Below are 70,943 nucleotides of genomic sequence, written 5' to 3' on the forward strand. Positions count from 1 at the left end.
AAGGCTTAGCAGCACCAGGTCAACTACACAATATTTCAGGAAGAATTAAGTTTGTTATTCAAAAAATGAGTGCTCTTTATTTTTGCCACTCTCAGCAGCCTTGCTTGTTTTGCATATGGTTGCATGTTTAATTACTGATCCTTCTGTAAGTGTCTGCAATTAGCACAGTGATGATTAATAAAATAATGCCTTTAAAGCTCCATTTAGGCAGCAGAACTGCACAATCAGGTATAATTAATTCATCATTAATAAATCATGGCTGATTAACTAATCTGTTGATTACAAACACAGTACTGCACAGTCTCCCACCTGAGCTCTGGTAATTTTTCTATCCTGAACAAAACAGAGACTAAGTAGTAGTAAACTACATTTAAAACAAATGAACAAACAATCAAACAAAAAACAAAACAACAACAACAACAAAATTAAACATTAAGCAGCAAGTAAATCAATTTAGTCAGGAAATTTAGATAGCAAGTACAATCAAAACTTACTGAGCTTCGTGGACTATTGGGCCCCTTGGCTAGGAAAAGTGTACTGCCTGTTAAGTCTGGACAGGTGAATAACTATTGCTTTTGTTCATTTTCTTTTAATGATTTAAGTGTCCCAGATTATGGACCCGAATCACTCGTTGCATAAACCACTATGGTGTGACAAATGCAGCAGAACAAGGCTACAGTACTGCTATGCAGGAAGGTCCAAGTCACTAGCACAAAAGGCAGCAATCTGCCTTAAGAAAAGGCAAGGTCAAGGTAGCTGCAAAATACTCCATAGCAGCAGAATTGTGGACAATTGCCTCCACAGCAGTCTCTTGCATCTGATAATCTCCTGTTTATATTTTATATGTCAGGTCCCAGAAGTTCAAAAAGACTGAACACAGAAATAGAACAGGAATTTCAATTTGGAGATTCCTTTTGTCAGTCACCCAGCTTTGGAGCTTTGTGGTGCGGTTAGATCACATTTTCAGTGTGTTCTGTGTAGGCACAGGAGCCAAAATTTTTATGTTAAATGAATCCTACAGGTCTCACCTTGTTACCTGCCACCAGCTGCTTCAACTTAAGTAAAACATCAGCTACTATGAGTTGTGATAACATTTGCAAAAGCTCGTAACAGAGGACTTAGGTACAACTGAGTTGCTTGTTACTTATAAAGGTTTATATCACATACAGCTGTTCCTATAGTATGATAATGCCTTTGAATTCAAAATATCTTATCCTGAAAAATCACAAAGAAAAAAAAAAAGTAAAGATTGGGACTGATCAGGAAGAAGAAATAGAGCTCTAGCTAAAAAACTGGAACAATGCAAGATTCCTAATGAACCTAGAGAAAAACAAGATGAGAACACTAAGGGAAAAAGTGACAAATTCAAAAGTGACAAGCGCGCTGGACAAAGAAAACTACAGAAGACAAATTTAGGAGCAAAATTTCAGTCTCTGAAAAGTAAAATCTTTTACTGTAACCAGTAATGTTTTCTGTCATTTTAGGCTATCACTGTTAATGTCCTAAATCTTTCTGTTAAAACTTCAGTTATCAACCAAGCTACAGTACCACAAGCCACTACACCACCAGCCACCTTTAACAAACCTATTTATAATAAAAAAAAAAAAAAAAATCACAAAACTTTTTTTATATTACTGTTTTCTTTCAAGGTTTAATTCAAGTAAATTAATGAACACAGATTGTAAGCATCATTTCTAAGTCCGGCAAAAACCTTTTTTTTTTTTTTTTTTAAATCAACTATAGTCATATTTCAGAATGTATGAATGTAGAAAATAATTATTATTTTATGGGTCAAAGAACTTTAACAAATCTAGGAAGGAGAAATGGATTTTAACACAAGATTTGAATGTACAGAAAAGAAGTCAGTGGAGAGTGGATAAAGAAAATAGCTGTCCCCGAGCATTTTCCGAGATTAGTGTACACATCAAGTGCCAAGAAAAAAAAATGATGAAGATGGATAAAATCAAAGATCTTGAATATCAGAAGTGAACATTTTCAAGCAGGTTTTAAAATGGACATTAAGCAATCAAAGGTTTTTGAAGACCGTGGTGATCTACCACCTAGAAGAAGGAATTAGCATAATACGAATAAATTGAGGAGTGGGTGATTAAGATGCTAGTGTCAGTTTCTTCACAAAGACAGATTTCCTCTTAATACAATAGCAAATTGCCCCGCAATGTCAACTCTTCCATCATCACGTAGTGAAATCTTCAATTCTCCTCCCCGATGAGAACATTGAAAGGCTAAACGAAAACAAGAATCCACAAGTTATAAATCCAGTAACTATTACAAATAATTAAAACAAACAAAGCACCCAGAGTTCTTCCATCCAGTGGAAGAGGTTTTCAAAATGAGATAGATGCTGTTTCAGATGTCACAAAGTGAGACTAAATTCCTAAAGATATTGTTTTGTATAATGCTGAATATATTATTTAACCCAACTGGATAAAATTTTGAGTAGAAATAGCCTTCTACTGGTAAGTAATTACAAAGTTAAGCTTTTGCCCGAACTGTTCAATCATAATTAGATAAAATAATGTTCTCTTTACATGCCGAGTTTGTCATCTTCTTTCAGGATTCTAATTTTAGTTGTTTAACTAGTTGATCAGAAAATGGCCTGATGACATTTGGCAAAGGCTACAATCACTCAATTTATGTAAAAGGTGGTAAATGCACAATGAATCATTAATAACTTTCTTCTTACTCTTCGAATTTCTATTATAAACATTTTTTGAAGCTACAGGTTATATTTTTCCTCACTGTTTGAAGACAACAAATTGCAAACTTGACAGAGATTGTATTCTGATCCCAACAGAGTACAGGATCTCTAACAGATGATACATGTAGCGTACTGCAAAACAATTTCACAAGTGCAGCTGACAGGAAAACTGTTTTGATAAGAGGGTATCAGATTCTGAGACAAAACACCCCAAAACAGTGTAAACTGGAGCTATATAAAGATTTGTATTTGTACTTGATTATTTCTTTTTCTTACTCAGTATGACTGAAAGCAAACAGACCTGCACTGAACATGTCATTATTTGGAACTTTTATTTTCAATAGCAATGTCATCACAGCCTTTCATGCATCTCTGGTGGGCGTTTGATTTTTGGATAATCTAGTTGTGATCCCCTTCCACATCTGTATCTTCTAGGAAAATCTCATACTGCATAAGCTATTCCCAGAATAAACATGTCTTATTTCTGCAGATCAAAATGTACAACAGTTGAATTCACAGTGAATGCCTTGAATTCCTCTGAGATTAGTGCGAATTAGAGGAAAGTTTAAGCCCATCTATAAAGATTCTGAACTTCAGCGTGCAGATAAGCAACTCTGCCTTCACAATGAGGCAGAAGTATTTGAATTAATATTAACCTGATGTGTCAAGGAAGTTTCCCATTAACGTAGGTACATTTAAATGACTGCTGGTTACAGAATTTGAGTACTTCGATATTGCCTTCATGATGTCATTAGAATATCACCAGGTCAGAAACAACCGTCATTCTTATAATAATACCTATTTTTAAAAGTTATTATTTAGGCTGTATGTGAGAATTGATGAAAAAGACTTTTTTTTTTTTTTTTTTTAAGGCAACTACTTAAATCAAGTGCAAGATCTCCAAGATTTTTTAATTCTACAAAACAAGATGGAAAAATCCAGATAGTGATGGAAACACGTCCCTTCTTGCAGAAATGTAGCACGTAATGTATAAGTCTGAGGTAGCCCTAGTGAATGGTAGCATCTTTTTTTATAGGTAGCACCTATTAAAAAAAAGTAAATTCTATCAGTTTATAAGCTAAGATCAACTGGAAAACATGAAGGCTGTAGTTACAATGTTGCAGAACTCTCTTGATCAGACATCAAATTTGCTAAGCATCCAAATACGGGTGGATTTATTCCACTGTATGAAGCAAATCCTACATTAAAAAAAAAGTTACAGTGCTGAAAATTTAAATGACAAAACCTTGTGTTGAAGGCAATCCTGGAAAAAAATGTGAATGGATATCTTTCAGGTTTTTTTAATTAGGAAAAAAACAACTTAAAAGCTATAAATTAGTTTAGCATTGAGAAGGAATCAAAAAGCAGTTAGGCAAAATATCTCTAGGGATGTATTCTCTAAGGAAAGCCATACAAAAATATTCCTCTAGCTTTCCCTTAAATTAAAATGTATCATGGATAAAACCCCTTCTCTTTAAAATAATTCAGAAATACAGTAACTCCTTTGGAAATCTTGTATTTCTAATGCATATTTGAAAAGTTATCTTAGAATAAACTGATCAGATGTCAAATGAACTTGCCCTCTTTAAATCCATAATGCACGACTTCCATAAAAAGAACATTTGATAACGCATATGCATAAAATATGACAAATCCCATGTGGGAAGTTGGGCTTTTATATCTTACTTAAATACATTAGGGATTATAGCACAAATGTCCTTTGCTGCTTGAGTTAATTTTCTGAAATAAGAAACATAATTCAGTACACACAAAATACCTGAAAATGTAAAAGTAGTAAAACGTATCTTCTAAAGAAGGACAGAATTTCTTTGATCACTTAGTGTAATATAGTGACTTCACTGCCCACTAACCAAACAGAAATGCTTCAAATACCACATGAACATCTGAAAATATCAAATCTTCTGAGAAAGTCATTCACCTGTTCAAAAAGTATAAGTTTTCTTCCAGCTTTACAGAAATTGTCACAGATGTGTGATTTAAATGCTAATATGAAATCTACAGAACAGAATGTTATGTCCTTCCGTAAGTCCATAATGGACAGACACTGTGGGTTATCATTCTGAACTATGAAAGGCCAATACATCCTTCATAGATCTTGTCATTCTCAGCAAATGTCTATTCTGAGATTAACTGGGCCAAATATAGGAAGGTCTAAAAATTTAAAATGCCTATAGGCCTAACCATTTAAAAATAAGATTGCAAATAAAATATCACAAGAAAATAAAATATCACAAGCAAATAAAATTTGTTGGGCCCCACTCAAAAATATTTAAGGCCAATTTATCCTGAAACAGTCATACTTCACCTTCTTGATTCTTAATTGACCATTCTTTCTTATATATTCCCTCTTGCTACAATGCAAATGAACAACATCCTGAGCAAAAGTGATCTTTAATTCTAAATATGTAGGGCATTAGAAATAAACAGCAAAAAAGAAACATTGCAGTATAAAACAGAATCTGAATGTTTAAATAGATGATCTATTCCTATTTAGCTATAAAAATAACATCTATTTTAAAGTGAAAAGTTTTCCTAAAGAAGCCACTGAAGAGATTAATATTGAGTCATTCTTGACAAATTCTTAAGTCAGACAGAAAATCCACTTTTCAGTCTCACATTTATACATTTATGAAGAGAAGGAAAAATACTGCCATCTAACACTAGTATCCAAACTGCACTGAACAGCATACATCATGAATGAAAATATTGACAGGATACCTTTCCTCTGATGCTCAAAATGCAAAGCACAAGGAACAACAGCAACCTAAATTCAGTCAAAATGGACAAATAAATCAATATCATCGGATGTTCACCAGCTTCAGTTATACTGAAATGGTGTGATGGGTAAAATCCAAAAGATGAGATCAAAAACTAATTGCAGAGTTAAGATCCTGAAGCCAACATTTCACTTTTGCTACATGCACTGTCAGTCATTTTGGCACAAGGGGAAGAAAGTAACTTCATACAGATTCATTTGCACACAAAGTATTATTATTCTACTAAATTCTACTGTCCCTGCGTATGCAGGGGGTTGGACTAGATGATCTCTAGAGGTCCCTTCCAACCCTAAGCATTCTATGATTCTATGATTCTATGATAAAATTAAGAAAACGGATAAGGTGAATAGGCAGTATCCCAGTCTGTACTGTATAGATACTAGTTCAATGAAGGGTATGTGATACTAATAGTTTGGGCTGTAATAATAATATAAACGATTTCTTTTTTTCTAGTGGGTAGTTTGCACATAAGCAGGCAGCTTTGCAACAAAACAGTTCTTACCAAGCATTTCTTTTTTCCCCAGCTGCTCTGACCAGTAGCTGCCTAAAACAGCATGGATAGACCCTTGGAAGAAATTAGAAGAAAAAGTACAAAATTAGAATCACTATTTCATAGAGCAATCACGTTCAAAATGTAAATGCTATTAAACAAATGAAATGCTACATGAGTGTGTTTAGAGTAAGAACCCCTAAGAGATTGCACAGCAGCCAGAGCTATATTACTTTCTCATTAATGACTTAATTGTAGATTTGGGACTTCCTGATAAGCCAAAGTTTGTAAAAATAACAAATAATACAGGTTAAAATACTTCTGCCAAACTACTTTTTTAAAAAAATTCCAAAAAACAAAATGTCAAAAATTAAATAAAAATCAAAAATGCACTCATGAAGATATTATTCATTGAAATATGAACACTTATCCACAAAAAAAAAAAAAAAAAAAAACCACACACACACACTTAACAGGCCTTGGAGTGCTTAAGAGGCTGCCTGAAAGGAAAAAAACTCTCTAACAGTTGTTACATCAGAAATTCAGTTTTCTTTCAGTCTCTACATAAAGCAGAATCCTCTTGAAAATCAGTAAGCATCAGTATTTCACACAGTAAAAGTACGTTTGCATAGTTTCATCAGTTTTCAATTTTTTTAGTAAAATATTTAATAAGAGGTTTTGACTCAGCTGACTAATGATTACCCTATGATTAACTGGTAACACAGCAAATAACATTACCTTCATCTTTCTGCATCAATCTGTCACACTCACTGAGAAGTACAGCGTAGGAAGCAGAAAACCAGCTTTCTTGCCTCTGAACATTTAACTAGCTCAAATCACATCATTCATAGGACTGAGAATATCCACAGTAATATGTCAGGAAATTAGGCAGTATCTCATCACCAAAAAATATGGGACACTGACAGAAATGGGTATTTCTTCTGCAATATTCACTCATTATCTAAACAGTCTCTGATTTTTCTCTATTTAGAATATTTACTTGGAAAAGATCTGAAAAAGCAGGAATATCTGGCCTGATGACAGCAGGAGGTCATTCTTTCTGAATGAGTTTGGCATCATTCATGAAAGTTTTCACTTTCACATTCCTGCTCTCCATGTAAAATCATCATTTATAGGAGGAAACAATCTAAAGTACAAAACCCGATTTTCAAAGTTTAACGAGAGTTTTCTAACTGAATTGAGATAAGAACGAGAGTCTTTTACCATGCAAACACACACCTGTAACGGGGTCTTCCAGAACTCCATACCAAGGTGGAAAATATCTGGAGTAGAAATCATAGCCTTTAGATTTTACACTGGCATCTCCTTTAAGTGTCACTATGACTCCTTTCAATTTTCCCGTCTTGTCAACTGACAGAAGATCTTGTGCTTTTACTTGCAGTTCCTCCAAGTCAGATCTTGAATTCAAAAACAGTATTTTAATAGTCCATATTCTTCATTTTACATTACTTAAATACTAAAAAGTACCAGATGCAAACTACAAACTAGTCCTTTACCATCTCAAAACAGGTATATAAAGGTTAGAGGAGAGTAAGATTCCGATTGTTGTCCTGTCAATGTCATATGACAGGAGACTGCACTGAATATAACATACATGTAGTGAGCAAAGAAAAGAATTCAGACCATATATTTTCTATATATATATTTCTGAAAATTGACTATCCCAGAATATAAGCTATAAAAATGTACATTTGTTTCTTTTCTTTTTTTAAAAAAACTCTGGAAAAAAACCCCTACATTCTGCGCTATAAAAGGCAAGGAGCAAGTACTCCACTTTTTTTTTTTTTGAACCACCACTGAAATACTTATAGGATCGTAAAGCACTGTATAACAGTCTCAGTTCTGTGAAGCTGCAGAAACCTCCCTACAAAATGAAGTCTGAAAAAGGCAAAAACACTAAGCACTCAACTGGAAATATTTTTCTCTCCCACTAGTTCAATCTTTAAGCTATCAGTTCAGTCAAGCTTCCAGCAAAATTAATAGCATTGTGGCCTGATTAAGGAACTTAGATTTGAACAAAATATATTCAAAACATATTTCCCTCACCAACTAAATGCAGCTCTCAATAAGATTAAGAAGTGCTTTGGAATCATCAGCTGTTTACAATGCTGTAAAGTATGTGCAAACAGACTATCGCCAAATGGGAGCATGAATACAGGCTGTCCTGCCAGTGTGCCCTATCCCTGTGGGGGGATCTCTGTAGCTATGAAACTATTATTTCTTTTTTTCAAGAGGAAGGGTTCCTAATTTCCTCCTAGGTTACTAGATCGTTTCTGACTCAGAAGGATGGAGAAAAATACACTCTTGTTAAAACTGTTTCCTACACCTCCTTTTTTGGAGGTCAGGTTCAGATTTACCTTGCTTGGCTTGTGAGTCTCTATAAGCTCACCTGGGAAGATTGTACATCTATTTAACAGGAGAGTTTAAAGAATTTTTAATCTCAAGAATCTTGTGTGTCAGGAATAGCAGTTAAACAAAAGGACACAATTTTACATGTTTGATTCAACAAAAAAGAAAAAAAAAGACAAAGACCAAATAAATAAATAAATAAAGTATGACACCTTTTGTAAGCATCACTGAGACGGACCAGGAGGTTCTTTGTATCAGGAGAATAACGAACATCTTGAACAGTCATGTCACCTATGGCTACCTGGTGAAAAGGTCAAAGGAAACAAATAAAAACAAGGATAGTTATATAAGGCAATATAGTTATTGTAAATAACTATACATGAAGACACTATAATTATTATAAAAGTACTTTGAACATCAATGCAGATTCTGGTATTACCTTTATTAATTCTTCTACTTCCTGAAATACCTAGAAAGGAGAAAAAAAGTCAAAAAATAAGCCCACAGACAAATATATGAGGAGGGTACATATACATATGCACTTTTCTTGAGCAAAATTTTCACTGACCTGTGGATAGGCTAAGTAAAGCGGTAAGTCCAGGACAATACGATCTTCTACTTGTCTAGCTTTTAAATCACCACTCAGAGTCACAAAAGTGAGAACCGAATTTGGGTTTTCTAGAGAGATAATATTGCAATATTCATTGTATATTTAACCTAAGAATTGAAGTGAAATTATTATAGCTCCTAGAGTTGCCCAGTATATTCCAAAAGTTACTAACTCAACTAAAATATAACTATAGCGAAATTGCACTCTGAGACAAAATTCCCAGCTAACTTGGTAAACAAGCCGTTGAAGCTAATGAACACAGCAATTACAAGCGATTGCTTCCTGTATATTCCTGGAATGTATAGGAGTTTTCAACAGAAGGGTCAATATTCCCTGTTTATCAAATTCTACTGCATCCCTCTCAAATGAAAATTGCATATGTAGAACTGCTTTTAACAAGACTGGTCGTAGAGCATGGGAACTGGAGTGTAGAATTACAAAGCAGTTACAAAGACTCTAAGGTCTACACAGGTGTTTTCTAAACATACTAAAGATTTAGCTGTGCTTGCTTTAGGGAGATAATAAAGGGAGATTTTCTTAGTTGGAAAGAAAATTTATAGAAGTTACAACAACATATAGCTTGTAAAAAAATACGTTACTTTGTATATGAAACAACACAGCAGCTGCTGCAAGCGTAGCATGACCGCAAAGAGGAACTTCAGTGGCTGGGCTGAACCACCTCAGCCCAAAGCAGGAACCTTAAAAAGAAATTTTATTATTTGAAAGAGTCTTTTTCTTCAAGTTATTTCAAATCTTTGTACAAAGTGATGGCACTTCAGTCAATCAAAATGCATATTATAATTAGTCTTGGTCATAAACACGTGCTTTTTAGGCATCTATTCTGTACTGCTTTTTGGAATAACCACTGATTTTGAGTCAGTGTTTTACTGATATAGGAAAGTTAGTTCGTAACAAGAGTAAAGGAGCTGCCTGCTAGCAAAACAATGCTTTTCTTCAATCACTACAGTAAAACCATTTTCTCTCCCCATGAATAAAACAAGATACACCAGTGAAGACAGCTTTACTAGCATAATGGAATCCATATGAGAGCTATTGCAGTTAAAAATCATTGCGCTTGAAACGCCAGCCAACACTAGTAGAGGTCTCTCACTTATATCTACTCTTAATTTCACTAAAAGTCATAGCTTTACTCATTGTTAAAAAAATGGAGATGGTGACACTATCTTTGGTTTCTTGTAAACTTCGCACAGTTCTTGCACTATGGCAGGGCTCATGAAAACATATTTTAAAATAATTACCATACAAATATGATTGAAAGGTGCAAAAGGAAGAGATTTCATATAACCGAGTTTTGTTATTGCCATTGTGAAAACTTAGTGCTTTAAAGTCAGAGACCCCTACATAAAATATGATCACCACAAAATCTATTTGAAAACCACATAGAAGCAATTTGAAATGGAGCAGACATGAAAGTCAGCTGTGGGCCAGCCCTGCTGTGGTGTTAATGCACTCACTCATGTAGAAATCATGGCTAAAAGTAGGTGGAAAAGGAGTCAGCCACAACAAACTGGAGATGAACTGTGACTCAGGACATCTAAATGGGTGATTGGTCTAACTGCCTAAGAAAACAGCTCTTCCTCTCATAAATTAGCACCTCTAAAATACTGCAGATTTTCATTAGTTTTAATTTTCATTACTTTTTTGTAGGAGATTTTCCTGGGTCTGCAGAAGAACTCACTTTTGGTAAAGTCATCTGTGGAGTGCAGTTTTCTGATGAAGGCAGTTTCTGAGAGGTTCACTTCTGTTGCAATTTTTTGGTGTAAATCTTCTTTCAGGTCCTAAGCATTGAAAAAACAAATCCAACAAAAATCAGGCCATAAGTAGAGCCAAACTTCCTATCAAATGCATGCAATCACTGCATCTTCCATTACAATAAATCATACTTTTTTTTTTTGTTAGCTCAAAGTAATATCTGAGAATAAAACCAAATGAAATGGGATAACCATTTTCATTATTGTGGTACACCAGCATTATTTGCTGATACAACTCAGTGAATACTGATCCAAGGACACTTGCATGGTTCCATAAAATTCTACTTAACCCTTATTCCAGTGCTTTCCAATTATGCTGACGAGTGGCCAAATTAGAGCTCCTTAAAATATTTAGTCGCAAATGAAACAAAGTACTAAAATAAGCTGGTCAACTGCAACATCTGAGAGATTAAGACTTGTCTTCATAATTTTATTTATTAGCCTCACTAATTTCTATCGGCTTTAGCTCAAATTTATCTCAATTTATCTCAAATAACAGTTATGAAACAATTTTTCACTGGTATAAAAAAAAATTGCATACAACAGATTCCATACCATGAAGCGACCTCTTTTATAGTGACAATCTTGTTTTGTTTAGGGAAATAGTCCTGACTGTCAACCAGTCAAAAAACATGAATCCAAAACAAAGGCCAGCCAAATATTAGTAAAAATACCAGAGTTGCACTGAAATACTGCCATCCTGTGGCACTTCTGAAGCACAGGAAAGCATTTCTCTCTTGCACTGATCTCAGTTATTTTTGTAAAGCATCTGCTGAGACTTTGAGGGAACTGAGGAGAAACTTCACTGTCAACTGCATCATACTTTCTTAGAGCTTAGAATAATTACTTACAATCTTGGCTTTTATAGGAAACTGAAGCCTCTAAACTTCAGCACTGTGGAGAAATCTTTAAAATGCAAAACCTAAACTCCATAGGCAACATGCATACCCTCGTGGTAAGTATATATTTATTTAATAAAGTTAATTTAACAAACAAAATTTAATTAAAAGGTCATAATTTTAGAGGAACTTCATTTTGCATGGTGCACTTAGGTTTTAGAGGGCAAAGAAACACCTTTAAAATAATACATTCTCTATTTTAATTACTAACAAGCTGGCAAGTATGCCATATTGTATGAGAACATTTAGATGGGATTAATATTCTTATCCTAAACTACTACTGACTGCTGTACTTATACTTTCGTCCCTAAAATTTTCACCAAGTTATACCGCACAAATAATAAAAGGTTAATAAATTCTCTAATCCAGTTTAACAAATAGTCTTTAGCTAAAGTTGTCAACAGGATAGCAGCTAGAATAAAAATGGTTAATAATCCTGTCTACCAAGAATTGCACTCGAACTATCAACTTTCGAGTGATAAAGACTTGTCCCTGGGTAGACTTTAGCCTGTTATAAACAAGCATGAAAGGTGAAAGATTCTGATATAGGTCTATAGTCCCTCTTTTTTTCCTACCACAATTATATAAAAAAAAAAAGAAGTGACCATAAACCTTCAAAAATATATAAATATCTATATATAACAGGTACTGTCTACAGTGTGATGGCACTTCCTTTTAGGCAATTCATTCTGAATCCTCAACATTTCTTGTTAGCTTAACTCCTCTAAGATAAAATTAGCCTATTGTAAAAACCACACAGAACACGTGCCTCGTATGGACTGATTCTGACTGAAAAATGTACTCCAGTGCTGCTAACGTACCCTGGAGCAACAGCAAACTACACCTGTAAGGCAAACTCCTCAGGGAAAAAACAAAGTGCAAGTACACAAAGGCAAATGCCCTTTCAGCCACCCTTACAAAATAACTTTTCAAACTTACATTTTCAAGCAGACAAACTGCCGCAGGATTTCCAGAAAATGAATGGCCTGTAAACGCATCAACTGTAAAAATTGGGATTTGCATTTTTTCCCTCGCCTATTAAGCGCTGTTTTCCACACTGCGCTTTCCACGTTCTTTCCACAGGAGAGCACAGCTCTGCTAGTTAATGTTTCTCTAGAAGCGGGAGGAGCCGGCGGCTCCCATCTCGTCGCCTCCTGTCCCACGCCCCCGGCGCTCGACGCCCAGCCGCTTTTATGTAACTTAACAGCAGGGGAGCACCTGCGAGGCCTGCCGGCCTAGCCCGCCCGCACTTCCCCGCCGAGGTGAAGCTGCGAGGACCCAAAGCGCCACCGTCGCCCGCGCTCCAACGGCTCCAACGGTCACAGCTAACGGTCGCGACCGAGGCGAGCGCGAGGCGGCGCGCGCAGCCCCCACAGAAGCCGCGGGCTCACGTAGCCCGCACGCCTCTTGGCGCCAAGCGCGCGGCGCCTAGCGCGCATGCGCCGCGAGGAAGCCGCACCGCGCTGCCCGCGAAAGGGCTAAGGGGAAGGCAGCGCCTTCCTCCCCCCATCTACACATGCGCGGTGGCGCGCCCTGCCCGTCCCCAGCACCCTCGTCGCGCACGCGCAGCTGCCCGGCGGTGGGAGCTCTCGCGAGAGTCGCGCGGCGGAGGCGCCATCGTGCTGCCGCGGTTGCGCAGGTTGCTCGGCTCGCGGGGCGGCTCGGAGCGGGGGAGGAGGCGCCTCCCGGGCCGCGGCACGTCGAGGAGCGCGTGGGGCCCGCGGGTGAGGCGGCGGCAGCCGCGCTCCGCTCGAGGCTGGCGCGGAGCGCCCGACACGGCGGGCCGTGGAGGACGGAAGCGGGTGGGGGGGAGGGGGCGGCGCGGCGGCTCTCGGCGGAGCCTCGTTGCCGAGCGCGGCCGCCATTTTGCGTGGTGGAGCCGCGGCGACGGCGGCGGCAGAGCGCGGGCGGCGCGGGCCTCGCGGGGCGGCCGCGGGTGCACGGACCCATAGGTGGCCGGCGGGAGAGCGCGGAGGCGGGCGGCTGCCGCGAGCGAGGCACGGAGCTGGCGGGGCGGGGGGGTGGCCCGCCGGGAGTCGCGCGGTAAATGGCGGCGGGCGCGGGAAGCCCTCTTGGCGGCAGCCGGCGCCGCAGCCCGGGGAGGGATTTTTGCTTTTCTTATTTTTCTCTTTCCTTTTTATATATGACGAAACATGTGCGTTTATTTTTTTTCTTTACTTTTTTTTTTTTTAACATTCTTTCCCCTAGAGAAAGGAGTGGGGGCAGGGGAGGGCGAACGGGAGCGTGGCCTGTGGCGCTCGGCCGTCAGACAAAGGAAGCCCTTGCAGCACTCGGCGGGGGGGAAATGCCGCACATTTTGCTCGTTGTTTTGTGTCTTTTTCCCTTTTTCGGCGGGGGGAGCGGGGAGGGAGGCAGCGCACTTGGGGACGGGATCGTTGCTCGCTCTCGCCTGAGCAAATAGGGAGCTTTCTGGGCCCCGCATTCGTGTGTTTGCTGAAGTTTGGTACGGTTTTTTCAGAGGTATGCATGCTTTAGGTATCATAAAGTACAACTACGTACATAACAAAGGTAACTGTAAAAAGCTGCAGGTCTTGTTTTTGCAGAGAGGCTTAAGCATACATAAATTCCTTTTTTTCTTCTTGGTAGGGTTTGATCGAAATAAAAGATGGACTGGAGCGGGAAACACAATGGGCCAAATGATACAACTAACGATGGAACAGTAGTACGACTTCGAGGCCTGCCATTTGGCTGCAGCAAAGAAGAGATTGTTCAGTTTTTCCAAGGTATCTCTAGTATAGTCGAAGTATAGTGACTGAGCTCTCTTGTATCTGTTGCACAATGTTTCATGCTGTATAATTTGCAATATGCATTAATGGGGTGGGTGGGAGGGATGATATTAAGCTAGCTTGTCTTTTTCTGCATAGGATTTATGCCTAATAAAGTGCAAATAGTGGTAGATCTAGTAAAGCTGAGTATGTGTCTAATTTTGTCAAGGTGGTAAATGTATTATGTATAAACAGTCTATGGCATTTGGAGCAGTTAAATTGCTTGTTTGGTAGCTATGTTTTCTTCATTTAATTGAGGTGGTTGTATTTTGCATAGTTTAAGTAGAAATCAACTATGGTTAAATCCATAAATGCTAAATTGAAAGATCATTGGCTTGTATTGTTGGGTGATGGGGGAGACTTAAGGGTGTCTTTTTTCTTTTTTTCTTTTTTTCTTTTATTTTTTTCGTTGTTGTTGTTTAGATATGCTTTAAGTATTTGCTACAGATGGGAATGTTTCAGCCTTTAACACTGTTCCCCTTGACGGGGTTATTTGTCCTTGGGTTAAAGGGTTGGAAATCGTGCCAAATGGGATAACATTGACGCTGGACTACCAGGGGAGAAGCACAGGGGAGGCCTTCGTGCAGTTTGCTTCAAAGGAGATAGCAGAAAATGCTCTGGGGAAACACAAGGAAAGAATAGGGCACAGGTGGGGATGGAGAGTTTGGGATGGTGTTAAATCTTTATTTTTTGGGGGTTGTGGGTCAGTAATGCTTTTGGGGAGGGTTGGGGACCTTAATATTGAACTGGCTATTTTTTAAAAAAAGATTTTTTTATAATTGATCCTAAGTTAATTTGGGGAAATATAGTAGATTTGGGGGGTGGGGGAGACAGTAATACTCTGTGTAGTTTGCTAAAATCAGAATTCTGTTTCAATCTTTTTTGTGTAGGGGGGGAATTTGTGATAAATGCCACTATAGCCAGATACTGTTTTTCAACAGTATGTTTTTCATACTGGAAAGAATCTTTTATGTTTTATTTGTACAGTTAGAATTTGCACATAGTATTTGTTACTAATGTAAAAGTTTCTTTGATACACTTAAGATTCTTAAGGTTTTGAGGAAAAACGTAAATTGTATGGTATCTTTAGTCATTTTATTGACTTTTTTGTAATATTTTGTAATATTACATTTAGTTATAGAAAGTAATTTAATATGGCTTGTTATGATATTCAGACAGCTTATGCATGCATTCTCATTTGTACCTTGAAAATCCTCTTTTATTTAGATATATTGAAATCTTCAAAAGTAGTAAGAGCGAAATCAGAGGATTCTATGATCCACCAAGAAGAATGATGGGACAGCAGCGACCTGGACCATATGATAGACCATTAGGAGGAAGAGGGGGTTATTATGGAGCTGGGCGTGGAAGTATGTATGACAGAATGCGTCGAGGAGGTGGTGGATATGACGGTGGTATGTGTATCTAATGAACGGAGGTTCTGTTGTCAGTCTCGTGTTCCTGACGCCTTTGTCGAGAAATTAAAAAAAAAAAAAAAAATGGCAGTAGCTTCAGTACCTACTAGGTTTGAAGTTTCCTGAGAGGGAGTGCTAGAAACAGTGTTTCAGAAAATACAGCTTAGTATTTAAGAGTTGTGGAAGTGATAAGAAAACTGTTTTCAGCACAATTGAATTTTTTAACTGCATGCTTCATTCTTTTTATTATAAAAGTGAATTTTGCACATGCAGTCTGTCAGAAATCCAGGCTTAGCAGTTGAGGAGGCAACTGCAGACTTTTGCGTGCCCAGAGACTGAAAACTGACTCTTGTGCATTGCTTCATAAATATTTAGTAGTAATGTAATCATGCCTTTTTTTTCCTTCTTCCTGCTCTGTCAATTGTACAGGATACGGTGGCTTTGATGATTATGGTGGCTATAATAACTATGGCTATGGAAATGATGGCTATGATGACAGAATGAGAGATGGGAGAGGTAAAAAACCTATGATTTGTTTAAGAAATCTGTATCAGTTCAGGTTTTAAGCAGTATATTTTTTTTCTCTTTTTTTAAGAAAGAAGAAAGTTGTTTAAAGGGAGAAAGCAGGGAAACTCTGGAAAAATTAGAAATATTGTTAAGGATATTCAAATGAGTGTTTTGGATGAAGTATAACCATCTAATGTTCAATATATAGTGCCACACAGAAAAATAATAATAACTCTTCTGACTTTTCTTCAGCTTTCATGGGTAATTTCTTGCTTTGTTTTTTAATAGGCATGGGACATGGCTATGGTGGAGCTGGAGACGCAGGTTCAGGTTTCCATGGGGGTGGTCATTTTGTTCACATGAGAGGACTGCCATTTCGAGCAACGGAAAATGATATTGCTAATGTAAGTATATTATTGAACAGAGCCTTCTAATGCTGGGAGCTCTCTGCTTCTTGTTTTTCTTCTTTTCCCAACTTGGTTTTGGTTCTCAGCTAAGTGATTGATAAGTTTAATATGCATGCTAATTAAATTTATGGCCATTTATGTGAGTGCTACAGATCTAAACAGTAAACGAGTCTTTATAAAGTTAAGGATTGAGGTAAGCTTATTGAAAAAGTCAGCCAAATTCTTAAACAGTGGGTATAGAGATTAATGTTAATTTCTTTACATTAAAAAATGTAGTGGAGAGATGGTTGTTGCTTAGGTTCTGCTGTTCCAAAAAGAAGGGGGGAAAAATGATCTTCCTTTTCTAGAGAGGCTTTGGGTTAGAAACTGCTGTTTAAAGCATTGGGTCTGGCAGGTATTTTTTCAAATTGTGTAATAGTAAATTGTAAGTGGCATCTAATGTTACCACACAATGCTGCTGATACCTAGGAAATAACTAACTAGATTTTTTTGACAGGATGAGGAAAAAAAGCAGTGCTCGGCAGTAGTTACTGGGATAGCAAAAGATATGTGGCATGAATTCTAAAGCTCATGAGATTTTTATTTGTCCTTAGTTTTTCTCACCACTGAATCCTATAAGAGTTCACATTGACATTGGAGCAGATGGAAGAGCAACAGGAGAAGCAGATGTGGAGTTTGTAACACATGAGGATGCAGTAGCTGCCATGTCCAAGGATAAAAATCACATGCGTGAGTGTTGTCTTCACATGAACTTTTCATTGACAGTTCCATAGGTGGGTATGTAAGAGAAAATTCAGTAGAAGGGTTGAAGCACTGTAATGTTTAAGTTGCTGTGATGTCTGTTGTAATTGACTTTTTGCTGTTCATCAGAATGGCTAGGTATTGGTTGTATTTCACGCTCCCTTTTTGCAGATTTCAGGATGAAGATGCTGTCTGTGAGGGGAGGTTGGTTTTTACTTATTTCTGGTTCCAGTTTTTGAATAGGCAGTTCTTTTGTTTCTTACAGAGCATCGATATATTGAACTATTCCTGAACTCAACTGCTGGAGGTGGTTCTGGAATGGGAGGCTATGGCAGAGATGGAATGGGTAAGGATTAACTTTGATATAGTTGACTTTCTTTAAGGGTTTTTTTCCCCCAAAGTGTCCTGGGTTCCAAGTTTATAAGCATGTACATTCTGTCTTTCAGATCAAGGCTACGGCTCTGTTGGTAGAATGGGAATGGGTAGTAATTACAGTGGAGGGTATGGAACTCCTGATGGCTTGGGCGGATATAGTAAGTAAAAGTTCTCTCGTGTACTCCGTGGCTACGTTGCTGCATTAACTTGTGGCAGGATCTGGAAAGGTGGGCTGTTTTGTGGTACAGGGTATTTGTGCTTTGAGCAAGGGGAGGGCGTGGTGGTTAAATGACAGATCACTTTTTCATGCATTTGGCAACTACAACAACTGATTGTTTAGAAAAGTAGTGCTAAAGTATTGTTAATTTTGTGACTTAAGGTGGGGCCAAACCAAAGTTCTAGTATCACCGATCAATTTTTTTCTTTTCTTTAAGGTATGTATACGTGACCTTGTCAATTGTTTGCAGGTCGTGGCAGTGGGAATAGTGGAGGATACTATGGGCAAGGCAGTATGGGTGGAGGAGGATGGCGTGGAATGTATTGAAGGATGGCCTTGCTTCTACAAAATATCCCGGAAGAAACAGTCTCTGGTCTACTAGGCTTTCTTACAAAATTCAATTTCTTTTGTATTTTAAGAACTTTATAATGACTGAAGGAATGTGTTTTCACAATATTATTTGGTAAGCAACAGATTGTGAGGGGAAAATCTGTTTTCTGTAGGTTTTATTTGTTGCATACTCCAACTTTAAATAAATTTTTATATTCAAACCACTGATGTTGATACTTTTTATACTAGTTATTCCTAAGGATGTATTACATATTCAAGAAGAGTCGGTTTAAGGTGTTGTACTACTCTTGGTTCAATAAAGGTGGTTGTACTGTGACTCTTATGAACACTGATTTAGTTCTGTGTAATCTTGGTGTAGTGAATGAGTTGCAAAATTCACTTGTTTAAAAGAAAAAGGTATTTGAATAGACTAAGTGATTTGGTTACAGCCTCTCCTCAATCCTTTTGATAAGTTGTATGTAATTTCCTAACACAGCATTAAGCTGAAAAGGGTATGGAGGCTCAAAGTCAAGAGTTGCAGCTTCCTTCCTTTGGGTATCGGAATCTACTGTGATCTTCAGCCGTACAACTACGTAAATAACAGATTAGTGACCAAGTTCTGTGCATCCACAAAACTGAGTGAGTAGTTCCAGAGTTTGCTGTAGAGTTCTAGAAACTGCATTTCACATCTTCATTCATAAATGTGCAATTCACTAGTTTATCAAACTAAAACAGTAGCACAGGTTATCTTTTAGCTAAAATAGGTCAAGTGCTCGTTAATTTGACATGATCTACTTAGTTAAAAAAGTATCAAGTCCTGCTTTCAGGAAGATGTGAGAATTTTAAGGAGGTTGGACTTTGTTTTTCATGAAACCACTTTTTTTTTTTCTTTCTGCACACAGCTAACTTTTCACTCTGTTCTAAATTTTGCAAGCCAGTATATGGGTGAGCAAGTAGAAGTCCAGTGCCTCTAAAAAAGGATGTAAGCCTAATATTTGTTAAATAATCAACACCTCCAACCCAAACCACCTGGTGACATTTTGTGCATTTATGAGATGTAAGATATGTAAGAAACTTTGTTTGAAGACACTTAACATACCTGCTGTGTAATGAAAAAAGGTATTTCGTATTTATTCTGAGCCAGTGTGATCTCCCAAACTAACTGCTTGTCCTCTGCCTCCTTACAATGTCAAATGTGATCTTGGGTATTGAAAGTCTGTCACCTGTTCTGCTAGTACTGTGTTATATACGTAATAAATGTCTTACTGTGGGAGAGAGGAGAATGGAGTTTATTTTACTAGAGACTGTGTTCTTGTGCCAAAGGGGCTGGAGGTGATAGCTGAAGAAGTAACATGCCTTAGAAAGCTCCAGCAGTACTGCACGTTTTCTCTTGAATAAGAAGGGGAGGGAAGATGCCTTGAAACTACTGTAGTGACCAGTGGAAAGGTGGTGAGTTGCTGAAAAGGCTTGCATCTTATGTAAAAGGCACCAAGGAGTTAAGTATCATGGCAAAATATATTATGGTGAGGTAGAGGGTATCTATAGTTGACAGAAGCTGCAGTGTTTCCCTTAGCTTCTAGGCTGTACTTTCTATAAAAGAAAGAGCTCTGTCTAAATAATCCTCACTTCTATTTTGCCTTTTATGAGGAGGATGGCAGTTTTTAGAAGTTCATTTAAGCTTCAGCCTATTCTCTATAGCCAAGTAACTGTAAAAGTACACTGCAAAGATGCTCACTAGGTATTTAAATGGAAGAGAAGCCTTCATTTCAGTTGTTCCACTCTTAAGAGCAGCCTTCAACTTCAAATCTGAAGAATGTGTGCAAATAACACTCAAGATTTGGAGTACCATGATTTTGACTTTCCAACAGGCTGGACTACAGCAACTAGTCTTTTCTCTACAATAATAAAGTCCTTTATAAAAAGAACTTAGATTACTGAGCAGACAGCAACCCCTCTGCACACATGTTCTATCTACCTTAGCTGGAAAAGTGGAATAGGGAAAGAGTTCCTTGTTTCTCAATGCAACATTGTATCCCCTATTCCAAAAGTATTCAGAAGAGCAAGATATGAGGGTAGAAAATGAGCTAGGATTTCCTTTTCATTCCAGAAGAGCAGGTACAACTGCACCAGTAATAATTTAAGCACCTTTGCTGGAAGGTAGGTACAGCCAGTGCAATCTCTGGGCAGACGGAAGGACGAGTGTATTTTTCATCGGTGTGCTGGTTCCCCCTCAGTTAAGGCTGGAGCCAGAAGCAGGCAGCTTCCTGTGCTGCTGGAACACACTTGCCCTTTCTTCAGAAGAATGGGTTAGGTAACTCCACAACTAGTTATTTACTTTGTGTGAAAGAAGATTTCAAATTACATGATAATGTCAAAGGAAAAGACTTGTAGAAAAAGACAAAATACAGAATTAATGGGTTAATGACAGTCTGATTGAAAACCTGCTAAAAGGCCTATTGCTGTAGTTTGATGTGGATGGGAATAAGACAAAAAAGAACACGAGACTGTATTCAGCATTTAGTTCAGGGCAGAAATACTCCTTGCACAGAGTAGTTAAAAGCAGTCTGAATGCATTACACAATACTTGAGTGACACTTTTCCCCCACAGAACTGGGATCAAAGAGGACAGGAAAGGATTAAACTGATGGAAATTCAATTCACTACATGTGTATATTACAGAATGTCACCTTTTAAAGTGAGAGCACAGTCAGTACCAAAGACTGGTCCATTTAAATAATTTTTGAAAAGTTACTTATTAAAGCAGTACATATGAGCATCATCTCTATCCTACCTCCAACACTGCTCCCATCCCACCTAGCTGACACCAAGCTCACATCAAACACTCAGAACACTTGCAGGAGGCAACTGAAAAACAGTTCGTTAAGCAACTGGCAATTAGCTCCCCCTGCCCCAGCATTCATAAAGACATTCTAGTCAACTTGAACAAGGCACAATAAAATATTCAAAATATTCTAAATTACAAATTTAAATAAAAGCAACATTATTCTATAGTTCAGTGACAGATCAATTACATTTATTTTTTTCCAAAAACTATTTACAAATATACAAATATTTGTATTATACAAAAAGTTATATTAAGTAATTAAAAAAACCACTTTTCTTTACAAAAGCTATATAAGCAGCTACATACATTGGGTGTCTTAAAAGAATAGTTGCTATAGTTTTTATAATATAAACTAAATAACTATCCTCCAATGATGCAACTAAGCTAAGCAAAGTGCAAGAATGATTTATATAGTTAGAAGAAATATTTTGATGCAGCCTTGCTCCTGTCCAATCCATGGGTGAAGGAAGTATTTGGGCAGCCAATTCTGCTAGCTGGTAACCAGTACACATTAAAGCCGGAGATTCCATTGTTGGACCAAATCACATAAAAAGAAGGAAGATTCATTCTAGTGCAATGAAGTGAAGTCAGTCCTAAATACAGTTTATTAAAGGGTGTGTCTTTACCTATTGGAAGAATAAGGATGCAAGTCCCAGCAGAAGTTACTGTGAAACATCAGTGTTAAAAAGTGACGAAATATGTCAGAACTAGCCCTACCTACTGAAAAACTCTCTGGAAAATAATAAAAATACTGTTTAGAAATTAACTCTGTCAGACTGAGAAAAATGGTGACAAAAGGCAGCACAACCTTCCTGGCCAACTCAAGTACAAAAAGGATCTGCAGTCCCTGCTATTTAATCCTAGTGTCTCTTGGCACTCAGCTTCTAGAACCAGATTTGTCAGCATACTATGACTGCATGTACAAGCTAAAGAAAAAAAACACACATTTACATGGAAATAGTGTAAAGACAGCTGAGGCTACAGATAATGTGGGGCAAAAACTTTCTGATGGACATCACCCTTAGCAGAAACCTGTATACGTCACATTTATAATTTTTACAAAATAATTCAGAAAAAATACACCTTTTATCTATTGATATTGATAATATTGATATATTGATTTCTTACCTATCTGACAATCTCCTTCCACCTGTGACTACAGAAAACAAAGTTGCCAGTGCAGTACTGGATACAACAGATCTTGAAAAAGAGGGGAAGCAGAAACAGATACAATTAGGAAGAGCTTAATGGACAACCTGCATTAATTGTGTTCCCTAAGTTACAGATATTCCTCCTTGCAGGAGCCAAAAACGTGATTGAGTCCCATTTTCTCCATTTGTCTCAAAAGAAAGCAGACATGTAACTCCTTTACAGTACCTTGAAAATACAACTGTAGACTGCTTACCTGAAATTCCAGAAATAACTCTGGATACGTTTTTACATTTTTCTTCTTTTTTTTTTTTTTTTAAACAGAATTAGTTAAATAGGAATAGTTGATAAACATTTTGTAAAACTTTTATGGCACATTAAAAGAGCACCTCTGTATAAGTATCGCATGGCAGGAATCGCAGACACGAACAGGCTTTGGCGAGGAAGGCAGAGGCAGCTCGTTGTCAGAGCAGGCATTACAGAAGATCTCACCACAGTTTCTACAATGATGCTAAATAACGGAAAGAAGGGAAGGAAGAAAAGAAAAATCTATATACCAATCTATAATGCAATCCTAAACACTTCTGAAGACTGTTTTCAATCCCTCGCTTAAGAAGCACTAAAATACCTCATCAAATAAAAATAGCACATAAACACTGATACTTGGTAGAAAATGGATGATTCTGCCAAGCAGCTACTGAGATCTAACATAAAAAGTAGTCAAAATAAATATTCTTGTACACATCAAGAACAGAAATTAACAAAGATGATTTTAAAATAATACTTAAGCTTTTTTTTCACCTATAAAAGACATCAAATGGAAAGACGTTCACATATGGCAAACTGTAACAATGCCAGAGCTGACAAGGGCTCGAGATGATGATTCTGCAAATTAAGCTGAATAAATTCTAAATATGTTCTTCTGTGGCACTGCACCAAAAATGCTGAAATTCTTTTAAGATTAGGACCCAACTCTGTTTAAGGTCAACCTCAAGTAAACAACTAGAAAGACATTTCAAAAATACCTATGCATTCACCTCAAGGTTGACATTCTGTGCTGCATCTCTAAGACAATTAAAATTTTTCTCATAATATACCTAAACAAGTTGGAAGAAGTCTTTTTGGAGAGTTACCTTCCTTTTGGAAAGTGAAAATTCCTTCTCACATAGCTTGCAGTGTGTAGCTTCTTTGTCCTTCAACCAAACCTGTCCCTGGAGGAAATCAATAGTAAGTGTATCTGGTAAAGTTTAATACAGTAACACGAAGATATGCCAGAAATACATATGGCAGGAGAAAAAAAAAAAAATCAGAAGTTCCTTCTTACAAATCCTACTTACCTGCAACACTCTGTTTGCTTCTTTTATATCTTCTATTTTCATTTTTGATCTAAAAAATAAAGAGTATGCTATTTCAAACTCTTATGTTATCAATTACAGCCAACAACTTTAAAAGCACAAGCTATTTAAAAGCCGTATGGGGAAAGTATTATGAACTTTTAGCTAGTGATTAACATTAAAGTGGCACCCAAAAGATGCAATCAATGTCACCCTCCACTCTGTACTAAGCACTGTACAAGTAAAGACGAGTTATCTCTAAAGAACTCATAATCCTTTCTGGGTGGCTGTAGAATCACTGGGGGTTATGCACACGACAGAAGCCTCCACCAGTAAAAGTCCATGCGCGCACTCAGCACCAAAACTGGAACTGAAGGTTCTAGGCTCACACGAAATCATAATTTAACCGGGATTCATGGAGAAACCAGCCAAACTGATGGAAAGCCTACACCAGCCATGACAAAACTATTTAGAATATCACCAAATGAAACAGTATTCGTGGAGGGTAACAACAGTGCTGTGCTCAGAGCTAACTGCTCGCTGGAGACTGAGGAGTTTTGGATAGATCATCTCTGACGAAGGCTCAAGACTTCAGAGCAAACAAAAGTATGAGACTGTCACGTACAGAATCTTCGTGGCTCAGAGACAGGAAACCATGACTGGCCAATCCTCACAGAAGGAAATGCATGCTACTAGATCTGACCTAGCCAGATACACTTTTAAATTTTTTTAGATTACTGGCCTGATAACGTCTTACACAATGTACTTCACATGACTACCATCCTATAATTTTTCTTCAATCAGTTTTATATGACAGATATAAACATGAAAAATGTAATTACTCGCTAAGTTTGGATGCCAGTTCTTGGAGAGCTGCTTCTTGGTCTTGACATATGGTTTTCAGGCATCTGTTCTTCTCCTGAAGTTTAAGGAACTCCTAAATAAAAAAAAAAACACACATATATATTTGTTCACAAAAAGGAACAGTATTGATTTTATATGCCTACTATGCCTACTGTTTAGAAAGCTATTCCTAACCAAAGCTGATCTTATTGAGAAAGTAAAATTAATTGCTTTAAATACACTATCTTCTATTAAGATTCCCAAATCTAACAGCAGCAAACAAAGAAAAATTTCTCTCAGATCATAAAAGGCAAAGCATTTTTGCTTCTTCTGGCTTCACCAGGAAGGGAGCAAAAATGATTGATTGCAGAGAAAAATACCATTACATAGCCATGCATACCAAGATAGAGAGAACTTGAAGCATTTTTGGTCCAAACACAAGATGACAAAGACTTCAGTACAATTGAGAATGGAGAACAAGGCCTTAGTTTTTCCTTATTCGAAGGACTGAGTTCTGATCTGAACACTGGACACAGAGTTTTTTTTTTTTTTTTTTTTTTTAAATCTTTCCCAAATACATTTTCAACATCTATTTGACAGAATAATCTAATCTTTCTCACCTAGTTGCATAAAGTCTTAAAATACCACGTTTAAGTCCACAAATTAGTTTTGCAGTCAATTTCTAAATTACTAATCGAGTTTTAATCTTACTGAAGAATTTACTTTTTTAAGGTTAATTATTTCTCGGGTCTCTATTCTGAGCTGAGATACAGTTTCTTTTTCCTTTTGAAGATCATCTTCTAAGGTTTGTCGCCACTCTTTTTCTATTTTCAAATCTGTTTCCATCTGAAGCCTAGAATTGCAAAACAAGAAGAAAATCATTGTGCACAAGAGTATCATTTTTTACAAATTAAAAATGAGTTTGTTCCTGAGTTCTATATACTATTAGCATAACAAGCAACTGATCAGCTGACTTTTCTCTTTGACGTAATAATGCAGCAATGTCCTAGCACTTTAGATAGGTGTAACAGAGAGAACATGGCCATGTAGAAAGCGCTTTGCACAAAGAAGTGCATTTAAAAAGATCAAGGCTCTTACACATTTGGAAGAGCTGATCTTGGCAATATGAGCAAGAGTAGGTAATTCACAGAACCCTGAAGTATCTTTTCAGACACATGTAACAGGAAACCCCCACCTTTGAATTTACATAGTTTGTTTCCAAAATAAATGCAAAGAAACCACCTTCCACTGATGCTGCGGGGAATGATTGCATTCATCTCTTGTGCTCATGGAAGTTACTTCGTATTCTGTCTTTAGGTGTGAGTCTTTATTTTAGATTAAGGCCTAGCAAAAATTTTAATAGAATTGATGGGGAGGATTGTTTTTAGTGAGCTTCCTCTACAGGTATAAAGAAGGATCTAAATGCTATTATTTATAGCTATTTGACACCAGCTAAAGGAATTAGGGGTACTGTGATCCAAGATCCACTCCAGCCACAATTTCAGGTGGGAAGAGTCAGATTTTAGAACATCACAGAGAAAGCAAGGACGGAAGCACACTGTTCAAGCTGCTACATCTAAGCCTTGCCAATGCAATGAAGGAGGAAAAAGTCTGAGAGTAGACATGCAAGGGTTTGGGTGGAGAGTCACACTTAGTTTTCCTATTTTAAAACCAGAATCATTTGTAAAGGAAAGACTTACATTTTGGGACACTACCTCAGCATCTGGTTGGAAAAGATCAGAAGTGATCATGACCTTGAGGTTTCAGAAATGCAGAATTCTAAAGTTGGGGTCTGAACTTTTGCCAAAATCTGTAAAGATGACTGTGGTAGTAAAGTAAACATTTGTCATGCCAGTTAAACAAATTTATAACATTCAGAGTTATGAGAGAGGCAAGGCGGGCTAATCAGCAGATTGGAAACCACCATTTTTTTAAGTTCCAATCATTTGCCATAGATTTGCACCATCTTAAATATTTTGTTTTCTTTCTAAACAGGGAAAGCACCTGATCCTTCAGGGAGCTTTTTACTTTAGATATTTATTTAAATCAACACATCTACGTTAAGTGCTTTCATTCCTGACAGCTTCCTCACAACAGGTAGCTGGTTGGACACTCCAGATTAAATGCTGCTAAGGATTTAACAGGAGAAAGGGCAGAGGTTGGCTTTCTGTTTTTGTTTTTTTTTTTTTTTAATATATTTATGAATCTAGTGGATTTTTATTATCATCATTATTTCCTGCAGAGTGATTACTTACACCACTTCTGAGAATCAGCTATACTACTCCTATGCCACTTCTGTAAGCTTATATTCTTACTTATTTCTGGATTTTGATAAGTGTGTGGATTACTGTTACCATATTACATACTTTTCCTCTTCTTACGATAATTTTCCAGGAAGCAAGCTGGTACTTTCAGCCAAAAAAACCACTGCTGATCTCTCATTTCTATCTATACATCCTTTCCTAAGTGCCCAAAGGTGGCACAACCTCCTTGGAATGGCATATTTCCTTTCACAGTGCCAGTCACTAGTATCAGCATGTTTAGTATTTACATTTTGTTCATTTACCAACAAGCAGCTTGTACAGACTGGCCCTGTAACAATACTGCAGTGCAGAATGTTTACTGTGTATATTTTTCAAAGAGGAAAGACATACTTACAGCTGTTTCTCCTTCTGGGAGAATTCTCTCTGCAGTTGTTCAGATTTATTCACGTATTCCTCTTTAAGTTTCTCGTCCTCATTTTCAGCTTCCCTTTGAGCCTTCTCTGCTTGCTGCAATCTGGTGTAATTCAAATCAACTTTGGGTAAAACTGAGGCTAGAACTAGGGTGTAGAGGGTGAAGAAGACAAATAAAAGAAAAAATGGGGAAATAGGAACATTTCTAAATGAAAACAAAGTTTGGGGGGGGGTACTCACAAACTCAAACGAGAAATCCATACAATGCGTAGAGAAATAGCTCCTGGGTTTTTTTTAATACAGTAAGAGAGTAATCACTGTATATCTGGATACTTTTTTTTTATTTTATGTTCATGTTAACAGATGCCAAAGCATGATGATACATATTTTAGAATTGAAGCATATATCTTAATGCTTTGCTTTTTATTTTTAGCATATGTTCATGTGTTATTTCGGGATGGGTTTTATTTTAAATAAAGCCTGTAAAAGTATTTGCCTTGTACTAGCACCCATTCAGACAGGGCAGAGTGTACGTTGTGCAAAAACAGCTCAAAACAATTCAGGCATAAGGCTGAATACAAAGCACTGCAATCAAACAGCAAAAACATAACTACCTGCACACAAGAAGACACGGCCTGAAGGATCCCACTACATTTAAACAACTACCTCCACTAAATCACATTACTAAATAAATTTAAATAATCTGTATTAAAAATAATGTATTCTTACACCGGCTAAAATAATATTATAGACAAAATAAACAAAACATTAATCAACCAGAACTTTATTTAATCTCTTCTTAAGAACTCAAAGGTTGTTTTTCTGCATCAGCTAGTACTTTCCTGCCCTTGAAATACATTAATTCCTTGTGGTTTCTCGCTGCCTGGCCATCTCTTCAGTCCAAAAAAAGCTGGAATGTAACGGAGGTAAGGGCACTAAAATGGAACTTGCATTACCACAGCCACGCCTGTCTTGATGAAGAGAGCCTGTAAAATACTACTCCATTTCCCCCCCTGAAGCGTTTTGTTTTAAAAGTTTTAAGTCCCCACTCATGGGTGAAGTCTGAGACACTGGCTCTTGGTGCTCGAGTTCTCTCTTCCCAGCAGCTAGCTAAAGAGAGAATAAACATGCAAAAAAATAAAAATAATAAAAGAGCTGGCAGTCTGTCTTCTACATTTGTGCTTCTACTGATGAAGTTGCACCAGTGGGAGTTTCCAAAAATTGCCAGTACATGAGTGATAAAACACTGGAATGAAACTACATTGTAGGACTTGTACTATCCCAGTCAGCTCTACCAGTTAACAATATTCCCAGCCATCTTTGTAACTGTAGTGCAAAGAAGGCCAAAACAGATGCATCAGGACGACAACACGGGGTAAAAGCAGGCTCAATTCACAGGGCAAAAGAGGTTGAGGGAAGCCCCACGGGAGAGAAGCGAGGCAGCTAGAGCCCTCTTTCAGCTGCAACGGCAGCTGTGTGGGGCCGTGCACAAGCGGCACAGCCAGGGCTCTCGCTGGCCACCAGCCCAGCACCGGGGCAAGCCACAGCGCCGCCCCTGCAGCCTGGGCTGCTGCGGTCGCCCCGGGGCAGACACTCGTTTGCACAGGTTGGCTACGAGGGGGTTGACGCTCGCCTTCCTGCTGCACGCTACTCTGTTGCTTTGCTGGGACTTTCTGGTTTGGGTCTTCCTCTTACCTGCACGCAGACTAAATGTCCAAATAAAGTACATCTATTCCAGCAGTGCACGCAAGCAGCAGCAACTCAAAGCAGAAATCACATTTGGGAAGCCTAACAAGGGCTGGAAGGAGGGAAATGAAGGTTGGACAAGGCCTCACACACAGCCACAGCCACAGGCAGGCGGGACACTTAGAGGACAAGCAGGATGGGTGCCCTGAAGGCGAACGCTGCCATCCCCAGCAGGAATTGCAGCTGCTGCCAGGGGCACAGCCCTTCCTGCCGGCCCTCCTCTCCAAGGCTGCCCTCCAAACCATGCACCTCTGGAAAAGCATTTTATCCCCCTTTGGCAGAACAGAATTGTGCTTTAGCTGTTTTATCCCCAAACCCTGTAATCCTTCCCCTGTACATAGAGAACAAAAGTTTTTAGCCTTCTCCACCCCCTCCATTTTTTTTTTTAATGTATCATTCTGGTGTAACGCTTAAAGTTAAACCCCACACTGTTTATGAAAGCAGTGCTAGGTACAGCCAAAAAAGAAAGTCAACGAACCAAACAAAACTAAAAACAAACACACAAAAAAATCCAACCCCTTTATCTCAAGATAAAGGCAGCCTAAAAATAAAAGAAAGAAGCAAGGGTTAACTTTCAAAATCTACTAGTACAATAAAAGGAAAAAAAAAAGGCACTAGACTAGAAACAAAGGTCGTAACAAAGTGAACTCAAGGTAAAGACCTTTTAAAGTGAACTTGAGCAATTAAGAAGACACTAGAAAACCAGTGTCTGCTTGCTTAATAAAAGTGCAATTACTATTTTTGAGAGGTAAAGTGAGAAGGGGGATGGGATTCCTTCAGAAAACAACAGAACCCAGCTACAGCCAATTACAGTGCAAGATTTCTAGTATCACTTTAGATTTTAAATTGTAATTTTAAAAAATCTTGTTTTATTTTGTCAGTAGTTTTTTTTAAACACAAGAGGTCTGGAGAAGCTTTCAGAATGATATATCTTTGACAAGTTTATACTGGTGCTGAGCTTCATTGCTGGCACATTTGATGAATGACATTGCAATAGTCCTAGTTTGAGTTAACAGATCTTTGTCACTTCATGAATGCAGCGGACAAAAATTAAAGATGGATGAAGGCAGCAAAACAGTAAAAATAAAAATTGGGATAAAGGATAAAGGATAAAAAGAAAAAAGAGGGAAAAGGATGTCAATAAAAGAATATTCATGTCACTTTTTTAAATACATAACCATGTTTTTCATAATCAATTTTAAAAGAAAAAACGACATGTCAAACACCAACATGACAGGGCTTATGGATATGTTACGTCTTACAATTTAAGAGATCAATGTTGCATATAGGCCACTAAATTACACATATGAACAACATTTTATTATTTTAATATGTAAAATATGTACTCTAACCATAACATAAGTTCATACACTGGAATTTTGCTGTTTCACTTCTCTGGCATTCAGTGTAAAAACTCCCTATGTCATTGAAGAAAATGGTACTTTCTCAGCAACTGAAAATTTTAGTAATTTTAACAAAAATAACAGAGATCTTTGAAGGCATTAAATACTTATACTAAGCACATGCTTAAATGTGCATAAAATCAGCGCTTCGGTTTCTTTTGCATTTCATTTAGATAGGAAAAGAAAAAGAGATAACAAAACCAAGATCAGAGGAAAGATGGTGGAGGAAGAAAAATGAAAGTTCAGGTTTCTGATTAGAATAAATATATTTATTACAATAAAAGAAAAAGCGATATGCCACCTGTGGCTGTTTCAGACACTTTTCAGTTTCCAACTTGAGATTTACATTTCAGTGGCAACAGCACAGGAACGCAGTAAGGGAAAGGGATGGAGAAATGAATGAAGAAAAAAAAGATGAACCTGTACCTTTGTTCTAGTTGTTTCATAGTTGCATTAATTTGATTGGTCTTATCCTCCAATCGACTAATTATTTCATTCTTTTCTTTCATGGCATCTTCAGTAACCTATATTATAAAAAGGTTCATATTACACTGTTAGTTCATGGCGGTTTTTCTTCAATGTCTGAAGGAAAAAATGTTAAAATGGCTTCGAGTTTTGACTCCTTTTATGCATGCCAGTTTTTAAAAATGTAACTGATAAAAAAACACCTAGACCAAATGTTATGCCTAAAGTTTATTTGTAGTTCTATACTTTGCAAATGTATAAGATATTTAACAAGAACACTTCTTAATTTTCTTAGTTTCCTTTCTTAGTCATTTTACAACTCTACTTAAATTCACAGATTATCTTTTCAAGCAGCCCATTAGTTACCAAAAACGGCTAAGATGCCCTTGGAAAGGATATCCAACTCTTTTCAGCTCTTAAATCTGCACCTGAAAAATATTTTAAGAATTTTACTAACATACTACAGGTACAGTATTACCCTTGCTGTGCAGAACACCACTATAAACTGGCCCCTGAAAAGGAAGGATGAAGAACGATCATCCCTGTCTTACTCCTTTCATTGTCCAGGAAGTGAGTTTGAATGTTAATAAGAGAAACCAGGGTTATTCATGGTCCCCAAAAGTATACATTTAAATGAAAACAAACAAAACAACTACAGAACATATCTAAGAACTATCTCTTAGGGTTTTTTTTTTCCAGTAGTCTTTCCTCCTAGTCCAATTTCCTCACCTATCTGCAGCAGCCCTGTATCCTTTTCCCTTCACTTTGCCACAATTTCGACTAATTTCTGGTGCTTCTTTTGAAAACTTGTTCCATTAATTCAAAAACCCTTATACTTAAGTAATTCATCACTAACTTTCCTGGTGTTTGGGATCTCCTCTTTAATACCTCACTACCTGCCTGCATCTTCTATAGTTCTTGCAGTTTTGTGTACAACACAGCCATGAAAATAATCAGATAAAGCATTTCTCTATTCCATAGGAGACGTTAATAGGCCATGTGGTTATGCTTGTGCCCATTTCCTCGATAATCCCAATAACAGTAAGGGATTGCCTTAAAAATTGCTTTGTGTATAGTCATGTTTGAATCAGAAATGTTCTGAAATGGCAAATTGACCTAAGAAGCAGAAAGAAACTATTAAACACTGCTGTTTCCTTAATTTAACAAAAGGGTAGTGAATCTCTCAGTCCTAAAGTAATTTAATCAGTTTAACAATAGATAGTTCCTTTACCTGCAGCTTTTGGTACATTTCCATGTTAATTGCTTTAACTTCATCAAGCTGCTGTCGAAGGCCTATGAGAGCGTCCTGTTTCTCATGGATGTCCTTCTCCAGCAACTTCATAGCAAGTTCTATTTCATGTTTCATACTAACTTGAACCATTAGCTCGTTCTCCATATCCTATAAAACACAGAAACACAATGCACTGCAGACTCTTTAAACAATACATATGTTTTATCTTCTTTTTTGAAAAAGACAAAAGCTAAGCTCTAATAGGGCTGCAGCACCATCTATTTCATCACCGGAGAAATTCTATTCTTGCCTACAAACACGTAAAATATCATCCACTATAGAAACTTTATGCTCATGCACTTAGCAGCTCTCACATCTTTCTTGTTTAGACCTTGGGAGAAGATGCCTTACATTATGCAACATAAGCAGAATAATTTATTATAAAGAGTTGGCTAATTATTAGTTATAAAAATAGAACTAAAGTACTTCTATTTTTGTAAGAAATATTTAACATAGGAAATATTTAACATAATGCATACAGTTCTGCTAGTGACTTACCTATAGCGTTCTCAAATAACTTGCGTTTTCTGCGCTTTTAACAATATTGTTTGAGATATATTAATGTATTGGTGGTTGTGTTTTGAAAAGCATTTTTATAACATGCAGTTAGAAAAATACTCTGGATAAAGGGCAGGATCTAACTGGAACAAAAATGAAGCTAGAAATATTTATATACTGACCCTGCACAAACATAATCTTCTTGAAATGCCACATATTCCTAGAAAAGAGCACTTACTTGTCGAAGCTGTGATTCCTCTCGAAGTTGCCTCCGTGCTTCATTGTACATTTCATCTAGACCCTGTCTGGAGTGTTTGTATGTCTGAAGCTCTGCTTCAACATCCACTTTAGTTACCTATGAAGATACGAAGATTCTTTTTCCCATTTCAAGTTTGGAAATTCATCTGATAAATATATTTAACTCTCAAACATACAATCTCCAAGCACAACACAAACAGGGAAGGAGCTTCTAATTCTGCTACATGCCCATTAGTTTTATAATGAGAATTCATTGAGTAAATCTAGCAAAATAAACAGTTGTTCTGCAGTACAGTCCTTCTCACTTCAATATACAACAAAGGAAAAAAAAATGTTAAGCAATTGTATATGCAATTACTCCTAATGACATATATTTAATATTGTCCTAAATGCCCTTAGACATAGCTGACAGTTTAAAGCAAAAAGGACAAAGGTAAGAAAAATACAAAGATAAGAAGAAAAAAATGCTATAATATTTGCATATGGTAATAAAATGCCCTAGACTTGCATAATTTCTATATATTTATACCATTATGTACTTTCAAGATCTAATATATCCTTATATTACATACATATATATATATATATATATAAATCTATCTGGCCCAGCTACTGCTTGCTTAATGTTTCTATGTAAGAACATTAAAATGATGATAAACCACATTACTTTAAACATAGTAAAACAGGCATACCTCTAGATGGTGTTGCGTTTTCATTAAAATAAGTGTATTCTCACTCCTTAATTGATGGTTTTCTTCCTGAAGTTTAATTATATTGTTCTTGGCTATTGCTAACTGGAAGAAAAAAAAAAAGAAAAAAAAAAGAAAAAAAGTATGATCCTCTTTCTGCAGAAAAATAAAAATGTTCTATTGCATGAAAGACCACGATATTCTCCGAGTCTACTAAATAAATGTATCTTTATACATTAATACAGAGTAAACTAGCTTCCTTTGCAGACAAATTTAGACTTTTCAATTTTCCACTCTGTTAGGTATTGCTCAAGTAGCTTGGGTTTAAAAAAAAGTGCTCTCTCTCATAAAGTTAAATATAATCAAACTTAGTCAGGCACCAAATATACAAGAAAATCTAGGATATAAATACAAGAGCAGAGTTAGACAAATAAAAAAACTTGCACACACAGTAAATGAATAAGAAAGTATCTACTGGTAAGAGCTGAGAACCAACAGAAACTGCTTGTTGAACTACATTTGCTCTCTGTGCAGTAGCTGGTGTCATCCATTACGGACTAGTCAACTACACAAAACTGGACTGACAGCTGGTATTAAGAAAGAAATTATTTTTGTTTGAGTTGTCAGCAAGAACTTGTGATGTTCTGCAGAATGCATTTACTGCATGTTGCCAAGGGAAGATGACTTTCAATCCCTGCAACTGCCACACCTTCTCTTAAAGACAAATTAAAGGTATCTGAACACAAGCAGTATTTTTGTGGATTAAAATATTTTATAAAAACAGTAGCTGAGAGTAATAAATGTACTATATATTTCCAATAAACAATACCTCTTCAATTAGTTTAGTGTTTGATTTCTCTAATGAATCAACTCTTGCATGTAGACTGTTAACTGTACTACTGAAAGAAAGAAAGAAAGAAACCATTACTCAAAATTACAATACATTTTATTCAAGAAAGCTCAAAGGCTTTAATGCCAAGTACAACAATCAATGTTAAGTGGTAGCGGGTTTGTGGACATTGTTTGAGGTTTTGCTAATGTAAGAAAGTTAGTCAACTCTGTTGAATATTTATGTTTCTCCCCAACTCCCAAGGTCATCCCTGTCAGAGTTTGGCATGACCTTACATTTCTTCCTCTATCCTCACATCTATACTGTATCCAAACCCTCCAGTTCTCCCAAGTGTGTGACCTTCTCATTCCCTCCAGTATAATGAAAACCCTTCTCCAGACGCTCAGCAGTTTTTCATATATGACCGCTACATGATCTCTTCCTCTGAAAACCATTTTCTTTTATAAAATCATCTGCTTCTCTACATTTTTTTTAAATTTATCCTCAGGCTCCCTCTTTTTTGCTGCTTTTTGCTTTCACTTGTAAGACTTCAGAGTTTGATTTCCCTTCTGTTTGTACACATTTTCGTCTTCTTGAACAGAACCCTTTGACCAAATCTCGTCTATTATTTGACTGTCCGTTTCTTTGGCCTGACCTTTATGCACAGAAAAAAAAAAAAAAACACCCTGTTCTGTAACACCCTTTCCTTTTTCCCTGTTTCTACCGTGGTGCCCTCGGGAAGTTACTAGCTCACTAAGAAGGACCAGGTGGAAGAGATTGATGTAGTTTATGATGTATAGAGGACAACTGTTCAGCTGCTGGTCTGCAGTAGTTCCATGCATAAACCAGTGGACTAGAACATGCTGAATAAACACAAGCTGGCTGAGACATGGAGAGCTATCGCTACATTACACAATCACCTCTGCTCTTGCTCCATTTGGCTCATAATTTCTGCACCACTGTAAATTTGATACTGTCTCCTGCTGCAGCACTGTGTCCTGTTCATTTCTGCTCAGTGGCACAAATCCACGTGGTACCTGTGCCACTGCAACAGCCATATAATAACTAATAATCAAGGTTATCAACTTTAAAAGCAAAAACATACTATTTTGTTTCAAAAGGCAAGAAGATCCTATAGCAGCAGTTCTTGTATTTTTTTAGCTCTTTGCATTATGTCCTTCTGTACAATACTCTTCAAGTACCTACAACCACTATTCCTCTATTCATACACTAACAAATCTAGGACTAGGTTTGCTGTGGGTTAGGTTTACTCACCCACCAAGTGAGCAGAAAGGGGAAAGAAAAGGGGTGCTGCAGGGCACCAACTTTCTTCAGTTACAATACTAGTAGCTAATGCTGCTTTCCTGAAAATTATGTTTCTATGAAAACCACAACCTACAACATACAGTTTCCAGCAACACATGAATCCATTCAATTGTAATCCTAACCATTTTTTCCTAACCATTACAGCTACAAACTAAACTATTATCAAAGACAAAGAAACTAAAATATGTGAATTCATGCAGAACACTGAATAAAACTTGCACAAAACTCTTGACTGGAATACAGTTAAAATCATATTTCTGACAAGGTATCCATGCCTAGCTTGCTTCTGTGAAGCCCTGAACCTAAAGTACCTTTAACAGTTTTGGTCTGGTAGCTTTCAGTATCTAAAGATAATCTTGTGAGTGCCAGCTAACAAAAAGGAAAGCATAAAAATTGAGCTGCACCCTCAAAGAACTGTTTCTATGCAGCTCTTGCTCCAAAACTGTGTTATAAAAGGAAGCAGAGGTGTTTTACCCAGAAACCTGGACTGACCTGCATACTTTAAAATAATACTTACTTTAGCTGTCTGTTTAATTCTTCAACATAATTCTTTTGGTCCAAAATTGCAGCAATCTGGACATTTCTAAAACACAAATATTATAAAAGGAACTTTAACAAAAAGGCATGTACTGCAAATAGATTTATCTAGCATATGTATTGTCCCTGTCAAATATACGTATGTATACACTATCATATGCAATGTTTAAAAGAAAAGGAACTAACTTCATCTTGCTACCATAAAGTGAGCTACTTCTGGCAAAAGACAACAGTGAGAGACAAAACACCCCAAGCTGTGACTACGAGCAATTACTATACATAACATATCAAAAAGATACACAGTCTCAAAATAAGAAAAGCACGTTCATTTACCTTACCATTACTTGAATTTTTTGAAAAACTGACCAAAACCCAGTCCAAGGGCTTAACTCTTAATGGGTTCTTTGGCTTTTCATCTTTTTTTTTTTTTTTTCCCTCCTCATTTTTGGCCAGCTTTTGGTATCTTTGGCAAGAGGGCTTTACACAGCCATCCTGAAATTCTCCAGTATTGTCCATCAAGTAAAGAAAATAGGTGATGCTACTTTGGATTCCTACATAGTACAAATATTCTGCAGGCTAACTAGCAATGCAAAACAACATACTGCATAATCTTGCTCAAGACTGTGAGATCAGGAAACTTCATTTCTTAGGAATCTGACTTACTTCTACGAAGAAGAGGATGCCAGCCAACTAACTACTTATTAATAAGCAAACTGAGGTACATGGGGAGAACCTACCTTTCTTTACCCCCAATGTCATCATCACTCTTTAAATACATAGAGAAATCAATCACTCCCACCTACAGGAAAGCAAATGTATACAGTTTTATATCATATAAGCAATCACTTTTTTAAAAACTCATGGTTTTGTGTCTACATAATTACTCATATCTCAGCTACATCAACTTTGCTCAGATTGATCTATATCCAGCATATTTATTGGAAGCATAAAGAAATGAACGGTAACTTTAAGATTCTTTAAAAGCATCTCATTAGTTTAAAATCTTACATTTAAAACAAAATGAACAATATGCAATGAACTAAATCCCTTTAAGTACTAAGAAAAGACAACTTACATTTAACTGAGCTTAGCCAAGAACTTACAGGAAGACATTCGATTAATCGCATAGGCTATAAGTAACATAACCATGAGTTCTACTTTTATCTCCATCCGTGAACCTCTACAAACACACTGCTTGCTTTACAGAAACCATTCCTTTTAATCTCTGAACATCCTCTTCACAAATGTGTTTTAGTTTCTCTAATCTACCTGTTTCCTCTTGAGATCCCTTGGTCTGCACAACACTCTCCTGCTTCATTCATATCTTGTTTTTTATCCCGATCCTTTAAAAGGTTTTCTAAAAGTCTCTCCTCCAAAAGCTTTTACAGATATTCTCTATGTGTGCATACACGCATACTTTTTGTTTGTTTGCTTTTTTCCTTAAACATTAAATCTACATTCCTGGATGTGATTTCTACCACCCTTCAGACATTTCCTTTCCTGTTCACTGTAGCTTTTTTCTCTGAAGACTTATGCTGCTTTTCACAACCAGAATTACTGTAAAAACTGATCTGGACAAGCAACAATTATCTTTTGAAAACAAGTTTTACCTTTGAACAAAGTTCAAAGTCAAAGCAGTTTGCAAAAGAGGGAAAACTTTACTGGAACAAGTCTTGTTTTGTGGACTGAAAACAGACACCACATATAGTTCTGTATAACACCACATGAAGCAAATTTTTGTAACAAGTCTCTAGCAGAAGCTCTGGCCAGTCGCAACCCTGGAGTAACAAAAACTACTGCACATAAAAGTCTTATGGACCACATGTACATTATTTAGCCTGTATTGACTTACTTGTGTATCTAGGTCTTCTCCCTTTACGCACAGGTTAGCGTCTATCACATTTAACCCCACTAACAGCCCAACAATAACTGCTCCTTCTTCCTCCATCATTAGTGCATGATACTCATAAAAATCACTGTTAAACGAGAAGAATTGCATCAAATAGTTACACTGTGGAACTTACTGCATGTAATAAATTAATAGCATGTAACATTTAAATCTCAGTTGTTTTTCTTGTTTTAGCCTTACTCGAATGTTCTTGAAGATTAACTGACTTTGTCCACACCTTGACTTCACCATGAATATTTAAAACTAGAAAGCAAATGCTCCATCTCAGAGAGACCAGCGTTGCCTCAAGAAGGCTAGGCTACAACCTGCTGAAGGGCTTGGTAACTTGGGGACTAAGATTCATCTTGTTCCCCTTCTCTTTTCCCCTACCAAAACCACTCTTCTCTATACATTTACTGTTAGCCAGTCTTGGATCTTGGATAGGGTGCTCATTTAGATGGATGTTTGGTCAAAGCAAATCAGAGCATTCTTATGCTGATAAAAAAAATGATAAAACATGCTACCAGAAGAAAGGAGAAAAAAAAAAAAAAAAGCTTTGCATGCAAACAAAATAGTTTTGGATTTTAACAAATACTTGCTTGAAATTAAAGAAGCCAGATAAGAGATTAAATATGTAGAGATTATAGAACTGAAATTAAGATGGCAAGTCCTTTTTCCTTATGTGTTTCAATTATGCCACCTCCAAGAAGAAGTTATACAGAGCATAAGAGAACGTAAAGCTGTGTAAGTCAGAGCAATGCCAGTTTTGGACTAGTGAAAGGAGAGGAAGTTTCAAGGCAAGGCACTAGTCCTCCATGCAATCTTTGTCTACTAGTAAACTATGCATATGTTTGTGGTGAATTCTTCACCTCTCCAGAGGTTTCTATTCCACTGTTCTGCATGGCCAAGGAACAAAGAGGGAGCACTTCCCCATCACCCTCACCTATGAAAGAATAGACAGGCACGTTGCAGAAGGGCTCTCTGCCCAAATGAGCTTTCCCTCAGAATATCATCTCATCACCTGTCAGCTGTCCCTCAGTCTTCATGACCCAGCAGTGTCTGGTCTCTCTGCTATGAGCACTGGAAAAAAATCAGCCCACAGACCAAAAAAAATGTGTCTTGCCACACTACAGATATATTAAAAAGTAGCAAATATAACATAATAATATTCGTCCTCAAAAGACCAGAATAATTCTCTAGAATAAGACCCTAAATAAAATCTACTTAATTGTTTACCTGAGAAGATCCCTCTGAATGATTAAGCAGCGAAGATAGTCAGCCATTTTCTTCTGCATTAATGCTAAGCGTAGCCAGGCACGGGCACGGCCCAGGGGTGTCCTGAGAAGGGGGAACGGAGAAAACAAAGTCCAAGGCCAATAATACATTAATTTGTCTTAATTGTCTCTATCAACCTACTTACAGCCTCCTCTTCTAGCGCCTGCACATGCAAAATGTAGCGAGCACATAAATGCAAAATAAATCTATGTTGTGTCAAAATAGCAAGTGTGATACTTGGTATTCTATCATCCAGACTGACAAAAGAGTGGATAATAACTTAATGCACCTTTGCACTTCAGACAAGATCTAAAGCAGTGAATAAGTTACTTTTATGCTGTCATAATATAACCAATATATGTTTTCTTGCTGAGTATTACCATTACCACTTACTTGAGGCCAGGTAAATCTCTGACACTTGCTGCTATTTCCTCAGCTTCTGGATATAACTTCTCCACAAGTTCTAGAGGGCCCCAGATAGTTTTATTGTAACTTAGAAAGGATTTTCTTACTAGCAAAAGGAAAGAGAATAACAAAGTTAGCTTATGTTATTGGAGTAGCTTTCTTTAAAATAACTGCTGACATTGGTGAACTGATTACTTATGTTAAGAATTATTTTGCTGTGACCATAAAATTGCTAGTGCTGGAAAACAACAAATGCAGGAGGTGCGACTAACTATAAACATAAGTAACATACATGCAGTCCTGGTAATCTCTGGATTATTTACAGTAACAAATGGTTTACAAAAGGAAAAGTTGGGGAAGATATGTTGCAAAGAACTAGAAGTGACAACTGATTTAAAAAGGCTGACAATTTACACATTTTATTTACTTTTGAAAAGTATTCCAAGGCACCGTGACTTTATCACATAGAAGAAAAAAAACAAAGGAAAAATGTTAAAGAATGGAAAACTGCCAAGCGTGGTATGAGAACCATGCAGGCAGAACAGTTACCACACCTTTAAGGCCATGCTTCAGGCAGTGCTCCATGACAACAAAGAACTGCTGCAAAGGAGGGTAGTCGGAATCCAGAGTGCGGCCAAAGCTCAAAGCTGATTCAATAAGTCCTTTGATACTCAGTTTAGCCATGTTTAGTAAATTCGCTCTTTCCACAGCTGTAGGGTCTTTTACAGCTACGACATGAAAGAAAAATGGTTGTGGTTCAAATTTTAGAAGATGCACAATAAAATGACTTGTGTCTCTTTTTTAAAAAAACTTAATGTAGATAATGGAAAATTTACCAAGTGCTACAAAGAACCATGTTACAGAACAACATATACTGCAGAACACACACTTTTACGGTTCTTACATTGTTTTAATAGCTGAGTGAACAAACAAGGCTGGAAACATTAGTTCTCTATTACATTACTGTCTCAGTTCATACTGGTCGTGGTCAGTAACTAAGACTCAGTTTAAATCAGGCACCAAAACTGTGCTCAAACACTCAGCTGCACAACAGGCATCAGTGCTAGCACCATGATGTCAAAGGTGCGTTGATACTCATGACCTCATACCTCTCATGACATCATACCTCTCTTGTGTTTCTGTGGTGATCCTCATGCCACAGTGACAAAAAACACGTGCTTTCCTTTTTATGTAGTCTCAATGAGTAAAACTGGAGTAGGTCCAGGAAAACAGAACACATGAACATTGGGTTTTGAAGAACTGAGATTTAAGTCACTCACACGATTACAAAGTATTTCCTACACAGAAAAGTTTACGAATACTAAAAAGTGTTGCTTTGAAAGTTTTGCTTAAAAACACCTACAGTAAGCTTACAAAATGTAACAGTACAAAATGCAGATTTGTGGATTAAACCTGATCAGTAAAATATCGGGTTTTTAAAATTTTTCTAATCTGACAAGATGGACACAGCTCCTCTTCCTAAACTTCCAGCTACTGAATCCAGAGTGTTCAAGAGATTTTTAGTTTATTTTCATTTTCTTTCTTTCTTTTTCTTTTTTTTCCTCAAATAAAGCCCTTTAATTCAAGACAATTTAATTGCCAAGCTGAAACAGAAACAAAACAACCCTCTGTTTATTCAAAACACAAGCTGATTAATTTGGGAAGTAGCCAAGAAAGTTTGGATTTGCTGGTTTCTGCTATTTGCAATTAAAACTAACAGACTGAAGTGCAAATAAGAAAGCTAACAACATTTTTTTTTTTAATGCACTGAGCCACAGATGTTAAAATAGGTGCACATATTTGGGTTTGAGGAAAACTGAGAACTTCTTCCTTTGCAAATCGAAGTATTGGTATATGACTTAATCTTGGACATCTGGAAAGCATAAAGAAAATTAAATTCTGGTGTAGAAATTAAAGAAAAAAAGGGAGAAAAAAAGAAATTATTGCCGATGGAACTTACTGCTGAATATATTCCTCAAACAGCAACAAAATGATTTGTCTCATTTTTTTGCATAGGTATCAGGCATTGGAAACCTAGATTTTTCCAGTTTAACTGCCTGTCAAATATCAAGTTACTATAATATGTTACCTAATATACCTCAGTCTTTAAATAAAATAAAAAATTCCAAGATAACCTTAAAAATTATTTTTAATGTTCTCACCATTTACCAGTACATCAAGGGAACTTTAAAAATGGTCAGAGAAGACATATTGCTGACAGAGAAGTCCATCAGTCAGCACTTTGGCAAATATTTAGCTAGAGAGCTGACACAGTTCCCTGGTTTGTTTCTTGGCTGCTTGGCCACTCAAACATGAGGGACTAAATCAACCCTAAAAAATGCAGTATCAGCAGCCCCTTTCTGAAGAAGACGAAGGTTTGCAACACGACTGTTTCTATCAGCAAAGCTCACATGGCCTTCCCCTTCTGCCATTAACAACACTAAACGCTCACATCCCCAAAAGCATCTTACAAATTCATTTCAAGACACCTCACTTGGACTTTTGGGGTAGAATCTCCCCACAAACACAATTACTCTTTGCTTTGTCTTTCTAAGGCAGGTATGGTTCATTGCAAAATGCAATTCTGCATTCACACAATGCAATTCATTGAATGCAATTCTTAGCTGCTTCAGAATTAAATAAAAATAAATAAAAAAAAATAAAAAAACAAGATTTAAGATTTTAAATAAGGTGCTATGTAAACAGCTATGAACCATGAACTGCTGCTGAGGGATCAGATGGGGCCGACGCAGTGAGCAAAAACCGAGTACAGATTTTACACGCCAAAGCAGCAGCTGAAGAACCCAGCTGTAGGCAACACTGATTGCACCGGCTTCACCAGTCGGGCCAGCGGGGCTTCCCGCAAGGGGCAATTCCCCTGCCAGCCTGGCTGAGCAGCCACAAGCTCGTTATAAGCAGACACACACAATGCACATCTACACAAGGGAAAAATGCGCAGTCACGCCAGCTCTGGAGCCCGCAGCAGGGGCGCCCGGCCGCGCCTCCACGAGCAGCCCCCGCCTTAGAGGTGAGCACCAGCCTGCGCCGCGCTAACGGCCGCGCCCGGCCCCAACGGCCATTTTATGCGCGGGCGGCGCCCACAACGGAGGGCCCGGCCCGCGGGCTCGTCCCCCACGGCTCGCACCCCGACCCCGCCGCGGCTCCCACGCCGCTTACCCATGGCTGGAGAGGAGCAGCAGATGGAGAGGAAGCCGCCCCGCCGCTCCCGGCGGCTGCCGCGGCGCCGGCCCGGCCTCCCTCCGCGCCCAACGGCGCCCCCGGCGGCGGGAGGACCGCCCCCGGGCGGCCTGCGGGAGCCTGGAGCCGAATAAGGGAGAAAAGGGAGAAAGCGGTAGGACCGGAGGGGCTGCTTCCCGGCCAGCGGGAGACTCCCACCCTTCTTTGAAGAGGAGGAGAAGGGGGGGGAGAAAAAAAAAAAAAAAAAAACACGCACCCAAGAGGCTGAATATTGAACATCATAATTCAGCCTCCGATCCTGCAGTACTTTCATTTTAGGAATGACTCAGTGCTCAACCCCCCACCTATTCCTAAAGAGATCCAGGGCAGTGATACCCTTGCTGATGAAGTGCATATTTAAACCTGAAAAGGGGACATAGTGTCACTCAATTTATTAAGGGAAAAAATAACAAGATTTTTGTAAAGCATCAAAAGATAACAAAACGCACCTTTATTTCATCACAGACATTACAAAAGTCAGAGCAGGTTAAAAAAAAGTCGAAGATGCTCACCTTTAAGAGATGTAGAAGTTCGTAACTACATGCACTCATCCCTCAAATACTAACGATATTTAAGAAGTCAAAAAATGTGAGGTTGCTTCAAGCGGTCTTTGAAAGAAAAGGCTCAGTGGTACAACAGAGTACAATTGTGGTACAATAGTGGTACAAAATATGGTACAATATGAGGTAGCATAGAGAAACCTAAACTAGATCCATCAAGGATACCTCGTATTACAGATACACTATCTTTTTTTTTTTTTTTTTAAATAGAAATGGGATGTGTAAATTTCTTCACCATCAAGCTGTTTCTCGTTTCATCTTTTATTCAAAAAAAAAAAAAAAGACCAAAACCAGGGAAAAGAGTAAGACTTGAACTCTGACTTTCAATAAGCAGAACTTCTCTTAGAGAGATTAATCTTAATAATTTAGTTCATAAAAAAGTTAAATAAATCAGCCTCACCTTTTTCACATTTATGCAGAACATTTTAAACAGGTCATCAAGGGACCTTCATAAGGTATTAATTACATTATGTATATAAAAGTTCACTATTTACAAGCAGGAGTAATATTTAATAGGAACATGAGGCTTTGAAGACAAGAAGAAAAAATTTCCTATTTCTTTTCTAAACTACAGAACCAGGATATGTTAATTATGAATAGTAATAAAAATTGCTGTATGTAAACAAATCTTTAAAACCAATCTGAGCCTAAAAAAACTGACTCAAAGCAACATTGATTTATCCCTCCAAGTTTTTCCATTCACTTACACAGAGAACTACCCATCAAGAAAGGAACAGCAATCATCATTTTTACTGAAAAGCAACCTTTAAAATAATCATTTCTGTTCAGCCTGACTCAGATTGAATGGTGCATAGCAGCACTCATACCCCACTGATGAGTTATTTACATTCAGCAGCACTCACAAAATATGTCCATCAAGTTCCTGATCTTTAGGGTCATAAAATGCTACATTTCTGGATACTTTCATGAGCACCTGCTGGAAGACTGATGATGTAAACAAGTTAAGGAAACAGTACTCAAGCAATTTGGTAATGTATTGCTTTCACAAAAACACAAAACTCTTGCATATTAGTGTTAGCAAAGAAAACAGCCAACAAAACCACTCTGTCAATGTTTAAATGTGTGCTCCTGCAGTGCTGTATTGTAAGTATAACCTAAGAAATCAAAGTTCTTCCTATCCTTCCCTTCTACCCTCCAGAAGTCAAACTTATCTCCCCTCTTTCATAAAACAGCATGGAGAAAAAAAAAGGATATCATTGATTCAGACTGTAAATGGCAGAGTAACTTCTCTAAAGGAGGATAGCGGCACAGGGACGGAACACAACCGACCATGATCAGTTTGTGTTTGGCTCTGGTGATAGCAACATTAAGACGTCGCCAGTCCTTCAGAAGGCTGCCAAGCTGTTAAATAAGCAGAGCTTGTTTTTATTTTTGCAACTATGTACATTAAATTCTGAAATGTAAAACATATTTTGAAAATAGCGTCATTTAAGCTTAAGGTTCAGGGTTGTTTTTGAATTCTAATTTGACTGAAAAAGTCAAAATAATACAACCAACTCACGTTTTCATCATGACTGTTTCTAACGAAGGACACAATTATAATACTTTTGTCTCTTCCTTGGTATTTGTCTACAGTATTGACTTCCACTCTATTTTCTTTTAATCTTGCCATCAAATCAGTGATTGTTTTTAATTGATGTCTGTATGGCGATATAATACCAATGTCTGAAGGCTTACAGCCAGCCTGAACAAAGAAAAAGAAAAATTTGTTGTTCAATTTTTACAATGCTGCAAGATATTGTCGCTACACTGTTATTGCGAGACTCCAAGCTCTGTCATTACCCAGAAAGAAAACAGAAACCTTCTAAATTCTTGTTTCTTCTTTCTTCCTGAAAATTTAAGGCAAGCATTCAGCACTCAGTTAGAATTATTTTGTACTAAAGTTGACTAGATGAAGCAAGAAAGGCAAATCCCTTTCTACCCCCCCTCACACACACACACATTTTTAAAGTATTTATTGCATTCAGAAATAACTCAAAGAATAACCAGGTAAGTGTAGTTGTGAGGCATATATCAATGTAAAATTGTTATGAAGCTGGCCCTCCAAACAACATATTAAAGAAGATACCTTGATAAATAATGATGTGAGGAAGAGCACTATTTTGGCTTCTGTCACATTACTTACACCACCTTTTTCTGCATGTTCTGGTGCTGGGACCTTGAAAAAATACAAATGAAAATGATGACTCTTGTGGTCTACAATGACACAGAATATTCTGAATACTAAATCATTACCTATTTATTTTACAGAAAAGTTTAACCAAAGAGTTTAAAAAGGCCGAATGCTAAGTTTTAAAAACACAGACCTCTATTTTGTAATGCTACATTTACAAAAAAAAAAAAAGTGAAAGAATCTTTTAAGATGAGTTTCCAGCAACAGCAAGTCACCTCAAGCAATTGCTAAAGTTTCATCATCTGACCTTACAGTTCATACCACATAATACCATATAAGCCATGTGAAAAATGGATGGCAGTATCAAATAAAACTTCCAAAGTTCAAAGAAAAGGAAGAGAGGCATTCACACAAGTTAGCTTTCTTAACTAAAAACTCCCTTTTCTGCATCATGTATAAATGAGATCTGAAATCCAGGAACAAGCCTAAAAAAAAAAAAAGTCATACTCTTGTTATTTTGGTAACCACATTTTTACAAGTTATCCTCTCGGCTTATGTTTACCTCCTTGAAGTTTAAACAAAATATCACTAACATCAATTAGTCCATCTCCCTAACATTATGATGTCTGTGAAGGGCTTGGCAGCTACTGAAGCATTCCTAGAAAAGGTCCCTCCCTATTAAGCTTAGGCACTTTTTTAGAAAAGTATCAAAATCTAGGTCTATCCAAATAGTTGAAAAACCAGGACAGAGTTCAGAGCGCACTCAATTTCTGTAATACCTGCTAAATCAAACTTTTCAACTGCTATGAGATGAAGTATTCCTAGCAGTAGATGCACTATCACAATTCATCAGCTATAGTAGATAAATCTGCACATCTTGCACATAACTAGACCATTTTTAAAAGCTAATTATTTTACCTTTAAGCTCGATAAATTCTTACACATTCACTGTATTTAAATTTACAAATACATACTTCTGAAAGGAGAATATTATTAACTTCACCTTCTCTGTGTTTAGAAAACACACAGGTGTATCTGGTTCAAGTACTTTTTTCAACCACATTTTTGAAGAATCTGCAAGATCCAGTTTCAATTGCTTCAGATTGGGCAAGTTCACAGTGGCTTTTGACACCTTCTCTGAGCCACACTCCAGTTTGCCTTCATACACCAACGTGTTACTCAATGACATAATTTTACTAAGGATTTAAAGACAAGAACAGTGTCAAACATTGCTATTTAAACCCTGTATTAAAAACTCTAGTATAAGAAACAAAAGTTTTAATACCTATTCATTCTGTATTGCACAGTTAACTGGACAACAGCATTCTGGTTTTGTTCCAGCCTCTTAAATAAGCTTTCACTCATGCCAAGATCTCTGTTACAAAACAGACACACAAAAAACAAACACAGAGATAATACCCCAGTCAAAACATTGCAAGAGCTTCCCAAAGCTCATACTACTGACAGTTCCCCAGCAGCATTTTATCTTACCTGGCTTCTGCATTCTGTACAAGTGGAGGCAACTGCTGGTGATCCCCCACCAGCACAAACCTTTTGGAAGAGAAGAGCGGGCCCAGGCAGATGGGCTGGCTGATTTGGGAAGCTTCATCAACTATACAGAAATCAAACTGCTTCCGAACAAAGATGGGGTGATTTACTCCCATGCAAGATGTTGCAACCACTGGCTGAAAATGGAGACACACTTTAAGGTAAGAGATGCCTTATATATGTATCCATTAATACTACATTTTGCAAATAAAATAAGAAAAGTTTCCAACATATAAAATATTTCCAATTCTTACAGATTAGAAAAAGGAAAATTTTTAAAAGAAATCACATCATTAATCCTTGATTCAGATCAGTTCACACCTCGCGTATATATTCACCTCACATTCTTGAAATTTTATACTAGTCACAAATGGCAACTGTAAAAGACAGCCTTAGACAAGGAGCTACCTCATACCATGTTCCTGACATGCACTTAGGACATTAACAGGTTCTAAGTACAAATAAGCACAGCTTATGCAGTATGGTGAGGTATCTGCCTTAAAAAAAAAAAAATTGGTGAGGTGAAAAGAGAATTATTCCAGAGAAAAATGAAATGGCAGCACATTTATTTCCACCTCTGTGCTTCAACCGCAATCTAAAGTGACTAAAAACAAAAATCATCTAGTAATTTCTCTTACGACTGCAGTTATTCTCCTGCCATGTCAGTGAGCAGAAAAGTACAACAAACCATTTTTTGGTCAGATCAGCCCAACAGTAAAACTCTATCTTCCCCACCCTCTGATTGCGTAAAAGTCACAACCAGCCCAAGTGGAAGGGAAAGAGGGACAAACAACAATGTGAATAAAGATGGAAGAGGAAGCTGCAGTTACACCACCTTTTCCTTAATTGGATCAAGCTGTCATGGGACCACATATTGATCTGTTATGGGCAAGACCATGTTGGAAGATATATAGGTACCATGAAGCAATATCTCAGATAAAAGCAATAGAGTCTAAGGGAATTATTACTTAGCATAATTAGTTATTTTGCGTAGACATACAAAATGCCTTTCAACTTTCAGATTGATTTTATTTTGTTGTTACCTGCTATAAATGGAAGTGATACAGGAATTAACTTGATTGAATTGATTTTTTGGGGGTCAGATTTCTTGTACCAGTAACATCCCTTTGGAATGGGTTCCCTTTCTACAGTATCTGAACAACCAGAATCCTAATGTAATGATCTATAATGTCTCGCAGGGCTAGCAAAAGTTCTTCTCACCTGACTGTTATAGAGCTCTTCCAAATCAGTTACAGACTTAATTGATTTGGACCTGCAAATTTCTTCTTCTGTAAACTTCTGTATATCTGGATGAACCTTCTGAGCTCTCCCCAAGCGCAAGAATCCTACTTTGAATTTGGCCAGCTTCAACAGGATGTTGTCCACAGCAGTGTGTGTAAAACTGGCCAGAAGAACACTGAAGCCACAAGCAGAAAGAATTCTCACCTAATCATTGGTATAGGAAGAAGAAAAGTTGGCAATTTACACATAGGAATTAGCAACTCCAAGTTGGAGCTCCACACAGAGGGACTCAGCAGTAGCTGCCTGCTCTCTATCCTCCTCTTTCCCCATGAGCTTTCTTGTGCAGCAGGGAAAAAAATAAAAGCCTAAGATGCTCTTTCAGGAAAGATGACAAACAGAGGTAAAACATTGCTGCTATTTCAAGAACAACTCACTCAGCCCACAGCTATAATCCAGTATGCTCCTAGAGGACATTCCTGGGGAAATAGGACCACCAGTTACAACAAGTAGCCAGCAAACTCCATAACGGATTTATATTGTTTATAACAGACAAGTTGCAGACTTCCCCAAGGAGACCTTTTTTTGAGTTGTAACTCAAGAAGTGAGGACTTACTTTTGGGAATGACTAATTTTAAAATCAAAATGATTACATAACACAATTCACTCTCCTCCCTCCCACGTGTATATTTAATACTACCAAATGCAAGTTATTAAGTAGAAATAAATGCGTATTCTTTTTTGAAGTTATGCAGATAATAGTTGATTAAGGCATCACAATTGTTTTAGAGAAGTATGTGTTATGCAGTTTGTTTAATGCCCTCCTTAATCTCACAAAATTTTCCAATATCAGGTTACATGATCTTACCAGAGCACATATTGTGGTAGTTTTTCCTGTTCCGGGCATACCCACGATAAGCGTGTAGTCCTTCGAAAGCAACACTTGTTTCATTGCCTGCTTCTGAGGCTTATTAAGACCTTTAAAGAAAAAGGAAGTGAAATGCCTCTCATTAATAATAGTTACATTTTCTGTATTTAATCTAATCAAGTTTCCTTCTCTGCTAAAGCCTTTAAAGACATAGCAAAGTAAGCCTGTGGATTATAATGAAGTAATGATATTAAACACAACGGCACACAGATAAGCTGTACAGATCTGCTCTACAGCCCTAGAAATAAGTCATTAAAGACATTTCTTCACCATAGGCCTTTTGTTATTTTTTTCCCCCTAATGCCCTAAATTACCATCTGCATAAGATGTCTTATCTACTTTATCATACCTCTTTTCACGCTCAAACATAAACCTTGCTGCACAGGTGGCATCATCTTGAAAATAAGAAACACGATCAGAGCTGTTTTTCCACAGTCTGATGCAGATGGCCAGTGATCCTGGACTGGGCAAAGTTCAAGTTTTAAGAAATGCCTAGATTTACTGTAAAAACAAAACATGTCTCACATGTACTCTTCCTCTGGGAAGATGCTTTTGTCTAGCTCTTCCATGCACTTTTGTTATTCTTGAATTTAGGGATACAATTCCTCCTTTTCCTATCCCTTCAGTGGCTGCATGGGAGGTTGGGCAAAACTCTTATTTAAAGAAGACCTCAAAGCAATAAGCCACATCTTTGTCTTCAGACTACATTTTTTTTTTTAATAAGAGTTTGATTTGCTTTAAGAAAATAGAGTTAAATGTTTTCACCGACAATTCTGTCAAGAATGACAGTGTAATTTCAGTGAACAAATGATGCTTCCACGTAAAGCAAAATTATTTTGCTTTACACAGAACTCCCACAAAAGCAACTACTACACTGTATGCCACAGGTCAGCAGAAAAGCCAGTACGAGGGAACTCACACCAAATTTCAGGTGCTTCCAATCCCTCAGAGTCCACTTCCCCTGTGCCAAAAGTCTTCCCTGACCCCAATTTTCTGCAAGTCAGAGATGTAATCACGTTACTCCATCTGAAACTAAGCTGTAGGAACTAATAACGGTAAAACTAGAATTGTAAAGCGATATTTAGTCATTTTTCCAACTAGTTTATGAATTTCACTTTAAGAAAGCTTTTTTAAGTTTATTTTTAAACAGAAAGTTATAAATGAACCTCCAAGTAGGGAAAAAAGATCTATTTAACGTGACGTGATAACTGTTTTGGCAGTAATGGCTGACTTATAAGCAGCTGGCTTGCGCGGGGGGAGGAAAACAAATTTCGTACCTTTTAAAATATTTGCAACAGTTTCCTTAGCTTCAGGAGGAAGGACAGAACTCAAATGCTGAATGAAACATGGTTTGTGGAAGTCAATTATCAAGTTGCGAAGCTTTTCACTGTGGAAGTAGAAATAAGAATACCAATTGAGAAACTCTACCTAAAATCTTAAAAAGTGTGAAAGGTTTTTTTTTTTTTTTTTTTTTTTTTTTTTTTTTAAATACCTGACTGGGGTGTCTTCCATCAATTTGGAAAGATTTTCAAGGGGGATACCTATACCAAAGTTTCCTTCTTCATGATCCAATCTAAATACAGTGTTCTTTGGAAGCTTGGACAAATTCCTGAAGGATGACAGTACCATGGACAAAATAACTTAGTAATAAGTGTTAAGTGAAGCCTCCCTAATGTCACAGAGTGAAGCAATAGCCGGAAGAAACAACCCAAGCAGATAACTCCTCAGAGGCAGGATATGAACAAGGCCCAATTCAAAGGCAGCATAGTCACAATAACGAAAACTGCTGTTAACACAGTAATCCAGTCTCCTGGTGCAGTCATAATGACATAGAATTTGAAAGTCTGCTTTTAATTAAGCAACCTTATTAAACACAAAGGCATAGACATAGACCAAAGCCCAACATTTTTAATTGCAAGAATCCTGGACATGTATTCCCCCAATCCCAGCAAAGTTAATCAGACCTATGTCAGAGTTTTTGAGGGGCATGGAAGCACCAAAGTATTAGCACCAGGAAGAGTGCTTTCAGACAGACTTCCTTCCCACACCCCACCTTTATTACCTGCCCAACAAACAGTAGACATTTGTGGCAGTGACTTCTCTAACATAGCCAGTAGTCAAGCCAAGCAAACCATTTTCCTCTCCACTTACGACCACTCTGTCACCAACCAAGAGGTTTGTTATAGGTATCGCACCATTTTTACGTTGGAAACAATGTAGATATTGTCCTTCATAAATCTCCTGCACTTGACCAGTTCTGATCATGTTTCCAACACAATCTCCAGCCTTCTCTCTGTGAAAATATTAAATATGAATATATATTCAAGTACAAGATCATCTCAGTGAAGGGAATATTTTAAAGAATATTTCTACAAGGACTTGAAAACAAACAACTCATTTCCATTGTAGGGAAAACACTACAAATATATCACACCTTTCTTCCAGTCACTGAAGAAGGCATAATTTGTATTAGGTTAAGAATTAACTCTCACCTTTCCAAAGAAGGTATCATCCATATGTTTTTAGATCCCTTTTTACTCTCTCCACTTTGTAGTTCCAAGGATAACATTAGATACCACAGGCTGAAATACTCTAAGTGGGAGGGTTTCAGATGCTGGGTCTCTTTTTCAATAACAGGTACCATAACAGGAGGAAGAGACACACTGGCCATCTTTTGTTCTACAGCCCTAGCAAAAAACCCAAGTACAAAAAACAGTCAGCTTGTAACTCTTTCCTTGCAAGTCTACATGTACATAATGCTAATCTGGAATGATTAAAGGCAAAAAATTACTGAAAGGCCACTTTCACAGGATTTTTTTTTTTTTTTTAAAACAGAACTACATATATTCAGATTTATGACTTTTTATTACATTTTTAGTTAAGATATGACTACCATATTGAGATTTAACTAAGTGAAGGGAATTCCACAGTTATATAGAGAGTCAATTCTGTTCTTCTAGGCATTTATCTCAAACGAAACATCCACAGACATTACATATAATCATGTACATAACTGCAAACTTCAAGTGGGAAAAGTTATTTCTACGCAAACGGAAAAAAGCTGCACTACTAGGAATAATCCTATTGCCATGGCAGCTGAACATCAGAAGTAGCATTTCACACATATTGGTCTAGTTTAGACCAAAAAATACTGTGTACAGAATAAAATGGAAAGAGTTTTTAACCAGCCATAACTCAGTTCTATTCCCTCAAAAGACTGCCAGTTTGGAGAGTTGCAAGGGTATAGCTTCATTAAAATAATTCTTATTAACATAGGTTTAAAAAAAAAATCTTCATTAACTATTATATTAGAAGTTAGCTCAGATCTTGTCTTGCTGAAAATAAATCTGAATAAACAGAAAAATCTGTGCAGAAACAGAGACTTACCTGCCTAATGTAGAAGTTGCACAGGAGTGTATGAAACATTATTTATTTGAGGGTAAGAGTCAACTCAAATACAACACTGTGCACTAGGCAGGGGAGGAGGGAAGAAATGATCAAAAAATGCATTTCAAGCTTATTTAGGAACAAGAATCAAAGTATCTCTTCCTTATTATTGCTTACCTGCTATATAGAAAGCAATTGTGCACTTGGGAACAGTATTTACAGGCTTGACTGTCATCAATTATAGGAGGCAAAGCAGCAAGCTGCGTTTGCTTTCTTCCCACAGTAGACTTACATGTACCATGCATTAAGTAGAAAGCCATCTGGTTTCTTAGCTTCATTAATTCTGTGAAGAAAAGAACAAACTAAGCTGATATTTTGGATTTTGGTTTTAATGATTTCTAACTCAGAAGTAATCAGCCATCAGCTTTTCATTAGCCAGGTAAAAAGTAGGTATTTATATAGCAGGAAGTCCTAACAGAGCATTAATAAAATATACTTTAGCTAATCCAAGTTTTTAAACACCAGCTTATTCAAATGAGTAAGACGGATAAGTGATATATCTGTAAGTACAGATACAGTCAAGAAAATAAACCATACTGTTTTATTGTAATTAAGATAGCAAAGTATGGTTTCTAGAGCTAAGGAACAGCTTTACCTCTTCTATCCATACGAGTTCCAGAAACAGGATACATAGTACCAGTTTTAAGATAAATAAGAAATCCAACTTCAGGATCTACTCTCCGTTCTAAGTTCAGTAGTGTATAGAGAATAACCTGAAAATATATATTTATTGATATACACATACACACATAAACATACATACCCATATATATTAATATAGAGCAATAAGTTTCAAGTACATTATAAACAGCATTTCCATAATTTATATAATTAAGCTGTCAGTTCTATCACGGGTAATCTACAAAGCAAAAGCAATAAGTGTCTAACCAAGGATTTCAATTAAAAGATACCTTCCTTAGCAAAGGTTAATCCAACCCTAGAATCTCTAGGTTGGATGAGTTGTTTGAAAAGAGGCACTATTTATTGAAGCATTTTGCCTCGGCCAATAATTCAATGTAGTAACAGGAGACTAAAGATTATTCAGGATTAAAAAGAAAAAAAGAAAAACCACACATAAAAATGTTTTAAAGTAGTAAATGTATATAATTCCTTCATCTGAGTTCATTTTCATTTTTTAACAGCAGCTTTGGACTGCCGTGATTAGCCACCTCTTATTTTAAATTATATCACACACAAGCAAGAAATTACATTTATAACACAAAGGGCCATCTGATTACATAAAAGTTTATATGCAGTCATCGATATAGTTAAAATCACCTATTATTTGTACCTGACTTCTGTGTTCGATGGAGTTAGATTCTTTGCCAGACTTGAGTTCCAGGGGCATTATCCTAGACTGTACTCCAGACTGGCAATGGATTTTCACACTGGCTGTAACATCAATCTTGCCCTTCAACCCAAACCTGGGAGACCAGAGAGTCTCTTCGATGTCTAGGATATCTACAATTTCTATCCTAGAAGACAGATCATCTACTTTCCCATTACTTGATCTAGGAAGAAAACAAAGCAAGTCAGAAGTTACTGATTTCCCTTGATATTGTAATATTATCAATGTTGTAATTAAGTAATAATGACTTTTGCATTATATGTACTCTTTAAGCACTAACTTCAGGGAAAAAAACTCAATTCAAACTATTTTTCTATAAAGGGAGGAAGCATCCCATCAGAAAGCTTTGCTATGTGTAGTTCTGCTATTCACCTCAGTTTGCAATGAAGTTAATAAAGAATCTAAATCTGTTCTTATTAGTTTTTAGTATTTTCTGCATGAACATACCCCAAAACGTTTAATCTTTTCAAAAAGTTTTATAACACCCACTGGAGACGGCTGACAAGTGTTTTACTCGGATATGCCAGTTCATGAAGCTATTACAACTGACAACGAGAAGCCCCAGGCAGGAAGAGCTCTGCCACAATTCAGTGAAAGAAGTTTCACTGATAAATTTGTCTCGGTAAAGAACTGCACTTGATTAATAGTTTCATACTATAGTCTGTAAGTCTGTCTATAATATTATCAGTAAGTTTATATATATCATTATCGGTTGGCTCAATCAGCTCATCACACATGCTAGTTCTTCTAATTAGTAACATTTCTACTTGGTCTGACACTGTTTACAAAAGAAGACCACTATGGTATTTGTCAGTTCTTCCTCTGTTAGTATCCTTTTTTAGGACTTTCCTCCCACTTGCAGTGACAATTAAACATGCAAATCTCAAAGATGATTGTTTGGGCAATGAGACCATCATCTACATTACTGAACAGATTCACATAAAGTTTTCTTTAAATATAGTCAAATATAATACACTGAGAATTTTTAATTAGCTTTTCCTAGGAGAAGAAAAACAACACAGAATGATTTGAACTTTTAAATCTGACTTCTTACAGTTTTAGTTGCATTTTATTTTGGTTTGCTGGATTGTGCATGAAGTCTTCCGCCCATTTATGAAATGAGGGCAAATATTCTTCTACTTCCTGCATTATTTCTTTTTGTTTCAGATTTAAGAGATACCTGAAAAACAAAATCATACTTAATAACAAGACAAAAATATTAGTCTTGTCTCCAGTATTCAAGTACTAGCAAGGTTAATGGAAATAACCCTAATGCAAGAACCATCAATAAAGTGCAGAAAATGACAGATTTATTAAGGTTCAACTTGACTGAGATTCAAAAGCCTTTAAGTAATCCTAGAGCTTAAAATTAAAATGCCACTAACCTTAGTAACATTTAAACCTTCATGGGTTAAGGGCCGCTAACATTACCCCAACATATTATTTTTAACGCTGATGCTAGAATAGGATTTTTACATTATTTGAATTCAATTTAAATCTATGCCATCAGAAAAACCATAAAACTGACAATCATTCACCTTGTCATTTGCTGATGGAACTAGAAGACTGTATGAATAGCATTTCTACCAGCTTTGTGCAGAAAATAAGACAAAAGTCCCTACATGGCTGGGCCTTTCAGCAACCCAGTGAAGAACACAAGCATAGCAACTATCGGAGTGCCTAATCTGTCAGAAGTTTATTTAATTTCCTGAGGAGCAACATTTATTGCCAAGTGTAATTCAGCTTTGAAACATGCACAGAAGTCTACTGTTACAGGTACAAAAATCAACCCCTGTTGACCTGACAAAAAAACAGACCTGTTGTTGCTCAAGAGGCATAATTCACATTAAGAGTAGCTCATCAGGGAAGGTAAATGACATTATAAAATAGAGAAGTATTTTACTAAGCAATATCAAAGTTTCATTAAACAAGGTCATTTGGCAGAATACTCTCCAGATGGTAGTGCTACACTTGAAGTAGAAATTTATCTGCCAGCTTAAAAAAAAAAAAAAAAAAAAAAAAAAAAACCTATAATGCTACTTACATTTCTTTAAGATACTTTTGTCCATAGACAGTTTTATTTGCTAGCTCTTCCACTTTTTCACGGGCCAAGTTATTTGTTACTGCTTGCTGGAAAATGTCATGAAGAATTGTACCAACGAGCATTTGGCATGACCCAGACTCGGAGCGCTACAACAGAAGCCATACAACATATGTGAGTCATACAACGTGAATGAAGCTTTATGCTAAGTGCTTGACTTTCGTTTGCTGCACTTGATGGACAGCACCCATTTCATTACAAATATATATATATATATATATATATATATATTTACTGTGTTTTAACAGATCACACAAAGTAATCCCAACACTATTACGCCTCCAAAACCTATCTCATCATTCTAAAAAACCACACACACCACAAATACAAGTAGCCCAGCCAAAGACTGACAGTTTCCATTCTAAATTATTTTTTGAAAACATTATAAAACAGCTAATAACTACATTTTGGAATACAGTGTTTCAACTGGTTTTAGTACAAGGCAAAAACACCATTTTTCATTCTTAAAGTGAAAGAGTAACTAAAGGCATTAAAACATTTTAAGCTCTATAATTAACACTCACCCTGAATTTTTCACTCAGCACTGCTCTTCTCATACATCGAATGCTACTTGCTATTGTAGTGCCAGAAAGCAGCAGGTCTGGGTAAAGAATCAGGTATCCAGACTGTTCATTTATTATCCAGGTACCAGAGCTACACTCCCCTTCTAAATGAATAATGTCTCCTGGAACAACTGGAATAGAATCCCTATGAAGTAATGCATAAGAACAACCACTTGTAAGCTAAAGATACAAAACACTCAAAGGTATATTAACATATTTCACAGAGTCAGCACATCTGTAAAGAATGAATCTGTAAAGAAGCTTATATTTAATAAGCTCACTTAAAGAAACTCCAGAAAAAAAAAAAACTAGAGAATTTCTTAGCTGACAACAGCTGCATATTTTTGAGTACTGTGTCAGAACAACCTGCATGTAGGAAAATCTGGTAGATTCTCAGTATACCAGCCCCTCTGCTGAGATGTCTCAGTGTCATTACCATTTATACTGGCATACAGCTCTTGCACATTACATGAGAACTACCTTTTTACTTGTTTGGTGCTGCTTGTTTCAGAAGGTCAGAATAGTTTTTACTGACTTGCAAGTTTCAAGGTTCAAGATAAGATTATTTATATTTCCTCTACCAGCTTCCAGAGTAAAATGGAAAGCAGCACCAAATAGCTAGTGCATGCGCATGCATTGCAAAAGACTGAACTAGTCCTTTCTTCTATAGCATACCATGCAACACACAAACACCTGAGGTGGAATCCTCCCTGATGTACCCTTGAAAAACACTTTTTCTGTAGAGCTCAAGCTAAACCCATCTTACCAGACTGCGCAAAAGCTTGTATTTTATAGGCATTGTACATCATTTAAAAGAACACTTCTGAACATTGCAAGACAACATGCAGACGAAATGCTTTGAGTTTACTGCTTTACTGCTTGTTAGCATGAACACAGGAGTAACTATATGAAAACTTTCAGGTGGTAGTGCTTACTTGATGCAAGCAAGCATGATGTCAGCTGCCCTCATGATGAATATCCCTTATCCTAATATACTGATAAGGCTCCATTACAGAAGGTTTATTTAAATGAAATATTATTCATTGTTTTTAGGAGAATGAAATTCATCACAAAGGCAACAAGATGAAAACAGTTAACAGGCCACTATCCCTTTTTAGATATGAACACGTGACTCCCCAGATATGCCTCTGCAGGCTGCATTTCTTCGCACATTACCATCCATCCTGCAGAACACACAGCTCTGTGTCCTCCAGCGACTGAGACGGCGTCACCCTCAGGTGCTTCTCCTGCTCCCTGCCATTCCTCTGCATCACTCGGACTTCCAGCACACGGTACCTGTTGTTCAAGCCCCTCTGAAGCACCGTGTCATAGAAATCACTGACTTTACTCTGAAAACTGAAGCAACAATTCATTAGTGCATTAAAGAAACCAGCCCACCGACAGACAAGGTGACAACGAGCTCCAGGTGTATGCTCAGCTTCCAATCCCTTCACCTTTCCAAGGGACGCGTTAAGTTTTACACAGGCAGAAGGGAGGACGTTTCTCCCTTCTGTTTTTTCCTCTCCCATTATCTTTTCAGACATGAAAGACGAGACCAACCATGACCAGATACAAAGAGTGGGAAAGGGACGGGGTCCGGGAGGAACAGGCCAACGGCTCCGAAAGGGGCCGCTTTTAAATCTCCCTCCCGCCGCGCGAGGGCCGCCCCCGCCGGCCGCACCTCTCCGCCATGGCCGGAGCCGGGGGCCGCGCGCCGCTCTCCCCGCCGCGCCTCACGGAGCCCGCCGCGGCGCACGCGCACTGCCGCCTCCCCGCCCATCGCCCCGCCCACCCCGGGGGCAGGCGGCCGGCACAGCCAATGGGAGCGGCCCGGAGGCGGGGCGCTAGCCGGCCGCCCTTCCCGCGCGCGGGTAGAACGGGGCGCGCGGCTCCCGCGCCCAACGGCCGCCTCGCGCCCAGGTCCGTTACCGCCACAGCCGCCACTGCTGTCAGCGCGGCAGCGGCAACTAATAATCACAGAGGGTTTATATATATACACACATATATATATAAAGGATAAGGATATGCCCTTCCTAATCAAGTAATTTTGGGCAAACCTCAGCCTAACAGTTCAAGAACCCCGAGGAAAATTTGCCCTGAGCTTGGTGCTGTTAGCTGGCAGTGCACGGAGGTGTCCTGAGGCAAAGCAGAAGTTTACAGGTACACAGTTTTTCTTTCTTCAGCCCCTGCTTTATTAATATTATTATTATTATTATTATTATTATTATTATTTCTGGCCGCTACTGTGGAAAAACTTCTGGTTCTGAAAGCATCATTTATAGTAAGGATTGAAGTCACCCACAGACTACATCTATCCCCACTAAATCCATACCCCAGCTCTCACATTAAAGAATGGTCTTGTGGTTTTGCCCCTCTTTCATGATGCCAAGAGTCAGGCACAGGAGCAGGCCTCAACCCCGCGATGAAAAAAGGTGAGTTTTAGTCCATGGTTAGACAACCCTACCAGGAAGCCCAGGTCTCGAATTTTTAAAGGTGTGTCATTTTGCCTTTCCTTGGGAAAGTCCTGAAATATGAGACTACATTCATGTCGTTCCATCGGGGAACTTCTCTTATAAGCTTATTTTTAATTGAATGCCTGGGCATCTGTACCTTTAAACATGGTGTCACATTACTTGGTTTAAATTTAAAACACTACACAAATATTTTTACTCTATCGAAGTGATAATTTCTCATATTCAGTAACCTCTTTCATGTTTCTTATACATTTACCTTACACTCCTTCAGTGTTTTAGAAGTCAAGAATATAGTTATAAAACTATAAAATACGGCTGTTTTAGTGGATTTTTTCCCCCAAAATAGTTACAACCCTAGCTGTTTCAAATATCTTAAAAAAAAAAAAAAACTGTGAAATACAGAATTCAGGTTTTAACCCAAACTTTGACCCTACAGAGATTTCAGGTTTGAAAAAAACTGTGTAATTTCATTAACTTAATCTCAAAGTCTTTTTCATCACAGGGTAATGAAATGTGTTCTCTTCATTCTAGTGACAAACGAGAATTTATTGTTTGAACAGTTTACAATTTTGTATGCCTTAATTTCTCATGCCAGACATTTAATCAAGGAAAATGGTAATAGCAACATACAACGGTGTCTTCTGCAACAACTGATGGTGTAAGACACACTCATATACTGCCAGCCCAGGTAGCAAATTCATTCCTGAATACAAATCTGGGATTATATTGGATAGTAAATGGTTAATGTCACCATCAGAAAAGAAGTAGGAACTAAGGTTTGTTAAACTATGAGAAAAAGAGCAAGTCAGGTGTAATCTAAAATTACAGCCACCAGTCGCATATCTGTGATACAAAAACTAAAGCAGAGTTGCCTGGGCTGAGCAGACTTACTTGCTGCTTGCACAAAGTAAAAACATAGATAACGACCAAGCACAAGAGTTATCTGGTTTTATCCCTGTTTGAATTGAAATATGATTGTTTCAAGACACACGCATAAAAGGCCTATTGCAAGTGCCAACTCGTTCCAAATATTAATAAACGACTGAAAACTAAAGATCCAGTTTAAGAACAGCTGAGCTGCAGAACTCCTGTTTGAGGGAACAAAAAAATAAAGAATTTATTTCAGAGATATTAAATGGAGCTTAACACCCTGTGATTCTGGCTGGAGTTTATTTTACTTTCTACTGGTTGAAAATAAGATAGCTCAAATCAGTGTCCTAGAAACATGGAAGACAGACAAGAAAAATGTTTAGAGGGAAAAAATCAATAGTTTAAAATGAAAAACAATTTTCATAGGACTGTGCTGAAAAAAAAAAATAGGGCAGATAGAAACTTGGAGACCTAACTTTCTCCTGCTTGTAGCAGTCAGGTATTTATAATAAATTTTGTGTTTTAACTGATTAAGAATAGCTAACCCTTTCAGAAAGGGTTTTAAATAGCTGCCCAAAGACTCAGAATAGAGCTTGTCTCCTCCAAACTAGCCCCTGGACACAAGTGCACACATGTTTTGTCCATAAGTCTTTTTGAAGTAATAAATACTTCTGACTTTTTAATTCGTTAATATTGTGTTTGAAAAACTAATACTCAAAATAGAGTACTGTTTCATCCATAGTTCTACTTTTACATTCAGTATCCTACCCAATTGTTTCAAGGATTGGCAAGACAGTAATTTTGTTTGCAGTTTAAAAAAACAGTGTAATACAAAGAGCACATCCCGCAGCTTTTTTTTTTTTTAAAAAAAAAAGTAGTAGACTTTTAATCTACTTTTAATGATAAACTTTCATTCTGATAGTAATTAATTTTCCTTCAAATAACACTAAGAATCAGACCAAGAGCTGAATTGCTGTCTCTTTTAATTAAAAATGACAGTTTTATGCAAGTTTACCTTCACGGGGAAACATACAGATAATTCCAGAAGCATGTACTGCTCCCACACAAACACGCATACAAATCACACAGATATTAGTTCAAGATTTTTAATAAAATAAATTCAAGTACATCTCATTCTCTGTCTGTAACTATATTGTTAAATATCAAAGAAATATATACTTTTAAGAAACTGGAAAAAAAAGCCACAAAATCATTGAATATATAAATGAAAGTCCAGTTTGTCAAATTTATCAGAATTAAGCAAATTGATCTTACCAACCACCAATTCAGTTAACATGACCATCACCAAATCTTAAAGGACACTGCTAAAATATTTACAATAAATAAATAACTTACGTCACTTTATGCAAATGCTTTACAGTTTCCTGAATCAAATGAATAAAATCAAAAGTACCAATGCAAATCATGTATAAACAAATCTGGAAAGCAATTCCTTTACAAAAGAAATTGTAGAAGGAAAAAAACAAGCATAATAGTCTATTGCATACCATACTTTAGAGAAAGTACATATACACATCTACAGATTCCAATACAATCTTCTTTTTTTTTTTTTTTTTTTTTTGGCCAAGAGGTTGACTACTATCCATACGCCCAAATTAAGCGAATGCAGCAGCATGCAGTAGTGTTTGTCATGATGTTTTAGGGATGGACAAACCCGTTTGTAGGAGCCAGCAGCGGAAAGTATACAATCAACTCTGCTTTCAGGAACTGATTGGAGAATGTTCAGCACCGCAGAAAAGGTACATAAACACCTTGCAAGATCAGGCCTGTACTAATTGTGTTTAAGGAATTTCTTCTAAAACTTGTTGTAAAACTAATATTGCCCCAGTCCTGTTTTCAATTGTGTAGATAGACAACGATTCTTTAGATTAGGGAGTGCGCAAAGAAACTTCCTAATTGAAAGACTGCTAATAATATTAAATACATCTCATTGTCATTATTTATTGAAATGGTTAGAGACCTTTGTATGTGCCCATGTGAGGATATATGCATTGATCTTACGATACAGAAAACTTGTATAAAAAAAAAAAAAGAGTTAAAAGATGCTTAAATTGTGGTCTACTGAATTTGGCTTCTACAAGGCTGGCAAATATTTGGATTTGAAAATCATTATGTATTATTCAAATCAGCATATTCAATTTGATTTTTAAAGAAGAACAGATGCTTAACTACTAGCTTAAAAAGCAATATAACCATGAGTATAATTCCTGGAATGGTGATAATGCTAAATAACTAACAACTCGAAACCCATATAAAATATGGGCATAATTGTAAAACTGTGAAATTCCTAATATTAACCTAAGGAAGCTTAAAAGATCAAGTGCAAGAAAAAGTTTACAGCTAACTACTATTCATACTGATCTATCCCCTGGTTTGACTCCAGGAAATCAACCATGTTTTGGCAAATAAAACTAAGCTGTCAGACAACAGCAGTTCCACAGTAACAGAGAGGTTTCTTGAAATTTCAAGTAATTTACTCACAAATATAGTTTGAAGACTGATAGTGTAGCTTAACAGTAAAGTTTGAAAAATATTTTAGTTGAGGTGCAAGAATTGTTTCATAAGTTCATATGTGGTAAAAGCCACGGCCTGTGAAGGAATACAGCGAATATAATTTAGAGATAAACCACGGTACAATCCTCTTCTTATTCCATGTTGTTGATACACATATTTCAGCGTCTGCACCATTGTACTGGAAAAACAAAAATTAAATCCATTAGCCAACCGAAACATTCAAAAGTCAAAATCCTGACTTAATATGTTTGGTTCTCGAGAGATCTGTAGAAAAACACAATAAAGTAAAATAAAATAAAATAAAATAACTTCAGTAAAAAGCTCAATATTTCCAAGCTAATACAGATATTATCTTTTGAGAACATCTTCCATATACCTCGAAGTTTCAATATTTCTAACTTGTTTTATCTTTTTTTCCTCTGAAGAAACATTTATGCCTACTATCTTTCCAGGAATCTTTCCACAGTTGCCACAAATTGTTTAATTAAGAAGCCTAACGTCTGTAAAGGGATTAGTTCTCAGAAACACACAAATCCAAAAACAATTATCCTATTTCTATTTTAAAAGAACGTGAGTGGAAAATAGTCAAGCTAAAAATTGATGCTGCTGCTAAGGAGAACACAATAGCAATTTTCACAGTAAACACTTTTGTGTTTTTAGGAAAGATAACTAAGAATACTGTTAGTAGAATCAAATTTGCCATATGAGAGTTAACACTGAATCACTCTAGGTTCAGAGAAGCACAATTCCACAAAATTGAAAGCAACTAAGACGAAGCTTTTTGGGTATTCAACTTGGTTGCAGCTATTTGAAATTCAGATTTGTTTTTTTTTTTTAAGACATAAGGTAATTTAATACTCTGATTTTTGTATTATTAACTATGGTTCTTCCCCATCTACTAGACGAAAGCAAACAACAAAAAATCTGGAAGCATTAAATCTGGGAACCCCAACTACAATTTGTGTGGTGACATTATTTGAAATATATAAAAAAGGCCAGATAAAAGAATATTGTACAAAATTATCTTACCGAACACATTCTGTACCATTAAAAAGTCTAAAAAAGTCTCAGAAAAAGCTCACTTCAGTAGAATGGGCTCCTCTCTTATTAAGGATCCTGTTACTATGGAAAAATGACTGCAAATTCAGTTGAAATACAAACAAAAGGTTGCTCAAAAATCCAGCATTATCAAAACATGTTATTAACTGTGTTTAAAAAAAAAAAACACATACTTACAGGCACTTGTCAGAGTCTGGGAGAACGGCTCCTAACTGCATTCGCCTACGAGTTACATCAAGTGGATACCTGCAGAGGAGATATTTGAACAGCACTTCAACACAGTGCATGATGACCATATGAATATTGTTAAATATATAGTCCATGTGAAACTTCTATGCTCCCTTTTCAGTAAGCCAGGAATCCAATTCAGATTCTCAATACAGCTGAAAGTTCTCCAGAATTGGAGACTTTTCCTATATAATCAAAACCAGGAGATCAGATCTCTCTGTGTATTCCATTTGCCACAAGTAAAGGACATGCATGAAGATCAAATGAGAGTATAAAACACTGCTTAAAATGCTGGAGAGAGAGCATAGCTGAATTAAGAATAAAATTATCAGTTTAAGGATTAATAGAAAAGATATGTGTGATATTTGTAATGAAGCGATTTAGTGAAAGAATATGATGCCAAATGAATCCGAATTAATTTACTTTATGGCCAAAACTAAAATGCGACAAGAACTGTACGAGACCGGAGAGAGCAGACAAAGTAAAAGTAAACAAATGCCAAATAGAGTATCTTGACACTTATTTTTATATTCCATGACTTTACAAATTATATTGTTTTCAAAGTAATTTGGAATAATAAAATTCTGCAAATTACACTTATAAGACAATTTTTGCAGTTTAACAAGGAATATTCCAAGTGATTTCAGTAGAGGTTTTGTCTGAATTTAATAATACTTTCAAAGCCTCTGATGATTAACTAATGTATGTAGTATGTGAAACACAACAAAATAAGTGAGGTCTAGCGTCAGATTATCCCAGTTAAAACTAGACTTGCAAAATATCTTAGTCTCAGGTAGCAGTTTTATTAGAATGGACAGCTATACAGAAAAGAAAAGCAGCACTCCAAACTTACGATATTGTCTGAGCTATTGCTCCAGCTATGCCACCACACAGCAGATTTACATGTGTTTTCAAAACCAAGACATCGGGATTATCTAACGAAGGCCGTCCAAGTAAGTTAGGTGCTTGAGCAAGTCCAATGCTCTTTAAGGTACCAAAAGTAAAAAATGAAAAACCTAAAAGGAAATTTTATTTTACAGAGTTGCACAAAACAAACTTCTTTACATATGCATCATAACAAACACAAAGCTGCATCTACAAAATGAAGTTATTTGCCAATTCTACTAGATGTTTTCTTAAACACACACACAAAAAACCTGTACAGTCATACAATGCTTTGAACTTCTATATAACTTCTGTACAAAGGAATGGACGTTTATATTTAAAAGAACTCTTTTAAGTTACTAAGCAATTAAGAGTTACTTAAGAGTAACTGCTAAGATCTATGTTAACTCGATAAATCAGTGAAACATTTATGGTCTTTTGTCAAAAGAGTAGTTCAGGCAGGCAGTTTTGTAGGCTGCTCTGATGCTCTTTCATCCCATGTCAGCAATCTCTTCAGTTTAAGTACGTACACAGAAATAACCAGGAGATGGAGCCAAAAGGGAGGTTCCCATCTACAGAGGACTCAGCCTCTTACAGCTTTATCAGTTTGAGAGAGGAACCCTGTTCTTGGGGGGAAAAGGGAAAAAAGAGCAGAAGCAGAACAGAAAGAATCACCAGTTGTCTCCCTTTTCCTTTCTGAGACTTCAAGCCTCAGAAAAAAAAGGATTTTCCTGACATGCTTTAACACCCATTGATCATTTCTAGAGTAAGATTGAAGAGTTGCAAATGTTTCTTTGTGGCATTCCTCTCTGCTCAGTAAAACATAATCCTACATTTTTAACAGAAAAAATGGAAACTTAAGTGTGCAAAAGTACTATGCAAACTTAGTAATGCACGTTGCTGCCAAAGGACAGGCGCGCTCCGCTCTTAGCTTACCCGCATATGGAGCCATTCCTACAACAGTTGGCATCAGACCTTTGTAGAACCCAGGAAAACCACCTTCCTTTGAAAGAAAAACACAAACCAATTTGTGGCAAGAAATATATCAAATATTTTAAAAAAGATTACATCTGTTTACACAACAGCAATCTGACTAGCATCATCTAGCGACAAAAAGCTACAAATCAAGTTGAATTTCTTGTGCCTGAAGAACTGAGGGGAGGAATGCCTGGATCCAAAGGAGATAGAGGGGAAAAAATGAAAAAGATAAAAAAACTACATCCAATATCAGAACCTAGGAGATGTTTCTGAATTACACACATCCCTCCTCCCCATATTTCTTGGTGTCTTTACTAGTTTTATCTTGAAAATCTACTTTTTTTCTGCTCTTCGTCTTTACTTCCCACTTCTACCAGTTTGAGCTATTTCTTATCAGTAAAGCATCCAGGTAATTTTTTTTTATATATATATATATATATATATATTAAAAGAGTTCAGTGCACACGCAATGAGTTCACGTGTGAATTTGCCATCAAGTCACTATTTTCAATGCTGTGCAAATTATTTAAAGAGCACATTTTGCTTTGACATGACTGAAGATTAAAAAAAAATACCTTTGTGTAAATCATCTTGAATGCATGGATAATTCCCATGTACTTGTGTTCCCCTTTTACTTGGAACGCCAGACGAACTCTAACCATATCAAGAGGGTAAGTACAAATCACTGCTGTAATACCTTTATTAAAAACAAAAACAAAACAAGCAAACAAAACTCACCTAACACCTTATCTGGTTCTAGGATTATTCTGAAAAACAGAATTTCCCTTTGTGGCAGTAAATATAACAATGTATACAAATTATTTTGTTAACAAAACATTAAAAAATCACTAATAACCAGCACACAGGAACTCCAGCTGCATGCAAAGAATTTATGTTTACACCTAGCACATGCTGAAGCTGCATACCTACACCTTGATTCTCCAAATACTTATATAGGCCTAACTGTATTCGCATGAGCAATCATCTTAAGTTCGTGTCTCAAAAGCATCGGACTCATCAAATGCTTTCTAAACCTATCATACCTAAAAAGTCAAATCACCAAATTTACATGGTTAATTCCAAATGGTTGTGTCAGAATTTAAGCACATGATTACTGAATGTGGATATATGTATATATCTACTGAGCTGGAAGATACCAGATACATTACGATGATACCTAAGATAAAGTCAAGATCCTACTAATGAAGAGTACTGAGGTTAAGTGAACAAACTCCAGACTGTCAAACTTCATGCTTAAAATCTGAATCATAAAGATATATAATCAGAATGAGATTCTGCAACTCAAAATATTTAGATGTGGCTTCATATGAAGCCACTGTTGTGCAGTATATCCTGTATACTGCTAAGGCCCAAAGAATCTTACAAAGAATTATTGCATTTCTGCAGTTCATTTAATACCAACACTTTTATTTCACAAGCTGCTGGGAGACATGTATCTTACGATTCATCCAGTTATGAGCTACTCCAAAACAGTCTAGGTGTTGATCAGCTTGTAATTTTGGAGACAGATGACAAAAGAAACTCCAGTATAAAGAGCTCCTGTAGCTACCTGAATAACAGGTTCTTTCCTACTTCTAACCTTTAAGATAGACCACTCGGATCATTGACAAATGATTTGGGAGGGGGAAGTTAAAACTGTTTATTAAAGAGAAAGCTTACTCTCTCATAGTATATCATTGACCTCAGGAAAAAAAAAATGCCGAGAAAATAAGAAAAAGGGGGAACAAATCAGCTTCAGGCAAGTTCTTTGCAACTTTTATGTTTGGAAGAAACAAACAAACAAACCATAAGCCTAATGATCAGAGAGAAAATTCCAGGATTAAATGGGGAAATAATTCATAGCATGAAAAAGCTATTTAAAAAAATACATTGGTCATCTGTCAATTAAGAGTAAAGATTGTTGCCTTCTGGAATATCCTACCAGTAACTTAATTTTAGAAGAGAAAAACACCTCTCAGGCTCTGGACTATACCTCCTAAAAGCAGACATCAGCAATTCATTTCTGATGCAGTTACACCCATAGCATTCTGAAGTTAAAAGCTGCAAAGCACCAAAGTAGTTTTAGGACCATTCCCACTGAATTACATTATTCAATACATTCTCCTTCACGTACTGCAGCCTTTTCCTAACCAATTGCCTGAGATACCCAGAAATCAGAAATGCCCGAGATACGTCAAAATTGCAAAATGGGTTAATCCAAGCACTTTTAAAAAACAAGCTGGAGGAACTATTTACAGCATTCACAGGAAAGCCATCCTATTTCAGAAAACGAGCAGCTTTACCCCTGCTCTTAGGGATCATCTGGGAACACTGTCTGAACAAAGACTAGCAAACAGACCCACCAATAATTTGGTGACTGCAATAAGTAGCCAACACTAAGCACAAAAACAGCACTTCGAGTTGGGCTGGGGGAATGAAAAGATGAGACATAAATAAATACAGTCCTCTAGCCATGATTTCTGGGGGGAAAATAAATAAATAAATAAAATCAACAGTTCAATAAAAGTGCCATGAGCCACAAAGCATGTTTTCTTGAAGCAACTGGGACAAGTATGCTGCTTTTACTTCGTACTGCTCATCCGAGCAAAAAGTACACTGGCAGGGATGAAGACGGAGGACGTTTTTTTGACAGTGAAATCCAGTGGGATAGCGTACAAGAACACTGATCTCAATTCGACTCCCTAAGTATTAGGCTTGTCAGAGCTCAGATATCTTAAGGCTGATCCCATGTCTTGATGAGCAAAATCTTTCTCAATTAATTCAAGTTAAACTGGAGTTCAATTAACTGGAGTTGGGCCAAAATGTTTCCCATAGCTGATTAAACACGACAGAATTGAAAATCTATTCCCAGCTAAGAGACAAATACTACAGTTTCCAGTGTCTGATCTGAAAGAACAGGACAGTATTGTGAGGGCTTTTCTTTTTCTTATTTTCCTCCCGCAAAGGAATTACTTTTTCTATTAAGAACTGCTAATGAGCAGGGTTTTTTTTTTCCTGCAAATGCAGACTCATGTCCTTGGCACACTGAAGTCAGGAAAAGATCCGTTTTCACTTGTCATGATTTCCCCAAACTCCTCTGATAACTTCAAAAGAAAAGATATCAGTTTACACAGACTAAGTGCAAATGAAGCACAGTGGGAATTATCAGTGCATCTTTAACTGCTGCCCACGCTTGCGGAGTTATTGGCGAGACTGGCTGTTCGGGCACCTGTCTTGTCTCCCCGTTTCCCCACCACTCTTCCATTCTTAGTCATCATCTTTGATAACAAAAAATAAACAATTTCTACAGCAAGAGAAAGAAGAGTGAAATATGTTTGCAAAAATGGGGTACGAACACATCAGCTGGATACAGAAGCCTTTATATATATACGCATATATATATAATATCTTTATTGTGCTCTGGGTAACTTCTCCATAACTAGCCTAAATCAAACAAACATTTTATTTTTCAATATCATCATCAATATCAATTCCTGTACGGAATATTATATGCAGGTGTTGTTTGATAATTTGGTTTCCTACACCACAGTAATATATATGATATTCTTCCTCTTCCCCAGCTGTCTTTTCTAAAAGGACATTATAAGGCACTTATCTGTTAACGAGGTGTTACAGCTGAAATTTGAATCACACAAGGCTCAGGAAATTCAGAGTTAAAGTTTCCACAGTAACTTTAACTTGGCCTCCTAAATATATGCATTACAATAGGTTTTTCTTTTCTCTCACTGCACTGCCCCCAACCTCACTGCTTTTCTCTTCACTGTGGATATGCCTTTGATCCTGTTTATCTGCTACAGGAGATATTCAAAAGTTTCCCACCATTTTGAAGCTGAATCAGATCTGTTGACTGTTAGCAATGTTGGAAACTCCAGCATAAGCAGGATTTAACTGTCAATAGCATACACTGAAGGGAATGCAGATGGCTGTGTGGCTGGATGACAGAGAGGGGACAAAAGGAAAAGGGAAACAAGGGCTACCCATCTTCATCTGCATAATATTAGGTTCCAAGAAACTGGCAAGACTTCTCTCCACCAACACAGGGTTCATGTCTCCTGCAGCTATTTAAATGTGGAAGCAGCATCAGAATATCCCTTGGTGGAGCCAGAAAGATACTAAGCTAGAGGAGTTATAGCTTATTAACATAGTATTAACAGTTGCTCTGAGGGTCTTTTCTCATACTTGCAATTTGAAAGACTCTCAGTATCATATTCCAAATTCTATGTTCTTCTTGGTGCCTCCTTCTTCCTACTATCCTCAATATAATACCTTCTCCTTTACTATTTATCTAAGACTCAAAAAGCAGTTACCATCACCTAGGAGACGAGCAATAAGATTCCAAAGTGATGTACTATCAATACAGTTGTGATAGTCATTTCACTGCACACTTAAGTCTAGCTTATGTACTTAAGCGTTGGGGTTCTCCACGCCAAAACCTTCCTTCGTATTGTACCTAAATACACCACATTAAGCATTTCAGTTGATTAGGCTTTCCAGATGGCACCATATATTAATTTTACTTCCATTACACTAACTATGTGGAAGACAATCAGTACGGTGTCCCAACATGATGACAAATTTCAGAAGAGGCTACATATTAATAGTCATGTTGTAACTATGTAAGGACTGCCATTAGACACTATTAAGCCTGTTGTAAATGCTTAAAAAAAAAAAAACCCACACATGCACACAAACTTCTGATTAAAACTCAGTCCACTAAATTCTTTCTTCTCTTATTTTTCCTTAGCTACTTTTGGCTGAATAACTGACAAGAAGAAAATAGGTATGTATAATCATATTTTATACTGACAGTTTACAAGTAGTTTGTTCTATTGCCACTTCACTAACTGACAAATAATTTTCGCATGTACGCTTTAAGGAATATCATGATAGTCTTAT

At 37.0% G+C, this 70,943-nt stretch overlaps 5 protein-coding genes across 11 annotated transcripts in view; 1 reads left to right on the forward strand and 4 right to left on the reverse strand.

Moving 5' to 3' along the window:
* Window positions 1-1,937: 1,937 nt before the first annotated feature.
* PBLD (phenazine biosynthesis like protein domain containing) lies at window positions 1,938-12,878 on the reverse strand. The gene is made up of 9 exons (XM_010227610.2): window positions 12,598-12,878; window positions 10,687-10,786; window positions 9,587-9,685; window positions 8,946-9,055; window positions 8,817-8,846; window positions 8,590-8,678; window positions 7,247-7,425; window positions 6,020-6,082; window positions 1,938-2,243 (listed from the first exon to the last, which is right to left on the reverse strand). Exons 1-9 carry the CDS (start codon window positions 12,679-12,681, stop codon window positions 2,131-2,133), a joined length of 867 nt encoding a protein of 288 aa, XP_010225912.2. The 5' UTR covers window positions 12,682-12,878; the 3' UTR covers window positions 1,938-2,130.
* A 361-nt stretch (window positions 12,879-13,239) lies between these two features.
* HNRNPH3 (heterogeneous nuclear ribonucleoprotein H3) lies at window positions 13,240-18,779 on the forward strand. 6 transcript variants are annotated; one of them, XM_088525031.1, is made up of 10 exons: window positions 13,240-13,382; window positions 14,266-14,402; window positions 14,955-15,093; window positions 15,672-15,859; window positions 16,289-16,375; window positions 16,655-16,770; window positions 17,367-17,502; window positions 17,780-17,860; window positions 17,940-18,047; window positions 18,324-18,779. In XM_088525031.1, exons 2-10 carry the CDS (start codon window positions 14,285-14,287, stop codon window positions 18,335-18,337), a joined length of 987 nt encoding a protein of 328 aa, XP_088381157.1. In that variant the 5' UTR covers window positions 13,240-13,382; window positions 14,266-14,284; the 3' UTR covers window positions 18,338-18,779. The 6 variants fall into 6 exon arrangements, with proteins under 6 accessions (XP_088381157.1, XP_088381140.1, XP_088381169.1 ...); XM_088525014.1 differs by having other exon boundaries at window positions 18,357-18,779; XM_088525043.1 differs by having other exon boundaries at window positions 17,961-18,047.
* A 3,993-nt stretch (window positions 18,780-22,772) lies between these two features.
* RUFY2 (RUN and FYVE domain containing 2) lies at window positions 22,773-40,631 on the reverse strand. Of its 2 annotated transcripts, none has more exons than XM_010227614.2 (17): window positions 40,447-40,631; window positions 39,881-39,998; window positions 39,449-39,550; window positions 38,177-38,300; window positions 37,062-37,123; window positions 36,305-36,370; window positions 34,462-34,531; window positions 33,636-33,737; window positions 32,924-33,040; window positions 32,128-32,295; window positions 30,858-30,955; window positions 27,266-27,385; window positions 25,331-25,460; window positions 24,607-24,701; window positions 23,768-23,816; window positions 23,564-23,641; window positions 22,773-22,941 (listed from the first exon to the last, which is right to left on the reverse strand). In XM_010227614.2, exons 1-17 carry the CDS (start codon window positions 40,574-40,576, stop codon window positions 22,798-22,800), a joined length of 1,773 nt encoding a protein of 590 aa, XP_010225916.2. In that variant the 5' UTR covers window positions 40,577-40,631; the 3' UTR covers window positions 22,773-22,797. The 2 variants fall into 2 exon arrangements, with proteins under 2 accessions (XP_010225916.2, XP_088381273.1); XM_088525147.1 differs by having other exon boundaries at window positions 34,462-34,528; window positions 40,447-40,628.
* Window positions 40,632-44,521: 3,890 nt separating this feature from the next.
* DNA2 (DNA replication helicase/nuclease 2) lies at window positions 44,522-58,721 on the reverse strand. Its single transcript, XM_088525053.1, has 21 exons — window positions 58,679-58,721; window positions 58,174-58,353; window positions 56,959-57,142; window positions 56,378-56,523; window positions 55,388-55,513; window positions 54,277-54,496; window positions 53,581-53,698; window positions 53,103-53,268; window positions 52,031-52,225; window positions 51,601-51,831; window positions 51,031-51,147; window positions 50,816-50,925; window positions 49,479-49,588; window positions 48,593-48,817; window positions 47,315-47,508; window positions 47,109-47,198; window positions 46,827-47,019; window positions 45,779-45,868; window positions 45,212-45,394; window positions 44,905-45,051; window positions 44,522-44,642 (listed from the first exon to the last, which is right to left on the reverse strand). Exons 1-21 carry the CDS (start codon window positions 58,687-58,689, stop codon window positions 44,586-44,588), a joined length of 3,093 nt encoding a protein of 1,030 aa, XP_088381179.1. The 5' UTR covers window positions 58,690-58,721; the 3' UTR covers window positions 44,522-44,585.
* A 2,991-nt stretch (window positions 58,722-61,712) lies between these two features.
* The window catches only part of SLC25A16 (solute carrier family 25 member 16), a 13,908-nt gene continuing 4,677 nt past the window's right edge, over window positions 61,713-70,943 (reverse strand). The window contains exons 5-9 of the mRNA XM_088525170.1: window positions 66,602-66,723; window positions 65,985-66,051; window positions 65,017-65,179; window positions 64,113-64,181; window positions 61,713-63,054 (exon numbers count right to left, since the gene is read on the reverse strand). Coding sequence (XP_088381296.1) covers window positions 62,898-63,054; window positions 64,113-64,181; window positions 65,017-65,179; window positions 65,985-66,051; window positions 66,602-66,723 — 578 coding nt within the window. The 3' untranslated portion in view covers window positions 61,713-62,897. The remainder of the gene's footprint in view (window positions 63,055-64,112; window positions 64,182-65,016; window positions 65,180-65,984; window positions 66,052-66,601; window positions 66,724-70,943) is intronic.

This window comes from Tinamus guttatus, unplaced genomic scaffold (assembly GCF_059628265.1).
Source record: "Tinamus guttatus ecotype Peru unplaced genomic scaffold, ASM5962826v1 Tinamus_guttatus_pri_ptg000023l, whole genome shotgun sequence".
Taxonomy (NCBI): Eukaryota; Metazoa; Chordata; class Aves; order Tinamiformes; family Tinamidae; genus Tinamus; species Tinamus guttatus.

Excerpts from the sequence above, each read along its gene's own strand:
- PBLD (XM_010227610.2), bottom strand. The coding sequence starts at position 12,681 with ATGCAAATCCCAATTTTTACAGTTGATGCGTTTACAGGCCATTCATTT. Across the intron at positions 8,847-8,945 it reads TTTACTTAGCCTATCCACAG|GTATTTCAGGAAGTAGAAGA; the intron begins GTCAGTGAAAAT and ends TCTCCTTTCTAG. Across the intron at positions 6,083-7,246 it reads TCTGGAAGACCCCGTTACAG|GGTCTATCCATGCTGTTTTA; the intron begins GTGTGTGTTTGC and ends ATTTCTTCCAAG.
- HNRNPH3 (XM_088525014.1), top strand. The coding sequence starts at position 14,285 with ATGGACTGGAGCGGGAAACACAATGGGCCAAATGATACAACTAACGAT. Across the intron at positions 14,403-14,954 it reads GATTGTTCAGTTTTTCCAAG|GGTTGGAAATCGTGCCAAAT; the intron begins GTATCTCTAGTA and ends CTTGGGTTAAAG. Across the intron at positions 17,503-17,779 it reads CAAGGATAAAAATCACATGC|AGCATCGATATATTGAACTA; the intron begins GTGAGTGTTGTC and ends TGTTTCTTACAG.
- RUFY2 (XM_010227614.2), bottom strand. The coding sequence starts at position 40,576 with ATGGCTAAACTGAGTATCAAAGGACTTATTGAATCAGCTTTGAGCTTT. Across the intron at positions 25,461-27,265 it reads TCCCAGAAGGAGAAACAGCT|GCTTCAGATGGAAACAGATT; the intron begins GTAAGTATGTCT and ends TTGCAATTCTAG. Across the intron at positions 23,642-23,767 it reads AAGCAAACAGAGTGTTGCAG|GGACAGGTTTGGTTGAAGGA; the intron begins GTAAGTAGGATT and ends GATTTCCTCCAG.
- DNA2 (XM_088525053.1), bottom strand. Across the intron at positions 57,143-58,173 it reads TGTGTTCTGCAGGATGGATG|GGATTCTATTCCAGTTGTTC; the intron begins GTAATGTGCGAA and ends ATTACTTCATAG. Across the intron at positions 50,926-51,030 it reads ATGGAAGACACCCCAGTCAG|TGAAAAGCTTCGCAACTTGA; the intron begins GTATTTAAAAAA and ends CTACTTCCACAG.